Here is a 72,089-nt window from a genome sequence, read left to right on the forward strand (position 1 = left end):
GGGCAGCTTGTTCCAGACACGAGCAGCACCAACGGCGAAGGAGTTTGCAAATGTTTTCGTTTTATGAATGGGCACAGCTAGGATACTAGATAAGTGAGACCTTGTGTTTATAGTAGCACGAAAGGTGTTTAATCTCTGACGCGAGGTACTGGAGTGTTTGTGAAACGAGGCGACAGTGAAGTAAACACAGCGTGTGGTAGTCCCGTAACTTGTCTGGCCGCAACCATCCTAACGGCGTATATAAAGCACTGACGTGGTCATATCGACGAATTTTGCAGATGTAACGAACACATGCATTCATAGTTAACTCAAACAGTTTTGTGTTTCCACTGCTCGTGCTATGCTGAATCCCATCACAATAGTGGAAATTCATTGGAACGAGTGATTGTACCAGTTAGGATTTCACAACCTGTGGAAATACGTTCCAAAAATTTTTGAGGGCATAGAGGTAAAGAGGTAAGTGGAAGTCTTCTGGGACATGGCGACAATATTATCTGCCCTATTTAAATGCCCATCCGAAGTCACACCCAAGTACTTCACTGCCTTGGGATATTGTCTTATTGACAGGGAGGCATTTGATAGCACTTATTAATTTCTGATGGGATGCTAAGATTACTTGCGACTTTTTCGCATTTAGTTTAAGCCCCAGGTTTTTCGCTCATGTTACCACTGAAGACAGATAACCATTCATCTTGGCAATTGCAGTCTTTATATCTTTAGGTCTGCCATTTAGGTAGAGTTGGAGGGCTACGGCACAGAAATGATATTTACAGGAGGACAAAGGCGATAGAACATCATTGACATACAAGGAGAATAAAAGTGATCCTAAGATTGACCCTTGCGGGACTCCCGAGAGAACATGTTTCGAGGACGATTTTTCATACTCGAGACAACACTTTACTGTAAGTTTTTCAGAGAACTTTCAAATCATTTCAGAGCTCTAACCGAGAAATTAAGCTGTCGCATTTTTCGAGGTAGTATGCCAAAGTTGACACTATCAAAAGCTCTAGTAGTGTCAATAATGTGATTTCACTGTTGACCGTGGCATATTTCGGTTCATTTGCTACCTTAACAAGTGCAGTGTTTGTACTATGGTACGCTATGTGATCAAAAGTATCCGGACAAAATGGTTTACAAGTTCGTGGAGCCCTCCATTGCTAAGGCGGGAATGCAATATGGTGTTGGTCCACCCTTAGCCTTGATGATAGTTTCCACTCTTGCATTCATACGTTCTATCAGGTGCTGGAAGGTTTCTTGGGGAATGGCAGCCCATTCTTCACGGATTGCTGTACTAATGAGAGGTATCGCTGTCGGTCGGTGAGGAGACGCACAAAGTCAGTGTTCCAAATGGATCTGAGCACTATGGGACTTGCAGCGTTCCAAAACATTCCAAAGGTGTTCTATAGGATTCAGGTCAGAACTCTGTGCAGGCCAGTCTATTAGAGGAATGTTATTGTCATGCAACCACTCCGCCACAGGCCGTGCATTATGAACACCCGCTCGATCGTGTTGAAAGACACAATCGGCATCCCAACTGTGAGAAGCAAGAAGGTGCTTAAAACATCAATGTAGGCCTGTGCTGCGATAGTGCCACGCAAAACAACAACGGGTGCAAACCCCCTCCATTAAAATCACAACCACACCATAACACCACCGCCTCCGAATTTTACTGGTGGCACTACAGACGGTGGCAGATGACGTTCACCGGGCATTCGCCATACCCACACCTTGCCATCGAATCGCAAAATTGTGTACCGCGATTCGCCACTCCACACAACGTTTTCCACTGTTCAATCGTCCAATGCTTACGCTCGTTACACCAAGCGAGGCGTCGTTTGGCATTAACCGGCGGGATGTTTGGCTTATGAGCAGCCGCTCGACCATGAAATCCAAGTTTTTTTCACCTCCCGTCTAACTGTCATAGTAGTTGCAGTGGATCCTGATGCAGTTTGGAATTCCTGTGTGATGGTCTGGATAGATGTCTGCCTAGTACACATTACGACCCTCTTCAACTATCGGCGGTCTCTGTCAGCCAACAGACGAGGTCGGCCTGTAAGCCTTTATTCTGCACGTGTCCCTTCACGTTTCCACTTCACTATCACATCGTAAACAGTGGTCTTAGGGATGTTCAGGTGTGTGAAAATCTCGTGTATAGACGTATGATACAAGTGATACCCAATCATCTGATTACGTTCGAGGTCCGTGAGTGCGGCGGAGTGCCCCATTCTGCTCTCTCACGATATCTAATGACTACTGAGATCGCTGATGTAGAGTACCTGACAGTAGGTCGCAGCACAATGCACCTAACATGAAAAACGTATGTTTATGGGGATGTTCAAGTGGTTCAAATTGCTCTAAGCACTATGGGACTTAACATCTGAGGTCATCAGTCCCCTAGTCTTAAAACTACGTAAACGTAACTAACCTAAGGACATCACACACATCCATGCCCGAGGCAGGATTCGAACCTGAGACCGTAGCAGCAGCGCGGTTCCGGGCTCAAGTGCCTAGAACCGCTAGGGCACAGCGGCCGGCTATGGAGGTGTCCGGATAGTTTTGATCACATATTGTATTTACGAAAATCAGTCTCATGTTTGTCAAATAATTTCAACCCGCAGAAATGTTCCGTAATCTGGTCGTGAACAATAGATTCCAGGGCTCTGGAAACAGCGGGCAGTATACTGTAATTATTGCTCAGTGATCGCAAGACGATTTCGGGTTCTCGACCTTAGGGATAGGTGAGACTATGCTTCTTTCCATGAAAAGAGATATACCCCCTTCAGAAGAGAAAAGCTAAATCTCTACATCTACATACACAGATACACTATATGGGACATGGAGGAGGGTACCTGCTACCACTACTGGTCATTTCCATCTCTGTGCCAATCGCAAACAAAGCGAGGGAAAAACTACAGTCTATAGACCTCCGTACGAGCCCAAATTTCTCTTACCTTATCTTCGAGGTCCTTAACGTGAAATGTACGTTGGCGGCAGTATAATCCTTCAGCAGGCAGCTTTAAATGCCGGTTCTCTCAATTTTCTCAATAGTGTTCCGCGAAAAGAATATCTTTTTCCCTCGAGAGATTCCCATTTGAGTTCCCGAAGAATCTCCGTAATAGTTGCATGTTGATTAACCTACCGGTAACAATACTAGTAGCCCGCCTCTGAATTACTTTGATGTCTCCCTTTAGTCCGACCTGGTCGTGATCCCAAACATACTATTAGTAATCAAGAATTGTTCACAATAGTGTTTTATACGCGATCCTCACTTTCCTAAAATTCTCCCAATGAACCGAAGTCGATCATTCCCCTTCCCTACTACCGTCATTTGTGCTCGTTCCATTTCATATCGCTTTGCAACGTTACGCCTAGACATTTAATCGACATGACTGTGCCAAGTAGCACGCTACTAATCCTGTATTCCAACATTACTGAATTGTTTTTCTACTCATCTGCATTAACTTAAATTTTTTAACGTTTAGAGCAAGCTGCCACTCACACATGTTACAACTTCTGTCTAAATCATCTTGTATCCCACTGCAGTCACCTTCTCTTACACCACAGCGTCATCAGCAAACAGCTGAAAATGGCCAGTTACCCTGTCCGTCAAATCGTTTATGTATGCAGGGTGAACAACATAAAGATTGCAGCGCATGTGTTGTGGAAATGGAAAGTGCTATTGATGTGCGACTTTCACAGAAAGGATTAGTAGTTAGGGGTTCGTATTATTAGCCAATCAACAGATTGTAATATTACTTAGAAAGTGTATTTTTTGCAAACATGCACTTTTTCCGATGGAACAACCTATTGACATTAACAAACTAAAAGTAGGGTAAATTAAAATGTCAGGCGTGTTTGTTGCAGGATCCTAGTGAGAGTCGTATCTGAGATATCGTTTTTAAAAAGTTCCCACACCGGCACTGGTACAATACTTGTGAAAGTATTAAAGAACAACACAAGTGCGTACACTAGTTATGTAGATTCCAGCCAATAACGAGACAATTGACCATCACAGGTTGTGTTCAAAATGACTACCGGCAGCGGCAATACATGCTTCCTGTCTGGCATGGGACGACTGGTGCACACGTGCTAGCATTTCAACGGAGATGTCAGAGCAGGCCTCAGTAATTCGTCGAAGCTGCGATACTTGTGCGCGTTCAGGGCCCATGAGCTGATGGTTCACTATCCCACACCACACGTTTACATTCCATGAACGATGATGTTCTACCTGACGAAAGCAACGGGGGCTATCATCAGAGAAATACTGCATGATTCGGCGGTTTACCTGGCCACGATTGGTAAATGTGCTTTCTTCACTAAACAAGATACATGATACATCCGGAGTATCTTGCCTTAAGACCCAAGTACAGAAGTGAACACTGTTCTCATAATCGTTTCCATGCAGATCTTGATGGAGAGAGGTGTGATAGGGATAGAACCTTTATTGATGGACAACGTGTAAGACACTTGCCTTACTGGTGTCACTTCCTCGTGCGATTGCACTGGAGCTAACGTACGGATCAACTGGAATACGACCTAGAAGTTTAATTTCTCCCTCTTCTCTCGTCATTCGTTTCTTTCTTCAAGCTGTAACTCGTTGAAGAGGTTCATAAATATTTACCGAGATAGTTGACGTCTACTGGTATATCTTCCCTCATACACCGTACAAGAACGAACTGCATTCTTCCTACACTCTCCGTACACCATGAAGATGTAGGCTTTTTCTGTATTTGTAAATCCCATCGTCCACTCACGGCCTGCTACTTGGACTGCAACGCACTAACTGACTAGCAAGTCGCAACCCAATCAATGAACATACAAGCACACGGTAAACAAACGTAGCAACATCGCACCTAGCAACTACGCAGGTTGAATGGCACACCAAGTGTCGGTGTGGAAACTTTTCAAAGTACGATATCTCGTAAACGACTCGCACTAGAATCCTGAAAACACCACTAGCTTTGTGATTCACCCCACTTTTAGTTTGTTAATGTCAATATTCATTGTTCCATTTAAAAAAAAAGTGTATGTTTGCATAAAAATAAACTTCCTAAGTAATATTACAATCTGCTGATTGGCTAACAACACGAGCTCTTGACTACCAATCCATTTTGTGAAAACCGCACATCACCATAGCTTTCCATTTCCTCAATATCTGCGACGCAAGTTTTAGACCATCTATCCTGTACGCAGAATACGAGCCGCCCTGAGGATACCCTTGTTTCTGATGAACCCTCGCCGTCGAGGACGACGTGCTGGGATCTGTTACTTAAGAAGTATTCCAGCCATTCCCGTGTCTGGAAACCTATTCCGCATGCTCGTGCCTTCGTTAAAATTCTGCAATGGGGCACTGCGTCAAACGCTTTCCGGAAATCTGGTAATATGCTGTCTGCCGGTTTCCCTTCATCCACACTTCGCTGGATATCATACGAGAAAATGGTAAGCTATGCTTCGCACAAGCGATGCTTTCTAAATTCGTTATGATTTGCGGACAAAATCTTTTCCGTCTCAAGGAAATTTGTTATATTCGAACTGAGAATATGTCTGTTAAGACAGGTATTAAGGTATCGGTGACTTTGTTGATCATAGTTATGCTAATGCAATTATCGTTCATTGCTTGAAAAGAGATTCTCATTATTGCTTTTCTTCTTGTGTTTAGTGTTATGCGTTGTAGGTAGAAAGTGTATTGGTTAGTTTTGCAGTTAGGGGTCTCTTGTGGGCGATAGTTTCTTGCCCCATGGGAGTTGACTTGTGAGGACACAACTTCATTCAGTTCGTCGGCCGAGTCCTGAGAAGGTGTTTCAGATCTTGCCAAGCCACGGAGATTCTTCTACAGAGTCGAGGGTGTCGTATTGCTGCATATAAAGGAAAGGGCGTACCTGCTTCTGGCATTACGAACGCATCGTTTTTCCTTATTTCTAGTCCAATCAAATAAGGATTTTGGAGGAAAAAATTAGTAAGACGCTGGATTGTTGCACAGACATTCCTTATACCTTTCTAAACAACATACTAGAAGTCCTCACTGATCGCGCTAGAGCTTCGTCAGCCGTATTGGAAAATAGGGGGGGGGGGGGGGGAATCACATTTCGCGTTTTGTGGTAAACGGTTGCATTTTTGAGCAAAATACTTCACTGCAATATTAATCAACACATAATTATCTACAAAAAAGGTCATATATACTGTTTTCATAGCATTAACCCTTCAGCTTCAAAACGTGTTTGCATTGGTTTCTTTTCCTCCTTTGGAAATGTTTCGTTGCTTATTTCTTCCATGCGAACATTAAAAATTTGTTTTGAATAGTCAATTCTCCGGTCCGTTTCAGTTTACTTTTGGTTGGTGAAATCAGCAGCTGCGTAATGCTCGTAACAATGAAAGTTTGATGTCTCTCGCACTCCTTCATAGCACTTTCTCCAGTATAATCTTTCCTGTAATCAACGTGAAGTTTCAAACCCAGTGAACTACCAAAAGCTTCACATTTCGCGTCACCACGTCTCGCACCGTCTCCTACCAGTGTAGCAAGAGCTTTATCCGAAGCTGTACAAGTGATTCCTTCAGTAATTAATCCATCACCAATCAAATACTTCTCATGACTCTATGTTATAAACATTATTATTTTCGTTTTTCAACCATTTTGCGCAATAAATGATCAATACTGCAGAAACTAAAGAGTTCGTTAACAGCGTCACGATGTCTTGGCTCATCACCTCACTGCATTCAATTCCTACAAAATAGAGTAAAATTAATAGTGCAGCTCTCAATAGAACACCGTATAACAACAACCCTTAAACACATAACTATCGAAAATTTGACAGACAAAAATCATTTTAATTTCTTGTGGGAGACCGTACGAAAAGGTTTCGTAAAAAGATGTTAAATACGAGGACTGAGTAGTCATATAATTAATCCTATGAAAACAGTACCTCGGTCCTTTTTTGCAGATAATTTTGTGTTCTTTAATTTTGTTCTGAAGTATTTTGCTCATAAATGTCACTGTTTCAAATAAAAATAAGAAAACGTGATTTTTTTGCCGCCATTTTTCCAATATGGCGTTTCAGCGGCGTTCGCGGCGCACGAGGCGGAGGGTAAATGTGGAGGCTGGCCGTGTGGCATCGCCCACTCTGCCTGTGAATGGACATGTGCCAGCTCCTTCAGCAAGGTCTGAGCAGGCACACGGGGGTAGGGGTTTATTAGTTATTGGGAGCTCCGACGTTAGGCGGGTGATGGAGCCCCTTAGGGAAATAGCGGAAAGGTCGGGGAAGAAGGCCAGTGTTCACTCTGTCTGCTTGCCGGGGGGTCTCATCCGAGATGTGGAGGAGGCCCTACCGGCGGCGATAGAGAGCACTGGGTGCACCCGACTGCAAATTGTTGCTCATGTCGGCACCAGTGACTCCTGCTTTCTGGGTTCAGAGGTCATCCTCAGTTCGTACAAGTGGCTGGCGGAATTGGTGAAGGCGGAAATCCTCGCTCGCGGGGTGGAATCAGAGCTAACTATTTGTAGTATCGTTCCCAGAACCGATCGCGGTCCTCTGGTTTGGAGCAGAGTGGAAGGCTTAATGCAGAGGCTCAGACGATTCTGCGGAGATCAGGGTGCAAATTTCTCGACCTCCGCTATCGGGTGGAGAAATGTAGAATCCCCCTGAATAGGTCAGGCGTGCACTACACGCCGGAAGCGGCTACAAGGGTAGCGGAGTACGTGTGGAGTGCACATTGGGGTTTTTTAAGTTAGAGAATTCCCTCCCTAGGCCCGACAAGACGCCTCCTGAGACGCGGCAAGGCAGGAGTAGGCAAAATGCAACAGGGAATAACAATATTAATGTGCTAATAGTAAACTGCAGGAGCATCTATAGAAAGGTCCCAGAACTGCTCCCATTAATAAACGGTCACAACGCCCATATAGTACTAGGAAAAGAAAGTTGACTGAAACCAGACGTAAACAGTAATGAAATTCTAAACTCAGATTGGAATGTATACCGCAGAGACAGGCTGGACAGTGAAGGGGGAGCCGTGTTTATAGCGATAAGAAGTGCAATAGTATCGAAGGAAATTGACAGAGATCCGAAATGTGAAATGATTTGGGTGAAGGACACGGTTAAAGCAGGCTCAGACTTGGTAATTGGATGTCTCTATAGGCCCCCTGGCTCAGCACCTGTAGTGGCTGAGCACCTGAAGGATAATTTGGATAATATATCGAGTACATTTCGAGTTATAGTTCTGCGTGGAGATTTTAATTTGCCGGATATAGACTGGGAGATTCAAACGTTCATAACGGGTGGCAGGGACAAAGAATCCAGTGAATTTTTTTAAAAGTGCTTTATCTGAAAACTACTTTAGCAGTTAAACAGAGAACCGACTCGTGGCGATAACATATTAGACCTTCTGGTGACAAACAGACCCGAACTATCTGAAACAGTTAACGCAGAACAGGGAATCAGCGATCATAAAGCGGTTACGGCATCGATGATTTCAGCCGTAAATAGAAATATTAAAAGAGGTAGGAAGATTTTTCTGTTTAGCAAAAGTGGCAAAATGCAGATTACAGAGTACCTGACGGCTCAACACAAAACTTTTGTCTCGAGTACAGATACTGTTGAGGATCAGTGGACAAAGTTAAAAACCATCGTACAATATGCGTTAGATGAGTATGTGCCAAGCAAAATCGTAAGAGATGGAAAAGAGCCACCGTGGTACAACAACCGAGTTAGAAAACTGCTGCGGAAGCAAAGGGAACTTCACAGCAAACATAAACATAGCCAAAGCCTTGCAGACAAACAAAAATTACGCGAAGCGAAATGTAGTGTGAGGAGGGCTATGCGAGAGGCGTTCAATGAATTCGAAAGTAAAGTTCTATGAACTGACTTTCCAGAAAATCGTAAGAAATGTTGATCTTATGCCAAAGCGGTAGGTGGATCAAAACAAAATGTCCAGACACTCTGTGGCCAAAATGGTACTGAAACAGAGGATGACAGACTAACGGCCGAAATACTAAATGTCTTATTCCAAAGCTGTTTCACAGAGGAAGACTGCACTGTAGTTCCTTCTCTAGATTGTCGCACAGATGACAAAATGGTAGATATCGAAATAGACGATAGAGGGATAGAGAAACAATTAAAATCGCTCAAAAGAGGAACGGCCGCTGGACCTGATGGGATACCAGTTCGATTTTACACAGAGTACGTGAAGGAACTTGCCCTTCTTCTTGCAGCGGTGTACCGTAAGTTTCTAGAAGAGCGTAGCGTTCCAAAGGATTGGAAAAGGGCACAGGTCATCCCCGTTTTCAAGAAGGGACGTCGAACAGATGTGCAGAACTATAGACCTATATCTCTAACGTCGATCAGTTGTAGAATTTTGGAACACGTATTATATTCGAGTATAATGACTTTTCTGGAGACTAGGAATCTACTCTGTAGGACTCAGCATGGGTTTCGAAAAAGACGGTCGTGTGAAACTCAGCTCGCGCTATTCGTCCACGAGACTCAGAGGGCCATAGACACGGGTTCACAGGTAGATGCCGTGTTTCTTGACTTCCCCAAGGCGTTCGATACAGTTCCCCACGATCGTTTAATGAACAAAGTAAGAGCATATGGACTATCAGACCAATTGTGTAATTGGATTGAGGAGTTCCTAGGTAACAGAACGCAGCATGTCATTCTCAATGGAGAGAAGTCTTCCGAAGTAAGAGTGATTTCAGGTGTGCCAAAGGGGAGTGTCATAGGGCCGTTGCTATTCACAATATACATAAATGACCTGGTGGATAACATCGGAAGTTCACTGAGGCTTTTTGCAGATGATGCTGTGGTGTATCGAGAGGTTGTAACAATGGAAAATTGTACTGAAATGCAGGAGGATCTGCAGCGAATTGACGTATGGTGCAGGGAATGGCAATTGAATCTCAATGTAGACAAATTTAATGTGCTGTGAATACATAGAAAGATAGATCCCTTATCTTTTAGCTACAAAATAGCAGGTCAGCAACTGGAAGCAGTTAATTCCATAAATTATCTGGGAGTACGCATTAGGAGTGATTTAAAATGGAATGATCATATAAAGTTGATTGTCGGTAAAGCAGATGCCAGACTGCGATTCATGGGAAGAATCCTAAGGAAATGCAATCCGAAAACAAAGGAAGTAGGTTACAGTACACTTCTTCGCCCACTGATTGAATACTGCTCAGCAGTGTGGGATCCGTACCAGATAGGGTTGATAGAAGAGATAGAGAAGATCCAAAGGAGAGCAGCGCGCTTCGTTACCGGATCATTTAGTAATCGCGAAAGCGTTACTGACATGATAAACTCCAGTGGAAGACTCCAGGTGAGACACTCAGTAGTTCGGTACGGGCTTTTGTTAAAGTTTCGAGAACATACCTTCACCGAAGAGTCAAGCAGTATATTACTCCCTCCTACGTATATCTCGCGAAGAGACCATGAGGATAAAATCAGAGAGATTAGAGCCCACACAGAAGCATATCAACAATCCTTCTTTCCACGAACAATACGAGACTGGAATAGAAGGGAGAACCGATAGAGATACTCAAGGTACCCTCCGCCACACGCCGTCAGGCGGCTTGCGGAGTAAGGATGTAGATGTAGATGTAGATATGGCGGACGAAGCTCCGCCTGTTCGATGAGGACTTCCAATATGTTGCTGATAATTGTATAAGCAACGTTTGAAATAGGGGTTTTATGACAAGGATTGTGCGTATAGTGTAATGTTTGTGGTATAGAGCAGTGAGTTTATTAGCCTATACGGTATGTTTTATGTTCCTACAGTTGAAAGCAGACAATAGACAAATGGAAACACAGGAAGGGTGCATACCAGTCAATCAGTTAAGCGTCTTCGGTGGAAGGTTTGTGTGAGTAAAGTGTACACCAACGAAGAGTAGACAAAAAGAGTTACAAATTTTACATATTTCGTGATCGGAGGTTTTCCGTCTTTCTCGGGTATACTGCTGGACCCGATTGTCGGAAGTGGGCGACATTTCGATGGAAAGCCGTTGCTCTAATGTCAGGTGATGCAGATAGATTCATCGGCACAACGTGGGAAGTTACAAATTTTACATATTTCGTGATCGGAGGTTTTCCGTCTTTCTCGGGTATACTGCTGGACCCGATTGTCGGAAGTGGACGACATTTCGATGGAAAGCCGTTGCTCTAATGTCAGGTGATGCAGATAGATTCATCGGCACAACGTGATGATGGCGGAACGGTTGTCCACCGAAATATCGTGGACATTCGACGATCCCGGGAACCATGGGAGCGTCCTACATAATGTTTAAAAGTACTGGGGGGGGGGGGGGGGGGTGGTTATAATTAACTTGCAGCTACTCACGGAGGTCTAACGTGGGCTGTAGTTATCGTATGGCAGTGAAACTGGTAGATATGCTAATCCGTTAACCGATTTATGCTTGAAAAAGATTAGTACCAAGTTGGGCCACTAGGTGCAAATCTGGCGCTGTACAGCGTCTCATCGACGTCTCCAGTCCTCGCACTGAACAAACTGTGTAAGCAGCGGTTAAGAATAAGATCGACATCGTGCCTTTCTCAGTTGTGTGACATTTTCTACCCACGTCCCGTCCGTCATCCATTACGTATGAAACATTTCTATACGTCTTTCTTGCATTCACATTGCAAGGTTTTACACATGGTGACCCAAATTGGAACTTCCCCCCCCCCTCCCCCAAGTGTAAATCGATTCCGCATTAACGCATTCGAATATCTACCAAGTTTCGGTTCCACACGATAATTACAGGCCACGCTGGATACATGTGAGCAGCTGCACTTTAATTATAACCACCCGCTACTGTACTGTGTGCCTCTGTGGAAATAGAAGCCGCGCGGGATTAGCCGAGCGGTCTGCCGGCACGGTAGCTCAGCGTGTTCGGTCAGAGGGTTAGCTAACCTCTGTAAAAAAAAAAAAAAAAAAAAAAAAAAAAAAAAAAAAAAAAAAACCTGAGTGAACGGATCAACGAACAACCTGAACTGGTGCCATGAGACGTCCGCCCCGAATATATACAACGAACAAAATAGAACAAAAATAAGACCAACAAAGAATTTAAAAAAAAGCGGTCTAAGACGCTGCAGTCATGGACTGTGCGGCTGGTACCGGCGGAGGTTCGAGTCCTCCCTCGGGCATGGATGTGTGTTTTTGTCCTTAGGATCATTTAGGTGAAGTAGTGTGTAAGCTTAGGGACTGATGGCCTTAGTAGTTAAGTCTCATAAGATTTCCCACACATTTGAACTTTTTTATTAATAGAAAAACATCGCAATTACTATCCTGTTAACTAGTAGTATGTCTACCTTCTCTTCAGTGGTGTACATAGCACTCGCACCAACCTTTAACTGGAGTCAGTTTACAATGACTGGTGTGTATTTTCATTGTGTTTTCATTTGTTTACTGCAACCCCAGCAGGGAGACGCGTTACGTTATCCCGAGTACTTGCACAAAGAGCTGGTGCAAGGGAGTCAAAGTCAGTTTCGTGTTATGCTTTTAATAATTTCATGTTTACAAGAATAATACTCTGTGATAAGTTTTTGAACATGTGTTGAAGAAAGAAAGTGGATTACCGAATAAAAAATGTAAAATGTTGGTTTAAAAGGCGTACTGCTGATCATCTCTCCGTAACGAAAGAAATTACAAGTAACGCAGCCATGCTGGTCAATGCCCCAACGGTAACTTAGCAACATTTGTTTGATACATTTTTAAAATTTTGCTTCTGGACGAAAAAGTTATTTGGGGTACTGAAGATAAGTCGGACACCCTGTACATAACGTGTTCTAAGAACTGACAGCAAAAATGTATGTTCTTTTGTACAACTTGTTTCAAAGTGAACTGTATATTAAAAAAAACGGCCAGTTTAGTTAGCTAGGTTCAAGACAAATAAATATGCTAAATTACTAAATGCTCTTCAGCGTAGATTTACTAGAACACAAATAAATTGTCTTGCTGATTGGTTACTGCTAAGAGGTCATAGAACTGGTAATACAAATGCGTAACATGTTACGGGGTTTATAGGCGCCCATCCCGAGGGATTTTGCAGCAGCATCCAGCCCTTGGCCAACGCTGCAGCGGCCTTGCAATTGTAGTTGGCCTGGCAGTCGCTAGGGGCGCGGGGCGCGAGGATAGGCAGTTAGGCACCTGTGTACTTCACCTCAGTCTGTCGCCACGCGGGCCGCGGTCGTGTGCGTCTGCGCCTGCTCTCTCTGATACCACGCCTAACTTTTTTTTTTCGCGCTGTTTTTGCCGGAGCGCCTGGAAGTTAGGTGTTTTGTTTTTGAGTACCGCAACTGAAGTCTTCATGATGTCGTTGTTCCCGATTGTATTATCGTCACGGGTAGTTCTGCAGACTGCTATGCTAGTAATGATGAATACTAGATACCTCGAGCCTGAACCGACTGCATTCACCCCCGCTCCTCCACTGTCAAGCACGGAGACCATCCAGGGAGGTAAGAAACTGCTTTTAACCAATATGTTCAGGGGGAAAAAATATTGTGTAGTAGTACAGAAAGGCTTCTGAGTGTGCGTAATCTTTCGTAATCCATATTATCTATCGTAAAACTGTTGAACAATATTCAATGATTAGTGAGAAAAGAGTTTCCGTACTTTGTGATGCATGTAACGCTTGTTTTGAAAGTAGCGCGTCAATGTTGTAGGTGGCGTGAAGGCAGCTCTAAACAAAACAGTACGCAAATTCAAAAACGAATCAAAAACAGTAAGCGTTGTGCTTGCCTGTAAAAATCGGTATCCTCAGAGAAGACAAAACTGCAGTCAACAACATAGACAAATGTCTCGCATGTCGCGTAATTTCATTTCAGTAACATGTAAAAAAAAGTTTACCTTTATTTATAGAGACCGTGGAGGTTTAGAGCCATGTACATGTAATTAATCTCCCGAACGTAGTTTATCCACGTACTTGAGACAGGTACTTACTTCCTGTGCGATATATACCACAATTTAACAAGAATGGAAAAGTAAGACTATTAGGGGAATTTAGTTGTTGCACATTGTGCACGTAAGTTTTACGCTTGTGAACTTGGGGATATAGTAAGGTAGAGCGTGTAACTGGATGTCGACATTAGCCGTGATTAAACCTCGATGAGCTTATTGCTGCTTCGATACTTAACACGTGAAAACGAGCTAAGCGCCGGTAGCTTTTTCGGACGCCGGGCCGCGCTCGCGGCAGCTCGGGCGACGGCAGGTTTCTCGTGACGTCACATCGGACCACGCGGACGTAAGCCAATAGGAAGTGCGGCAGGTTGCGTGGTGTAGCGGTAGCGAGTGGCCTGACCGCGGCTCGTGACGTAGCCGGCGTCGGCGTGGTGTTACACCTCGGGATAAAAGCGGCGCGTCACGCCACCTTACCACTACCGCCAAGTCCTGGCCCTGAATTTTGGCCTCTGCCCTATATATTAAACGGTTACATCACACGGTTGTGTATTGTTGGCTATTTGCGAAGGTAACTGAAGCTGCGCTTTTAAACGTCACTCCGTGGGGTGACTAATTCGGCTGTCACTGTTCATGTCAGTAAAGAGTATGGAACTTACGTGCCTCCGTACTGAGGTTTGACCTGAAGCATTGTTCGTAATTAACTGCGTGACTGAGACTAAGCCTTTTGAAAGGATTTTTCCGTTATTAGTGGGGGTTAAATCTTCTGAAATAGCAATGAGGAAATTCACGAGCTTCCACTTTCACGTAGTAACAGTGGATTGTTTCCTTTAGAGTTTTAGACGGATCAAATGCATTGCCTGAATGTGTTACGTTGTTTGCCATAGCAAAGTTTGCATTAATAATACTGTAAAGTTGCAAGGAGTACGCATATTTGATTTTCCTTAGAGCTGTTGTTTACATTAAACGCAAGAAAGAATATATTTACTTTAGTAACTGTTTTTGAGAGCTAGTACAGTGTTTCTTGCTTGTACCTTCAGATGAATTTTGCATGAATAAAAGCAATGTAGGAGGGTGAATTCTGAACGATGAATTGAACTGTATTGTTGACGTCCTTCGCGTAACTGATTAGAAGGTATTAGTGACAAGACAAAATTTGTCATGCTCTTCATCAGTTGACGAATACTGTAGACAAGTGTCACTGTCAACGCTATTTCCGTAATTTGTCAGTCGTACGCCACGAAATGTATCGCATGACGCTGCGTTTCTTGCTCGGAAGCGGCTATGATAACACTAGTATTAGATAACAGTGCCCATCCTCGGTTGTGACACCCAGGGTGATTTGTTTGTTCCCGCCATCTGTCAGCTGATAGGTTGTTGCAGTTTACTCCACACAAACATGCACTAAACCCAGTTAGACTACATTCGATCGATATCTCACTACTAGGGGGAGAGATCGATAACTGTTCAATGGCATCGAGGGACGCACCTGACGTGGGTGTTAATTAACCCTAGCAATACCAACAGCGGAGAGGGCACTTCATGCCAACTATAGTAAATATCATGTTCTAATCATGTAATTTGTTTCAAAATTTTTAGGAAATATTTTCAATTAATGCCTTTACCACATTTTTAAACGTTTTGCTAATAATTCAAGGAGTAAGTAATCTAGAACATATCAGCAGTGTAGATCACTGAAGCTACTGGCAGCTGGCAGATTAATACAAATGAAATGATCAAGACAGCTAACGGCAGCATAGTATTCATTTTAAGTCATAACCACACTAAAACTGGAAATTTAAATTGGACTAGCGAGGTGTGGTGTTACGTTCATTGGTTTACGTGCTAAACTTTAGCACTCGTTGGATGCTGAATTGTTTTGAAGAACTTAAGTCTATGCTGTAGTGTTTTTGGTTAGTTGCTCAGGTAGTTACGAACACCCGAAACTGCTCAACCCACGTACACGTTTCACTCCTAGCGAGTGCTTGGTGGGGCGATGTTAGGCAATATGGGCGAGATAACGATGTTAAGGCTCAGACAAGCACGAGCTATGGGCTGTCTGTCATATTTGTGAAAACTTACTACACGGGGTAGACAGCGTAAATGTCTCTTCAGTTGACGTCAAGTGGTTACCTCTTTTTAATTACTCCTTAGTTACGAAACTTTCGCGGGAACTAGATATACCGACTGGATATTGTACGGAATTCTACACACACACACACACACACACACACACACAGGACACGGTGGTATTCTTTCCCCAATCCGAGCTTGTACTTTAATGACGTAGTCGTCGACGGGGCGTTAAACGGTAATCTTCCTTCCAGTCCATCTTACTGCCGGTACGTGTTTTAAAATAGTTTTACAACGAAGGGCCGTGGGTGGCACTCGTAAAGAGAAGCTAAGAAACCCGTGCACTACTATTGCGGCTGGCCGAATGAGAAGGCCAGTAACACTAGAATTTTAAAACGGGCGTTTTCTTCGTAAGCGTGAGGATTCGTACTTACTTGAAACTTGCAATTGGATGGCTATTTAACTGTTAGATGAACAAAAGGGGCTGTAGTTGCAGGAAACCAGCGACTGGTACAAATAAGCTCTTTCAAATGCACTGAGGTGCTAAGTTTCTAAAACAGGCAAACGATTGCCAGTTAAAGATTCACAGATTGTCTGGTTTTGTACCGTTAGTCTTTTGATGTCATTTTGCGCTTGATTGTTGGCAAATTTTACCTCCTGAAATTAGATTAACATGTCAATTCTAAGAATACCTGAGGTTTGGTTATTAAAGCAGTTAATTTGCGTTACAGATAATGTCTTCAAATATTTCATTGTGCGATATTTAAAGAGTTAAGTAATTTGGGTCGTAACTAATTGATTGGCTCCCGAAGTAGTTAAGAAATGCTTTCTAACTTGGCATGGGATTCTGATTTTTCTACAGGTGTCTTCTGCAATTCACAGTAAGTTTTTGTGTACGTCGGTGGTACGTTTTGTACCACTAACATCTCCCAGCTTCCTCTCATTTGCGAATGACGCGCAGAAAGTGTCGATAAACCTCTGTATGAGCTTCAATTTGTAATTTTCTCCTCATGGTCATTTCAGCAGATGTGGAAATAATGTTGCATGACTCTTCCTGGAACTACGATCCAATAATTTAAATAGTAAACCCGTAATATAGTTAAGATTGCTGAAATTTAAATAAAAGTAAATTATTAAAGCAGTGATGATTGCTAGGATAAAGTGGTTCCTAGAGATCTTTTCTATATTTTTACGATAGATCATAATTTCAGTGTAGTTGCTGCTCCAGTCCAAAATTTTAATGTGAACACGTGTGCATATAAACCACCTCACCAGATTATTCTTCCCCGTCTAATGTTTGAATTGGAAAAAGTCTTCAGAATTATCACATTAATGAGTGTTACCACTAAAGTAGATAATCCTTTCGGGAATAGGCCTACAGGCGTGTATGAAAGAACAGAGGAGTTGATTCAATCAAAAGAATCTTGAACTCCACCTACAGTTGCCTTTTGCTTTGACAACGCTACGGAAACCAGTTGCAGCATGTGGCTTTAGTATTAAATTCATTTTTTAATCAAGACAGCTCCTACTATTAGCTCACCTCACGGCAGCAGCGGTGTCAACTCGAATGGCTTTGATCGATACCTGTAACTTTCTCGGCACAGCCAATCTAGTCAACCATTCTTAGACGACGAAGTGTTCAGTGCATCTACATATTCGAAAGGATACGCAACACTCGGAGTTATATATCATAAATGTTATATGTAATCGCTCCAAATGCTTAAGACTTCACACGTTCAATGAAGACCATCTTTGCACAGAGTACTGGAAGTTAAGGTTGTTAGCGACTGGAAACAAACGAATATCAGAAGTCGTGCACTGTCTTGATACTTACATCGAAACAGCTACATCCGTCTTGTTAGAATGAACTAGTAAAAATAGATTACGTTGGACTACGCAAACTAAAACAAAACAATTGATTGATAGTTAGCTTTTCTGTTAGTCAATAAAGCTACCTTAGTGCCGGTCGTAACGAGAAGTCGGTCACGTGCCTACTTTCTAGTTCAAAGTAGCGCGCTGTTACCTCGCACTGCAAGCGCGGAAGGTGGTCGCGGAAAGTGACTTGGCGGACATCCGCACCGGCTTTCCGTTAACGTCATTAAATTTGCTAACAGAAAGATAATACTGATGAGACGGGTAATGGAACATGCGCGCAAAAAGTGAACGTGGAGTACATAAATGGTGTACTATTTGCAGCACGGAGGGAGGACACTTTGCTGATTGGAGTAAGATTCATGTGTCTGCCCCAGTGAAGAAAATGCACATCCTAAATATCACATTGATGATATGAATAAATATGCTGAAATTTTTGTCATACGAATAATACAAGAAAATCTTAGAGCTCGAAAATTATTGTAGCACAGAAGTGGACTTCATCGGTAGCTAGCAGAGAAACTGAGATAAATTGGACTGTTCATGTGGACTGCTTTTGAAAGGTGCCGGAATAAGTCATCGTGTGCGAACGGGGCAGCGGTTAAAATAAAAGCATATCTCATAAGGTTACCCTCCATTCAGAGTCTGTTGCACGCAGCGACTGTTACATTGACTTCTAAATAGTTCAGCTGTCAGTCCTCCTTTCGAAATTGTATTGACAGATCTATAATTCAGCTAGAAACTATCCATTCCCAATGCACTATCATTTTTTGATCCATGCATGTTGGTCGGGCTTCATCCACAGTTCATTGAATACTCAGTTGAAATCTATTATTTACAAGGCATATCCCATAGATTTTTGCTATGGCGTGAAGTATCAGAATTAGTGGATAGTGGTTTATTCAGATGAAACATAGATTAATACACAGCACAGTGTGAATATCTTCAGACGCAGTGTGCATGGAGTACTGTAGGATCAGTGCTGGTCATCGTTTATTGTGCTAAGCATGCCATAGTGCACAGAGGTATGGGTGATTGGCCGTGCTCCACTTGCAAGAGTAGGGAGTGTACTCCGTAGCTACCTCCCTTCCGCGTTTCTCGGGCGTAAACAAGCCCGTGCTGCCGGGCTGACCAAGTAAATGGTTTGCTTCTCCTGTTAGCTTACGCCAGACAAAACGACCAGGCAATGGGCATTCTTCAGCGATTTGTCGCACGTGACCAGTTGTTACACAGGGGGACGAGAGCTGAACGCTCAAATATCTGGCGCAATGTAACTGAATAATCAGTGTGCACGAATAAGACTGCGAGGATGCGTGGTGGTTTCACTTTCGCAATCAGTGAACTCCTGACAAGAATAAGCTACAACAAGTATACCAATACCAGACGCAGAATGTTTTGGGCATATTTCGTGGTTATATGGTAGCTTAAATTTGGTCTTGTAGCAATTCTGTTTACGAAATAGACAATAAATACACAAGAGTTAGACAAAAATATGGAAAAACGATAAATGCAGATGGAAGCCAAACCTGCAGGTTGCATTGTTAGACCACGAACGGCACATATGGAATGCCCTCAACAAATTGCAGGAGTCATTCGTGGTCACAACAGTGGTCTGTGTAATTAAGTGCATTCTGTCGCAGCTGTGGGTGCTTCCGTAACAAAGAGCCGAAATGTTTGTGGTTTCAAGAGGCACTGTATAGATTTCTACCACAACCACGGAAAGCAAAAAACCTTATCCACCAAGCTGGAAATTCAATCCGAAAATAAAGGAAGTAGGTTACAGTACGCTTGTTCGCCCACTGCTTGAGTACTGCTCAGCAGTGTGGGGTCCGTACCAGATACGGTTGATAGAAGAGATAGAAGAGATCCAAGGGAGAGCAGCGCGCTTCGTTACAGGATCATTTTGTAATCGCGAAAGCGTTACGAAGATTATAAACTCCAGTAGAAGACTCTGCAGGAGACGCTCAGTAGCTCGGTACGGGCTTTTGTTAAAGTTTCGAGAACATACCTTCACCGAAGAGTCAAGCAATATATTGCTTCCTCCTACGTATATCTCGCGAAGAGACCATGAGGATAAAATCAGAGATTAGAGCCCACACAGAAGCATACCGACAATCCTTCTTTCCACGAACAATACGAGACTGGAATAGAAGGGAGAACCGATAGATACTCAAGGTATGCTCCGCCACACGCCGTCAGGCGGTTTGCGGAGTATGGATGTAAATGTAAATGTAGATGCCGATGCCACCGTGAGGACGAAAGGGTGTAGAGTGATCGTGGCAGGTGGTCACTGAAGAGGATTGACGAAAAATGAGAAGACGACAGCTGCAAAAGTTAACAGCAGAAGTCACAGCAGAACTGAAAGCGCACTCGTGAGCCCTGTCTGCACAAAAACGAGAAGGGAGCTCCATTACCTGGTAATTGCAGGGCGAGATGGAATTCCAAAACCTCATCAGCGATGCAAATACCAGTAATATGAAAAGGTGCCGTCGAAGCTATAAAACCTGGACTGTGAACCAATAGAAAAGTCATTTGGTCATGATCTTGTTTCACACGGTTTCCAACTTGTAGAGTTTGTGCCAATAGTGGAAACATTGCGAGGTTTCTGTGATAATTTGCGCACCCATATCATGGTGTTCCGTGGGTCCCATCGCTGCTCGGCAAAGTCGCATTACAGCCAAGCGTTATGTGGCAATTTTGGTTATGTAGGTGCATCCTATGATACAGTGGTGTTGCTGTGTTCAGACAAGGCCCCTTTTAACAGAGCTCGACTCATAGAAGTCTGGTTTTGTGAAATCGGGCTGTTGTCGCATCTCCCTTGGCAGGTCTCAGTAGTACTTTCTTCATAGTGTACTTCGGAAGGAGGCGTGCATGGTTGCTGTAAATCTCCATAACTGTTACCTGAACTTGTCACTGTTTTGCAGTCGGAATGGTAAGATTCCCTTGAAGATCACACAGGGTCTGTATTTACTCTTTCCAACACGACTGAAGCTGTATGGAATGACAGTCATGGTATTGTTTTTTGGTATTTCCATGTGTCGAACCCCTGTATGTACACTTGGTGTAGAATTCTATTCACGCAGCCAACAATTCAAAACACGCCTGAATGCTCACTTCGACTACAACGAATCTGGGATCGGACGGTTGATAGTAACGCCTCCCGCCGCATATTGTGCCCAGGGGGCGTTGGACTGCACCATCTAGACCTAACTGTAGGCTGGAAATAGGAAACGCTGAAGGTGCGAAATTCCCGATTTTAAGAAAGTGGGAAAAACACTGACAGATTCACATTACAAAATTCATCCGAAGGAATGCAAGTTATTTCAACTCATTTGTAACCTTAGACACAGTTGCAAAATTGTTATAATTTTATAATTAAAAAGTAGGTAAATGAGTTGGTTGGTAAGGTGACATCTTCTTTTCCAAGGAATTATTGAATGTACACAGATCACTTTTTTTCTACAGAGTCAAGAAAGCAATCGTACTGACAACACAGACACAAAGAAATAATTTCCTGTATTTCACTTCAAGAAAATTAACCATGGCTAATAGGTGCTTCTTTTGACATTAAATTTCTCGATCAATGGAAAGGGAAGAATATTTCTTATAATGGGAAGAAAATGCAGTTTTAACCCCCAATATTACGAATTTTGTTGTATTTTATTATGCCGCACAATAGTTAAATTCTAATGATTTCAACTTACATCGTTTTGTGGTTATTTCTCTTTGTTAAACACGGATTTCCTAGAATTCTTAATTCAGTATTCTTCTATAAGTTTGTAATCTTGCGTTTCATTTCCATCATGGAGGAGATTGCTTAACGCCCCTTCGACAACGAGGGCTTTGGAGACGGAGCGCAATCTTGTATTAGGGAAGGACGGGAAAGGAAGTCTGCCGTGCCCTTCGAAGGAAACATCACGGCATTTGCCTGAAGGTATTCAGAGAAATCACGTAAAACCTAAATCAAGAACGGCCGGACGCGGGTTTGAACCGTCGTCCTCCCGAATGCGAGTCCAGTGTGCAAACCACTGCGCCAGCTCTGTTTTCCATTATGCAGCACTGGACATAACTTATTCATGTTGAAAATAACGGAAATTAAGTAAAACTTACTATTGCTTGTTTGTCGTAGGAAAGCGAGTGAGAAGCAGATTATAATATGTTTACCACAGCGACCTACCACACTCGGCACATCCAGCGTTCCTCATGTCGCGAACCAAGTCATTTACACACTGCTATATGTAGTAGAGATATTTTGTACAAGGAGCTTCTTTGGTTCTTCCAATCCATATCAAGGTATTAGCCATCGCACATAAGCGGTTTACAGGGAAGTCCAGTTTTTGCACGTTTGTTTCCCATTTCCAGTCTTATTTTTCCTTGCTAGCCCTAGTGGTGGTCACTGCGTTTTTAGCCATCTCACTTTTACGGATCTCCTCTTCACCCGTCTAAAATGAGTCATGAGCTGTGTTGAAAATGGCACACAACTGCGTAGAATTGACGTCTGCATTCATAGTAATTGCCACAGGGCTGAGCACAAACTCACTGTTTCACGAGCTGAGATTCCCTGTTTCCAGAAGCGCTATGGCTGTGACAGGAGCCAGTCCTCCGCTGTGTCCTTCAGTTTTTGGTTGGAGTTGAAGCGTTCCCTTTGATATGCTTTTTTAGAAAACACAGAAGTGTAAGGGCGATGTGTCTCGACTACAGTGCGGATGCTGAAGCTGCTCCCACTTTAACTTTGGCCCTTACACCTTGTGTGGTCAATGTGACGTGTTAGTGTTACCGTGGAGCATCCTCACTCCCTCTGTGAACAGCCAAGGCCGTGTGCTCTTGCTGGACTTGCACAGGTTACAGTGTCTAACAGTAAATGTAACGTTTTTTTTTCTTTTTCGTCTTTGAGGGGCATCGGCTCTTGGACGTCACCTTGCCTGGTGAGGGCACAAATTCAGATCCTCTAGAGGGAGGTAATGACGCATGTTTCCGCTGCCTAGATGCCTCACCACGTTATCCCAAAGCGGCATATGCAACGTTCAACCGGTATTGTTAAATTCGTACGTTTTCATTGGACCATTCCGTATATTTATTCCGTTGCTGGCTGACCGCTGTATCAGGGTCAGACATGGGGAGTGGTATGTCGCCGCAGATGAGCTCTGCTGGACCTTCGTCTGCTCTGACGCATACACTTCACTGTCACGCAATTATTTCTCCTCTGCAGCACCAATATTAGTTTCAGTGCCCCCGTTTTACCACTCCATACTGTCACCATTAAATTTCCTGGCTGTCATTATCTCCATATAGACCAGCCTGTGAGCTAGGGACTGATGACGTTGTTTGGTCCCTTAACTCACCCAACGTGTGACTTATAGAAAACGTGAAAAATATACCAAGACGACGTGTCAGCATGTTTCGCAGGACTTTAATGTATGCTGAAACTGGCAATTCGAGAATATTACAAAGTAAATTAAATTACGACCTGCATATTTCCGAGATGAATTCGGAGAAGCACCAGCAAGTTGGATGACAAATTCTTTATTGTAATTCAGTCACAGTTGAGCTTTATGAAGCTGGGGACTAGTTTAAAACTACAAATATTTTCAAGCCAGGCCTATTAACGCTGAAAGAACAACGCTTGGTTAGGCGACAATAAACTTTAACATAGTTAAAACATATCGTGTCTTACCTATGTGTGAATTATCGCCTTTTCAAGCAGTATTAGTGCAGTTCGGGTAGGCTTGGCACGAAAATTAACTTGGTAGTTCTAAAATAGTCGCCAGCTTAATAAAATGAAAGTGTGACGGAATTACAATGAAGAATAAATTGACCTTTGAAATAAAAATTGCTTTGAGATTGCTTAATGCTTGGCCTGTGCTGCACATTCCCCTACTACTACTACTACTACTACGGGAGTCGGTAGTACACATACGTGTGTACGCAGTCGACTCCGTGTAGCCGCGAAATGTGCTGGCTCATTCAAAGAGCGCTGCCAAGTCACCAACACAGCTTTCTTTTACTGGCGGACTCCCACGGAATGTGATAAAGCGTAGCCTTCAGCGCTGTGAACAATACGCCGTCCAGAAATAGGTAACATCTACAGCACGAAATCTGAGCTAGTACCATTCTTACCTCTCTCGCACTGTTCGCAATAAGTGAATCACATTGGTCGCTAACCTGGTTAAGAGGGAGAGTTGTGGAGCCCTGGTATCGTCACACATAATTTGAAATTCTAGTTGTAAGGCTAATGAAAAGTTAAATACGGCAAGCTCCGAATTATCGGGGTTAATGCGGATCAGAGACTGCACGGATTCCAGAGAAAACAAAGTTTTTACTTCTCTTCTCACTGAACTTTCCCATTCCAAATTCCTCCTTGGCTTCCTCCATGTCTTGCTCGATGCACAGACTTAACGATATCGGAGATAAGCTACAACTCACCCCCTTGTCAACTACTGGTGCCCTTTCATGGTGCCGTCTGGCTACTGTAAAAGTAGTAACCTTTCACTTCCTGTTTTTTACCCCTGCTATTTTCATGAGAGCAAAAAGTGTGTTCCAGTCAATATTTCAAAAAGATCCTTTAAATCTACAAATGCCGTGAACGTAGTTTGCCTCTTGTCTTCTGAGATAGGGTCAGTATTTTCTCACGTTTTCCTTACACTTATCCGGGACCCAAACTGAGCTTCCCGAGGTAGTGCCTACGAAAGCTTCACGGAGATGCCCAGCCAACTCGGGTGACACTCGCTGCAAGGGATGAGTTCTGCGCCGCGGTATGGTTTACTGTTAATTTCTTGACTGTACGGTCTAAGAGTCCACCAATATATTGCCGCCTCTCTCTCTCTCTCTCTCTCTCTCTCTCTCTCTCTCTCTCTCTCTCTCTCTCTCTCTCTCTCCTGTGTACCTCGTGAAAAGATCATGGACGTGAAACTGCCGGTATTAGAGCTCACACGGAGGGTACTAACAATCTTACTTCACTTCGAACCACTCGCGGAACAGGAAAAGGGATGTGACAAGGGTATCAAGTACCCTCCGCCATATTGTGAGGTGGTTTGCAGAGTATTGATTTAAATGCAGAAACATGGATACTGCAAAAACACACACTGCATTTACCGAACGTGCCACATGTTACATTTGAAAGCCCACTCACTGCGTACAGTTCAGTTGGGTACGTCGAATAAGGGATGATAAAAGGATTCAAACTGGGGTAAAGTAAAATTGTGCCACAACTTGGCTAAAGGACATTATAGTTACTCACCAGAATTCGGCAACATTTTTACAAAATTGCAGATAACACGTTTATTTTGCCCAACTCGCTGTGCATTCACTATAGACAAATCGAACAGTTTTTGTGTTTCGATCACTTTTCTCTTGACTGGTTCTCATTTTCCGGGGAATCAGTACATCGGTGTAATCAAACAAATTGTTCTGCGTATTCCAATAATGAAGGCATTTTAGCGCCTGTTTGCGCCTGATAACGGGGTTCCTCGGTGGAGGATACACTGGACACACTTGGTTCCCTACATGCGCGTCATTTAGCTGCTCATATCCGGTTTCATAGGCATCACTATTTAACCGCTCGCGGATCCGTTAAGTCTCCATCAGAAATTTAAGTAAGAGCTCTTTCTGTGGAGGATGTTCTACTTTTCTTCCACGAGCGTGCTAACCTTATGTTCACACGTTAAGAGTCCATGTATTTACCTGAAAATGAAGTGGGGAATAACGGAAAACACACGGATGCGTCGAAACATTGAACAGTGTTCACCGCGAAACGGAATGCGGTTTGACGACCTTGAGGGCACGTGACGCTATAAGAAACATATGTCGCTGGAGTCTTCAGTCCAAAGAGTGGTCTGACGCAGCTCTCCACGCTAGACTATCCTCTGCAAGCTTCACCTCCAAATAACTACTGCAACCTACATCCATTTGAACCTGCTTAACATATTCACGACGGTCGCAGGTTCGAATCCTGCCTCGGGCATTGATGTGTGTGATGTCCTTAGGTTAGTTAGGTTTAAGTAGTTCTACGTGACTGATGACTTCAGATGTTCAGTCCCATAGTGCTCAGAGCCATTTGAACCATTTACCATATACATCTCTTGGTCACCCTCTACAATATTTACCTCCGACTCTTCCTTCCAGTATCAAACTGATGCCATCTGTATGCTTCAGGATGCCTTTTTGGTCAAGTTGTGGCATAAATTTTCCTAGTTGCATTCCTAACTACGTCCTTCAATCGATGTATCCATCTCATCAGCATGCTTCCGTAGCACCACATATCAAAAGCTTCTATTCCGTCGTTCGAACTGCATGTCATCCACACCTGTACGCACATCACCTTCAGAAACTTTCAAACACTTAAATTTGTATTTCATGCTAACGAGTTCATCTTTCTGAAAATGCTATTCTTGCTATGGCCAGTCTCCATTTTGTATCCTCTGTACTTCGGCCATCATTACTTTGCTGCCCAAATAGACTCATTGTTCGGTAAAATGAAATGACACAATTTCAGAAACTGTACTGGTCTCATGAATATAACTTCAAGTACATAGACTGAAACGGCGAGGGCAAAATTTGTACTGAAGCCCGGAATCTAACCTGGGTCTCCTGCTTAGCAGGCAAGTGCGTTAGCCACTAACCCACCTTGGCACAGCAGTTCACACAACTGCACCGATTACTCTGGCACGCCTCTCTCCTCGATCCAAATCCTCGCCGCCGCCCCAGTCTCCTTTAAATTCCCCCTTACAGGAACAGAATAGCTGACCTTGATCACTTTCCATTCGCCGCTTCAATCTACATCCATAAAATCACTATTTAGTGTCTGACTTCCTGATAAAATTGCCTGATATAACTAGTCTTCATTATATTTTTTGTTTGTGGACATCTTATTTGTAAGAATCTGTTCATTTAAAATTCTCTTCGAAGTCCTTTGCTGAGTGACTTAATTCAGTCGTCTGCAAATGTTACTATTTCGTCTCCTGAACTTTAATTCCTTTCCCAAATTTCTCTTAAGTTTTTTTTTGTACCCTTAGTCCCAACAATAATGAAAAAAATGTAACTTTAAATTTTCTTCGGAAAAGTAACCTTCATTATCGTAGTAAGCAAAGAATAGTAAAAGACTCTGGTATAAAGTCAGTTGATTTAAGCAGTTTCATTTTGGAACCATTAGGATGGTTTTGTCACCAATCATATCATACGATATGTCTGAGAGCAAATTTTCCTAGATACATTCCCACATCTGGAAATTTCCATGAACTCTTCATGCCTTTAAAAAATTAGTGCTGAATAATAAGCAAAAGGGCTTAAAATTCAATAAACTCATATCAAAAGAACATAATGCTTCATTTCGAAATTGCTTATAACAGCAGGGATGTAACTCAATTTTACGTTGCTGTAATTTTATATCTACTTACTTTGACTGTCAGTGATACCCTGAAACTGATCCCTACAATAAAAAAAAAACCCACAGGTCACAATCAAGTAGAACTATCTTCGACGACTGTTGCATTGAACGCTGTGCGTGACTGCTAAAACGCACTACTTTCGTAGAAGTACCTCACTGTACGATTAGGCGTCTCTTCAAACTCAAACGGCATTGGTGATTCCATGCTAAAGGCAACGATACTAAAGTGGTTTCGGGTGGAAACCACTGATACTTCAAAAAACTGCGGAACCCCCTCTCTTAATAGGTTTCCTGTTCATGCCCTTAGACTTGTAATTACAGTGTAGTTCTGTACAAGTTAGCACATAAAGATTCGCTCTCTGTATTTTATCGTTCCTGCGTTCTGAATTCCAGAGTATATTTCCGTCAACATTGTCAGAAGCTTTCCCTAAATCTAAACACACAACATCGTAGGTTGTCCTACGGTAAGTCGTGTTCCTACTTTTCTCTGGAACCGAAACTGCTTTTCCCTGAGGTTGACCTCTACCAGTTTTTTCCATACTTCTGTAAATAAGAATTAGTGCCAGTAGCTCGGAAGTGTGTGTGAGAATTCACACCTGACGGCACCTGTTATATTGTAATGTTTATACTGTGGATACGTTCTACATAAACACCTTCCTTTTCGGCACGAAATTCTCTTTGAGTAAATATCACTGCCTGTTCATGCTTCGCGAAATATGCAAAGCAGTGAAATGTTGGTACCCAAGGAAACAAGCGAGCTGTCAGTTCCCGCTGAGTAAAAGCTCAGAGTGGGAAAAGAGTAGTCGTTTGGGGAGACGTTTTCAGTACGTCGGATACTGTGAAGTTGTGGGCGGAACCCCGACTCGGCAAGATTTTGTGGCCGGAGCCTATCTCGGCTGATACGAGCACGCAGCTGAGAGATAACACAGCTTCCCGGAATCTCGCGGATCGCGGAAGTAACATGGCGTCTAGTCCGTACTTCCTTAATCACCCAAGGCAAATTATCCGATCTCTTCTTCATTAACGCGGTCTGTAATGAGACCGCAGCTTGTTACACGAATAGTTATTAAACATAATCTGTGGCAACGTTTGGGCCTTAGCAGAAAAATCACCAGCACGCAGCTTAACTGGCGTACCAAATGTCCTACATGTACGGGAGTTTTATACGACTTAAATTGTGTTGAACGTGTTTGGTGAACTTGTCGCGTTAATTCTGAACTTTCCGATACATAAACATCTAATTAGCTAAGGAGTAAAAACATCTAGGTAGATGTGAGTGGTATAATGCCCACTTCATATGTTTTGTTCGGACTGTTAGTAGTGCAAGTTTCATTTCTGTGCAGGACGACAATGAAGACGAATACCCTCAGAAAAGACGTTAAATTTAAATTCGTTGTTAAAGCACTTAACTTCCAGACTGAGTATTCGCTCAGCAGCGGTGTGTGCGCTGATATGAAACTTAATGGCAGATTAGAACTGTGTGTTGGACCGAGACTCTAACTCGGGACCTTTGCCTTTCGCGGGTAAGTGCTGTACCATCTGAGCTACCTAAGGAGTGCTAGTTCTGACATTTTGTCTGCTGTGAAACTTGCAAGGTAAGAGACAAGGTACTGGCGGAATTAGTTGTTAGGACTGATTGTAAGTCGGCTTGGGTGGCTAAGATTTGTAGAGCACTTACGAGCGAAAGGCAAAGGCCCCGAGTTCGAGTCTCGGTCCGGAAAAGTTTTAATCCGTCAGGGAGTTCACACTTACCTTTTCAGAACCGCTTTTGTCATTTCCAGTACGCACTTTAAATCCTCTCTACTTCGGACATCCTTGTTTAATTTGCTGTGCAAATAGAACTCAATTTGTCTCGTTTTCGTGTTCGCATTGCTCGATTTAATTAGAATGCGTTCCATAACTCTTGTTCTGTTGCTCATCTTACGTTCCTGTTATTTGAGTATCAGATAAAGTAAATTGCCCGTTGATTGGTGTGACAGTCAGGAAGCGAATTACAACTGCGAATGTAGACGCTAGACGACGGTAAACAGTGATGAAACCGGTCTATTTAAGTGCGTCCTGTGGGACTGGTGTGTATTTTAGAGCTGGACATTGAACTGCAGGAGGTTTGCAATACTTAACCGGTCTCAACAGATCGTTCTAATGGCGCCCTCACTAAATGAAACCTACGAGCTCGCGGCCAGCAATGGAAGGCGTATCATTCAGTTGTCGGCGCTACCCTACCACCTTGCTGAGCTCTTAGTCTTTCAGGCTGTTAAAATGGCTCACTCAGAAGTGCGAAGGAGCAGCAGCGAAGCGAAAGAAAATTTCTTTTGTGCACTCCCATGCTTTGTAATCGGAGCGTGTTATGGCATAGAAGCTGAAGCAGGCCCACCATTGGTTTACTCTGTATTTGTTTCGCAACTGGAATTAGTATTCGTGTCACTTCTGTGATATGAGGTATTATCAGCGTTAACAAAATTCGAATGTTTTAAAGGGAGGTAGGACGTCAAACGGGCCAGCTTGGAGCAGGAGGGGAATTCATGATTCACACTCACAGCAGTGGAAGTTCAAAAACGTAATTTTTTTTACGTAAAATTTTATTATTTTTCACTTACTATTAGCTGCATTTGTTGCTATAGGTACACTTTCTTCATAAGAAAGAGATCCTTCGATGAATTTTGCACAGCATAAAAACCATACTTAGAGGTGTATGAACTCTAAAATTTTACAAATATTAAAATCTGTGGTAAAAATTGATAATTAACTATAAAATTTGAGTTCTTTAAACGTGAAGTTTAAAATGTAACACCTCAATTATTTTTTCATAAACTCTTGAGTTTCATACACCTGTAAGTATGGTTTTTATTCTGTGCAAAATTCATCGAACAATCTCTTATGAAGAAAAGTGTACCTATAGCAACAAATGCAGCCAATATTAAGTGGAAAAAATTATGAAATTTCACACGTAAAGATTTTTGGTTTTGAACTTCTACTGCTATTCATGTGGATCCTTTATCCTTCCAGGTCATGCTGTCAGTTAACATAAATTTATTTGTAGAAGTATGGACAGTGGAAATTAAAATGTCCTGTGGTGCATCTCTTGCTCCAAGTAGGCCCGTTTGACGTCCTACCCTCCCCCTTTCCCCGCCCCTTCCCCTCCACCCCACATTCCTTAAGAGTGCGTAGATGTGCCGTTGTGGAGCTTTGTGGTTTGTTCCGGTGAACGTATTTTCATTCTTTTCGTGAGTTCGCAGTTTTTACGATGGGTGACCTGAAAGAGCGAGTCTGCATAATCCTTGAAACTAAACTTGGTAAAATAGATGCAGGAGCGTACCGAATGAAGCAAGCCTACGGAGACAGCGCTTTCATACAGACTTTACAGGCATCTGTATTTCGATAACTGGCGAATAGACGGGTGACGACGAGCGTTCCGTTCGGCTGTAAACTGGCATTAGACCATAAAAGCTCAGATAGTGATAGCAGATACTTCATAAATGGCAGATCTTAACGGGCCTTCTCAACGTCTCGAGAATAGGCCACGATATACGTGAATGTAATGCCAGAATTGAACGTCTGGAAGACTGCAGTGAAGGTTGTGCCACGACTTAAAGACGATAAGAACCGACTTTGCACGAAACTGTGCAAGGAACTTTAATAACTGATTCAAGATGATTCAAACTTTTCTCAAGTTGTCACTGCTGACGAAAGTTAATTTATGGCTATGATTCTGAAACTAAGCATTAGTCACAGTTCTACAGTCCCTCTAAGTAGAATGAAAAATGTTCAGAGCAACATTCAGTGCTTATCGATTTCTTTGAGGGATTTTTCAGAGTGTTCCACCACGGTATTCTACGATGTTTGAGAGAGGAAACGAATAAGAAAAGCTTTCAGAAGTGGCGCACGAATGATTGGATACTCAAGACAATACACGACTGCATTCACTCGAGATTAAGGCTTTCTTTAATTAAACCCGAGACGACAGTTCAAAAACCACCATAATCACAGTACTTAAGCTCGTCTTTATCAAAATGAAAATAAAGTTTAGGGGGCGAAGATTATATGCATGGGAACAGATGAAAACTGAATAGCAGAGGGTGCTTAACATATTAACAAAGATCTAAGAGATGCATTTCAAAAGTGGCAATTACTCTAGGATCGCTGTATTCACTCGCAAGCAGACTGCTTGGAAGCCGATGGTGCAGAATGAGATCCAGAAAGTAATTTTACTATTTCGGCAGCTTTTGCTACCGCCTCGTAGGAAGTAGTGGCTCGTGCTGAACCATACGGGCTGGCCGAAAAGGTAAGCGTGTCGGAAGTGTTTAGGCCTTATGACAGTAGGCAAAGAAATTTGATAACTGACCTTGAGCTGATGCAGAACCCAATCCATACAGTATGTCGGACTAATTAGATTCCCCGACGTAACGGCGACGTCCTCATTTTCCCTTATTTTTCAGAAGGGTTCTGTTAACACGATGCCATCCGGCGCCACCACAGTGGTGTCGTGTGCATAGTATCGCGCAGTGGCCGGCGACAGCACTTTAGTATCTTCTGCATTCTGGGTGTGTGTTTTTGTAAGTATTTGTGCACTTTCATCATGGCAGACGAAAGAGACGATACTATTATTTACGATGAATGTGCGGACGTCTTGTCTGACGTTCCGGACGGCTTGGCCGATAGGGCAGAAGTCGTTGGATATAAAAAAATGGAAGTGAAGCAGAATCGTTGGAAGAGAGTAAAATACGTCCAAGAATAATTTGGAGAACGCCACGGTTGCCAACTGATTCGGATGAATCAAAAGACAGTGCATAGCGGTCAGACTTTGATTTACCGAGGACCAATAATAAATTTAAAGGATCTCCGGGTCCAAATATATATTAGGAACGATCTATTTGAATGTATTAACAACGAAGCTGCCAAGTAGTACAGTCAAAATTGCATAGAAAGAAACTGAAAAAATGCCAAATTTGTCGACGTTACGGGACGCGGACATAGAAAATGGTTTGGGCTTGCTATCCATACAGGGAGCTGAAAAAAACAAGGATCAATTATTGTTGGTCAACGAAACTGTTAATAGAATCACTGATATTTCGCAAAACGATGTCTCGCAACATTTTTCCGACAATAAACCGGATAATGCCAACCGGATTTTCAAAGTGCAGTTCTTAACTGATTATTTTTCCAAAAAGTGTAAAGAAACTTTTAAGCTAAGTCAAAACATATCAGTTGATCAAAGAATAATATCATGGCGTGGACGGTTAAGTTTTAAAGTTCACAATCCGTCGAAAATTACGAAATATGCCATACTCATTCGGATGCTGCGAGATTAGAGTACGGGATACATTTCCTCATGAGATACATTCCCTGGACAACCTTTAGCAAAAACAGTGATGGAACTATTGACACCTTCTTATGGAAAGTGGCATCTCCTCTACATGGATAATTATTGTAACAGTGTAGAACTTGTAGAGAAGTTACGTGAAAGAAAATTCGACTTTGTGGAGCGATACGGCAAAATAGAGGATTTCCGGAAAAATTAAAGCATGCAAAAGTCACCGTGTTTGAACCTTGTCATAAACGGAAAGGTGACAAGTCGCCGGCGACAAGCCAAGTAATCTGAATTAGCGCTGCCGGCTCCAAGCGAATCAATTTGAGACGTACGGACGGCAAATTTTTAATCGGGGCATTATTACACGCAGAACTTAAGTCATCTCCAACTGCAGATGCAGCCTGACAAACCTATCTGCCTCTGACCTACACACCGGCTCGATTTTTACATTTCATGAAAATGCTTTCAACTTTTTAAGATTTTTTGACAGAGTAAACCGCAATTTGACTATGTATCACTATCTTCTGTACTATCCAAATTTCGGCTTTATGCCATTTGAGTCTATGCTGAAATTTTTTAGAGCGTTATCATATCTGTTAAAGCAGTCCAAAGCAGGTAAAAAGTCTAACACGTGACTTTAATATGCAATTATTACTTCAATAGTTATCTTAATCATGTGCTAGCCTTGATTGCCTATTTTTGTATGCCTTGACAAATGACGCGTTAATGCTCTAAGAACCTTAAGTATTGAACTCGAAAATGGCATAAAAGTCTAAATCTAAATAACACGGAAGACATATACAGTAATAGTCACATGGTGGTTTATTCTTTCAAACAAAAAAGCTGAGGTTAGCTAAGCACCGTCGAAGAATTTCTAAAAGGAAGTGTACACCGACGCATCAGATTTTGCTCCTCTTTCGCACGGTTGTAGCCTGTACTTAGACGTAACATAGTTTTTCTACTGTACCCTTCTCGTGCGTTCTCAAATTCTACACCATCCGTCCAGATGCAGAGTTAACACAGTATGTTAGATCGGGGATCAAGAATTTGCCCATACTGATTGTCTCCGTTTTATTTTATAATCGAACACCACACACTTATGTCGCTACAACTAATCATTAGTCTTCGGAAAGGAATAGTAAAACAACCGCCGCTGCCTCCTCCTGCACTGTGTACTTTAGAGGCGAGGTATAAGGAATCGTAACTCTATTGTCTACCTTGCGACTGTAGAATGCGTATAGTGTTGCAGAACAAAGGAGAAATATCTCGCCCAGATTGACTTACTCGTCCTTCCCTGGTACTGCATCAAATGAGTTCTGGTGTTGCGCATGATTTGTGTAAAAGAGCTTGAACGGCCCTTTCTTAAATATGGTGTGTGTTCTGCTGGCATTATTGAAAATCAAATGTACGTATCAGGAAGGTGACATTCATACGGTGTGCTTCCAGCACAACTGTACTGCGACAACTGCTGGTCATCAAGTGGGCTCTGAGAGCCATGATCAATAGTTTTAGTATTCGTACTTTCATTTGTGAATGAATGAAGCACAAACCACTCGCGTCTTGGATCAAAGTTCATACTGTCTTCTTCAGAAAAATATTATGTCGATAACTATTTGTACCATTGCTGCACAGTCTACGATTAAGTAGTGAATCCACTAGATACTGGTTAGTAGAGCAGACTGAATATCTGTAATTACATATATGGCCTGGCAGCGCTGTAGACCTAATGTGTAAGATCTGATTCATCTACAATGAGTAGACAGATATTCGTACACTCTGCGTAGCTTAAGAGAGCCTTAGATGTCGGCCATCATTTGTAACAAGCCCAGAATTCGTTTATTCAAAATTTCGTGTAATAAACTCAAAGCTATTTAGACAGATAGTTATTGCTACATCTTCTGTTGGTCCGTTCACTCTTTCTAATTTTATTATGGGAGTAGTACACTGTTTCTAACATAAATGACCACATCTTCAGTTCAGCTTTTTGGAGCATTGTCCTTTCCAACAAAATAACCCCCCCCCCCTCCTGCGGGTCTGGGGTAAGAATAGGCCCGAAGTATTCCTGCCTGTCGTAAGAGGCGACTAAAAGGAGTTTAAACCGTTTCGGCCTTCCATGTGATGGTCCCCCATGGGGTTTGACGTCCATTTTTCCAAATTCTACAGAAGTACGAGCCTTTTGGGGAAGGACGTCTTACGTGGTGTATCACTGGTCCTCAGGGCACTAAGACCTTGGCACTCAGCATTGTAACGGCGTTGTAACTGCACCCACTACTCCTCAAATTGGGCCTAAACGCCTGATGGGTTGCACAAGTCACGCCCATACTGCGTCCCCATCTGCACCTACGATCATGATGCCATTTCCATGGCGCCCGAAATCCATCACGGTAGCCAGCCTGTTGTGGGGTCGTCATGTACCCTCTAGGTTGTAGCCCCCTGACAACACAGGGATCGTACTGCTGATACCTGAGCTGCACCCTCCCCACGTCGGCCAAGGAGTAGATTCCCGTCTCCTTGGGGCATCAGTACTCCCCGCAACGGTCATACTGCCAGGTGGCCCCTGCTGAGGCTGGGTGGCGCCTGTGGGGAGAGGCCCTGGTCGGAGTGGGTGATATCGGGGCGGACGTTTCGCAGATGAAATTTCAACATGTATCAGGTCGATTTGCGGCCGAGTCTTCTAAAAAGCAAGGTACTGTCTCTGTTTCTGGTTCTCCTGCCCTTTCCCCTTGGCCACTCCCTGGGAGGAAGGACAGGCCCGCCGGCTTGGGGCGAAGTACTTCCCCCGCTATTTAGTCTGTTCTCGGACCGATGGGGGGACGTTCGCTACCTCCAAGACCATGTTCTTTGTCCAGCACATCTAGGACATCTTCGGGGAAATCGAGGCTCTCAGTAAAATGCGTTCGGGGTCCGTTCTTATAAAGACCACCTCCGCCACACAGTCGGCGGCGCTCCAGGCGTGCGACCGACTAGGAGACATCCCAGTGTCCATTGTCCCGCATCTGGCACGGAATAGGACACAGGGGGTTATTTTTCATCAGGACCTCCTGCTACAATCTGATGAGCTCAGGGCCAACCTGGAGTTCGAGTGGTATGTCCTTTCTGACACCTATTCGAGCGACCATTTCCCCTGTGTTGTTTGTCTCCTGCACCACACCCCATCCCCACGTCCTTAGAGCTGGAATATACCGAAAGCTGACTGGGGACTTTACTCCTCCCTGGCGACCTTTCCGGACCACGATTTTCTCAGTTATGACAGTCAGGTCGAATACCTCCTGGCTGTTATCAATGCTGCCGAACGTTCCATTCCTCGTACTACCTCTTCTTCACGTTGCGTTTCCGTCCCCTGGTGGAATGAAGCTTGCAGAGACGCTATCCGTGCTCGACGACGTGCTTTACGCACCTTTCGCCGCCATCCTACGTTGGCGAATTGTATTGGATACAAACGACTCAGAGTGCAATGCCGTAGAGTCATCAAAGACAGCAAAAAAGCTTGTTGGGCCTCTTTCACCAGCGCCTTTAACAATTTTACTCCCTCTTCTGTCGTCTCGGGTGGCCTGCGCCGGCTGTCGGGCATTAAGGCCCACTCCTCGGTACCTGGCCTGACTTCAGGTAATGAGGTACTTGTTGATCCTGTGGATGTCTCCAACGCCTTCGGCCGCTTTTTCGCGGAGGTTTCAAGCTCCGCCCATTACCACCCTGCCTTCGTTCCCAGGAAAGAGGCAGAAGAGGCTCGGCAACCTTCCTTCCACTCGCTGAATCTGCAAAATTATAATGCCCCCTTTACTATGTGGGAACTCGAACGTGCACTTGCACTGTCCCGGTCCTCTGCTCCGGGGCCAGATGCCATTCACGTTAAGATGCTGACACACCTTTCTCTGGCAAGCAAAAGCTTTTTTCTTCGTACCTACAATCGCGTCATGACCGAAGGTAAAGTCCCTATGCGTTGGCGTGACGCCGTCGTTGTTCCTATACCCAAACCCGGGAAGGATAGACGCCCCATTTCTCTTAAAAGCTGTGTCTGTAAGGTGATGGAGCGCATGGTTAACGCTCGGTTAGTTTGGATTCTTGAATCTCGACGGATACTTACCAATGTTCAATGCAGCTTTCGTCGCCGCCGCTCCGCTGTTGACGACCTTGTGACCTTGTCGACATTCATCATGACCAACTTTTTGCGAAAGCGCCAAACGGTAGCAGTGTTCTTCGGTTTGGAGAAGGCTTATGATACCTGTTGGAGAGGTGGTGTCCTCCGCACTATGCACAGGTGGGGTTTACGCGGTCGCCTGCCCCTTTTTATTGATTCCTTTTTAACTGATCGAAAGTTTAGGGTACGTGTGGGTTCCGTATTGTCCGACGTCTTCCTCCAGGAGAACGGAGTGCCTCAGGGCTCCGTCTTGCGCGTAGCCCTTCTTGCCATAGCGATCAATCCAATTATGGATTCCATTCCATCTAATGTCTCAGGCTCTCTTTTTGTCGATGACTTCGCGATCTACTGCAGTGCCCAGAGAACATGCCTCCTGGAGCGCTGCCTTCAGCGTTGTCTTGACAGCCTGTACTCATGGAGTGTGGCTAATGGCTTCTAGTTCTCTGAAGAGAAGACGGTTTGCATCAACTTTTGGCGACATAAAGCGTTCCTTCCGCCATCCTTACATCTCGGTCCCGTTGTTCTCCCATTCGTGGAAACTGTTTCTAGGGCTCACAATGGACAGGAAACTTTGTTGGTCTCTGCACGTCTCTTGCTTTGCTGCCCGTTGTACACGTTCCCTTAATGTCCTCGGAGTTCTTAGTGGTTTATCTTGGGGAGCGGATCGCACTGTCCTGCTTCGCTTGTATCGGTCCATAGTCCGATCAAAGCTGGATTATGGGAGCCTCGTCTGCTCGGCCATCCCTCTTACGCCGTCTAAACTCCATCCACCATCGGGGATTACGTCTTGCGACCGGGGCACTCTACACTAGTGCCGTAGAGTGCCTTTATGCTGAAGCTGCCGAATTACCATTGACCTACCGGCGCGGCGTACTGCTTTGTCGGTATGCCTCCCGGCTGTTGACAATGCCCGACTACCCCTGTTACCAGCCCTCCTTCGCAGATTCTCTCGACCGTCAGTATGGGTTGTACGTGTCTGCCCTGCTGCCCCCTGGAGTTCGCTTTCGTCGCCTGCTTCGACAATTGGATTTTCCCTTCCTACGACCTTCAGAGAGGGTGAGAGCCCGACACCACCTTGGCTACAGGCTCCGGTTCAGCTTGCTCCCGAAGGAGGGTACTCCGGCTGCAGTGTATTGCTCACGGTTTGTCGAACTTCGTGCGCGACTTTAAAGTCACACCTTTATCTACACTGATGGCTCCAAAACTGACGATGGTGTCGGCTGTGCCTTTGTCGTCCGGGCCGTCACCTTTAAATACCGGCTCCTCGACCAGTGTTCCAGCTTTACGGCCGAGCTTTTTGCTCTCCATCAGGCCGTTCAGTATGCCCGCCGCCACCGCCATTCGTCGTATGTACTCTGCTCTGATTCACTTGGAGCTCCACATCCGGTCCATCCCTTGGTGCAACGGATCCAGCAGTCCCTCCATTCTTTTGCTGATGATGGTTCTCCTGTCAGCTTTTTGTGGGTTCCCGGTCATGTAGGAGTGCCTGGGAATGAGGCTGCTGATGCTGCAGCCAAGGCTGCAGTCCTCCTGCCTCGGCCAGCCTCCCATTGTCCCGTCATCTGACATTAGTGGGGTTGTTTGTAAGAGGCTTGTCATTGTGGTGGGATACTTGGTCATCTCTTAAAGGAAACAAGCTCCGGGCCGTAAAACCGTTCCCAACTGCTTGGACAACCCCCTCCCGACCATCTCGGCGAGAAGAGGTCCTTCTGACCAGGTTGCGGATTGGGCATTGCCGGTTTAGCCACCGCTACCTGCTCTCTGGTGACCGAGCCCCTCAGTGCCCCTGTGGTCATGCATTGACAGTGCGCCATGTTTTATTGTCGTGTGCCCGTTTTAGTAAATCTCGTGTTGTCCTGTCTCTGCCATCTACTTTACAGGATATTTTAGCTGATGACGCTCGAGCAGCTGCTCGTGTTCTTCGTTTTATTACTTTGACTGGCTTGTCCAAAGATACGTAACTCTTTCACTTACTTTATCTGCATCTTTGTAAGAACTTTCTGTTGTCTCCCCCACCCCCCTTGAGTTTTACTAGATTCTATGTGCTCTTACAATTGTGACTGGGCGCTAATGATCTCAGTAGTTGAGCGCCCATAAAACCCCCCCCAAAAAAGAGGCCATACCAACAAGAGAACTTATCTTGGAACAGATAAGTTTGTGACTGCAAATGAAACCTTGGAGGCGGTGTGGTAAGAATGTTGTCTAGAATTCATGAACTAACAAACAGTAATCTTTCTCGCTTGAACTGGGGACACTTCGTCGAAATTCGGCAAAGAAAACACAGCCCCGTATGGCAAACTTAGCAGCAACATATTAATTAAAAAATATATATCAAATGGTGTAACACCACTATATTTCCTCACTGAGCCAAGCGTTATGGGTTCCTGAATGTCGAGGGTCAATAGTTAACAACAAAAGAGATAAATTTGCTTTGCATATGCTTTTGAAATGTTTTTAGTTTCTTACTGTAAGGGTAAAATTTGGTGTGTATTGGAATCTCAATGTAAAAGGCTGTTTAAAATTAGACGAAACATGAACTCGTGCTTTGTTGATAGGCCAATAGCACTTCGGAAGCAATGTCAGTGAAGACGAAAAATGGTGTAAACACTTCAACTTTTTTAATGCGCGCATGACTGTATCGATAAATGCTTAAGATTCCTTTTTACCTCACCACGAGTATCTATCTACATGATTACACTATAATTCACAATTAAGTGCTTGGCAGAGTGTTCATCGAACCACTTCATTTCTCTAGAGTTTCGCTCTCGAGTAGCACGTGTGGAAACTATAACACTTCAGTCTTACCATGCGAGCTTTCATTTGTCATACTTCGTTACGACGGTCAACTCTCTCTCTGCAGTTGGAAGTCCACAAAATATTAAACTTAGGAGTAAGTTGTCGGAAATTTCTTATAAAGAAAGGTCCCGCCGCAACGAAAAAACCTTCGTTTCAGTTATTGCCACGCCAATTGATTACCTCCGTAACTCCTCCTCCTCTTGCTGTAATACGAAACAAACTGCCCTTGTTTAATCTTTTTTCGGTGTCCTCCCGTCAATTCTAAGTGGCCAGGATCCCGTGCTGCTCATAAACACTCCTCAGAGGGCGGACAAGCCTAATGCACGGGTGACTGACTGTTAATGTTCCTCTCGAAGGAAAATAATTCGTTGTAGGAATACAAGTGATCCATGGAGGATTACAAAGAATGACGAGACGCAAACGCAGTGCGGATTGATAACTTGCTAAGACCGCTTTTACTTCTCGTAAGTAACTCCATTCTGCATGGACTTCTTTCGCGAACGGGGGACTATTCATCATGTTGTTTAATCCTCATAGAACGAACGAACGAACCAGTCACTTAAGGGAAGAAGTTGATAGTTAACTTTCACTATCGTTGATTATATCAAAATCCTGTGGCTCGTTCTTCCCTGCCGCTGCTACTTACGTAAGTCAAAGTATTGTCCCTTGAGCCTGTGAGCAGGGCAAGGTTTCCTGTGCGCTAATCGTTGACTGTTTTGTAATATTCGAACACGCTCTGATAGCCTTTGTCATGTTTCCTGCTGATAGAATTGGGCATTCTTCGCTCTGAGACACGTAATTATCTTCGCTTGGTGGCGAGTAGAAAATGGCCTGTCAATGGAAGTCTAGAAGCTTCTGCAGAGTCAGCCGTTAAGTGGGATGGGGACACAGTTGTGTGTCCGTTGGTAGGGAAACACATACAGATACCAAAGCTTCGGCGCGTTCTGGACCCTAATTTGCGTGTAATTAACTCGAGAACTAACTTTTTACACTAATACGTAAAAACCATTATCGGCCCAGAAAAATTAGGCAGAACGTTTAAAGTATTCTATTTTGGGGTACAATTTCACTAGTGATATGAAAGCTCCGCAAGAAGTTAATGGGGGTAATAGAGAAGGAAATTTTCATAATCGTTTTGCAGTGTCTTTACATATAAATTGTACACTTTGTCCAGTTCTTCAGGTCACTCAAGTATGTTTTCAATGTCTGGCATCTGGTCAGTGCATCGCACAAACTGTTACTGAAAAGTAGTAACAAAATTAAAGAGAAGATATGACCTAGTAAAATGTTGATGCCTAGGCATCGTTGTAATTTTTCACGAGACAACACTGTCTGCATCACCTGCCGGCCACGAATTTTCCTTCTTGACTGTTTCAGCTCCATTCCGTGTTAAGACTTCCTCCCCACGTATCTAAAGGGGGTTGTTTATTAAATCAGTTTCACCCCTAGGTAGAGACCGGGCGGAGGGGGTACGGGGTGCATCTGGCCGCAAATCAGCCCCATCTGTTCCGCTGTACATTCACTTTACACTGAGGAGACAAGTAATGGGATACCTCCTGATACTGTCGGACCTCCTTTTGCCTGGCGTAGTACGGCTGACTGCTTCATTCGTGAAGGGGCCTTTAACACTGTGAGAGGGCCCTGTAGTCTTATCGGCCCATTGAGAGGTCAGCAGAAAACTCTGCCTCCTCTGCCGTGACTGGGCTGCGGCTGTTTTGGCGTGGTGGTCCAGCCCGGTGCTCACCCTATGTGTGCTCTCTCTCTCTCTCTCTCTCTCTCTCTCTCTCTCTCTCTCTCTCTCTCTCTCTCTCTTCTTCCCCTTCTGTCTGTTAGATTTGTTCATTTTTAGTGTCTGTGCTTCTTGGCCTGTCAGTTTTGCTAGTCTTTGCCGGGCATTTTGTGAGTGGAGTACCTCTGGTAAGCTGCGAGGGCTGGTAGATGTATCCTGCCTCGTTGCGCTTTGCTTTTGGGGGCTTCCAGCTGTTTTCTAGATGGGGCACCTTTAGTGCTTTTCTTCCTCTTTCTTCTTTTTCTCGCATATCTTGCCTTCATTGACATTTCGTGGAACTTGATTTTTTTTCCTGAGTTTTGCGGGGTGGGCTACCTCTATTCTACAGTCATGTAGACCTGTCTGTTCGAGAAAAAAGGAACTCATGACATAGTAGTTGGGGTCCATCCATCGTGAAGCAACTATGCGCGGCATGGACTCAGAAAGTCGTTGGAAGTTCACTGCAGAAATATTGAGCCATGATGTCTCCACACATTCTCATAATGAGTGTTGCCGGCGCAGGATTTTGTGCACGAAATGAGTTACCTAGTATGTCCCATAAATGTCAGATGCGTGGCCAGATAATTCGCTCGAATTGTCCAGAATGTTCCACAAACCAGTTGTGAGCAGTAGTGGCCCCGTGACATGGCGCATTGTCATCCATAAAAATTCCGTTGTTTGGGAACATGAAATCTAAGAATGGTTGCAGATGGTTTCTAAGTAGCTGAACACAACTACTTCCTGTCAATGATCGGTTCTGTTGGACCAGAGGACCCAATCCATTCCTTGTAAGCACAGCCTACACGATTATGGAGTCACCACCAGCTTGCACAGTGCCTTTTTGATAACCTAAGTCCGTGTCTTCGCGGGGTCTGCGCCATACTCAGACGCTATCATCAGCTCTTAACTGAAATCTGAATTCATCTGACCGGGCCACGGCTTTGCAGTCGTATGGGATCCAACCAATATGGTTGGAGCTATGGGGTATCGTCTCAGTTGTGCGACTGGATTCGTGATTTCCTGTCAGGAAGGTCGCAGTTCGTAGTAATAGACGGCAAATCATCGAGTAAAACTGAAGTGATATCAGGTGTTCCCCAGGGAAGCGTCCTGGGACCTCTACTGTTCCTGATCTATATAAATGACCTGGGTGACAATCTGAGCAGTTCTCTTAGACTGTTCGCAGATGATGCTGTAATTTACCGTCTAGTAAGGTCATCCGAAGACCAGTATCAGCTGCAAAGCGATTTAGAAAAGATTGCTGTGTGGTGTGTCAGGTGGCAGTTGACGCTAAATAACGAAAAGTGTGAAATGATCCACATGAGTTCCAAAAGAAATCCGTTGGAATTCGATTACTCGATAAATAGTACAATTCTCAAGGCTGTCAATTCAACTAAGTACCTGGGTGTTAAAATTACGAACAACTTCAGTTGGAAGGACCACATAGATAATATTGTCGGGAGGGCGAGCCAAAGGTTGCGTTTCATTGGCAGGACACTTAGAAGATGCAACAAGTCCACTAAAGAGACAGCTTACACTACACTACACTCGTTCGTCCTCTGTTAGAATATTGCTGCGTGGTGTGGGATCCTTACCAGGTGGGATTGACGGAGGACATCGAGAGGGTGCAAAGAAGGGCAGCTCGTTTTGTATTATCGCGTTATAGGGGAGAGAGTGTGGCAGATATGATACACGAGTTGGGATGGAAGTCATTACAGCATAGACGTTTTTCGTCGCGGCGAGACCTTTTTACGAAATTTCAGTCACCAACTTTCTCTTCCGAATGCGAAAATATTTTGTTGAGCCCAACCTACATAGGTAGGAATGATCATCAAAATAAAATAAGAGAAATCAGAGCTCGAACAGAAAGGTTTAGGTGTTCGTTTTTCCCGCTCGCTGTTCGGGAGTGGAATAGTAGAGAGATAGTATGATTGTGGTTCGATGAACCCTCTGCCAAGCACTTAAATGTGAATTGCAGAGTAGTCATGTAGATGTAGATGGTCACGAGCTCAGGAGAGAGCTCTGCAGGCGATGTCGTGCTGTTAGCAAAGGCAGTCGCTGCCGTAGCCAATTAACGCAAATTTCGCCGCACTGTCCTAACGGATACGTTCGTCGTAGGTCCCACGTTGATTTCTGTAGTTCCTTCACGGAGTGGTGCTTGTCTGGAAACACTTAAAAACTCTAAGCACACAAAACTGCTCTGTTAAGTGAAGGTCGTCGGCCGCTCCGCTGTCCATGGTGAGAGGTAATGCTGGAAATCTAGTAGATTCGCACACACTTGACACTGCAGATCTCGGAATATTCAATTCCATAACGAATTCCGAAACAGAATGTTCCATGCGGCTAGCTGTAACTACCATTCCGCTTTCAGAGGCTGATAACGCGCGACTGCTGCCATATTCACGTCGGAAACTTGTTCACGTAAGTCACCTGAGTACAAATGACAGCTCTGCTTATGCCCTGCACTGCCCCTTTTGTACCTTGTGTACGCGATACTATCCCCACCTGTATATGCAATATCGATATTTCATGACTTGTGCAACTGCTCCATCGCCATGCATCGTTGTCACTACATCTCTATCCCGCGTCCTACACACCAGTTGGTAGCCGCACGTGCTAACGCGACCACTTCCGGGGCGGGGAGGTACGCCGGCCTCGGATCGAATCATTCTGGCGGATTGACGAAGCGTCGATGTGCAGGCCGGCTTAGAGGTGGTTACTAGGTGGTGAACCACATCCCACACGGTAAACATCTCGTGTTCCGCCTCGAACACGCGCTACGCACAGGTCTTACTCTAGTCAGATTGGGTACACTGCTTCTGTCTTGGGGGTGAATAGACCTGTTTGGTCTCCTTAAACACGTGACCAGAACAGCATTAGCTGGCGGCACTGCTCTTTCAGCGCTTACTTTCTTAACGAGCGAGGTAGCCGCGCGGTCTCGGGCGTCTTGTCATGTCTCGCGCGGCTCCCCCGTCGGAGGTCAGTCCTCCCCCGGGCATGGGTGTGTTTTGTCCTTAGCTTAAGTTAGTTCGTTAGATTAAGTAGTGTCAGCTTGGGAACCGATGACGTCAGCAGTTTGGTCTCCTATCTGACCTCAAATTTCCTTACCGAGCGTCAGGTGACGACGTAGTTAGATCTTCATAACCTCCTTACTGCCGGTGAATTTCGCAGCCGAGTCACTCCCTGAAAAACTAAACTTATAGTGCCCAGGCTGAGTATCGAGTTTTCAATTTTATCCTTCAGAGTGGATTGTGTACTTCCGAAACATTGTTTTGGTCCAGCTGACTGCCTCCTGCCGCACTTTTAGCCCCGGGGTATCTCTGGCTGCTCCCGGACGGACTGCTGGTTTCTCCCCCTCCCCGACGTACCTGCTGGAATCAAAATTAATGCTATGCCTATTCACTGAGTCAGATTTGCCGTAGGCGTCGCTGTATCGTCAGAGCGCAAATTCGATTAGCGAATGGATCTCAGTACCGTAATGAGTTGCATACATCGGTTCTAGTTATGTCTCTTCTGTTTTTAATTACCTGCCATGTGTCGAGTTGGACGGGGTAACAAACAACAAAATGGTGCCATTGAAATACGCTGCACCCCGATGTTTGCACTGAGTGGCAGTTCTCGTGAAGCTTGACAGGAAATTCCGTTCCGCTTTAGTCGCAGCAAAATGCACTGTGCAGGAATGAGTGCTGCATAGCATACGCAGTCTGCGGACGGGGCTCGCCGGCGTTATCTGCGATAGCAGTGCTCTCCAGCGGTACCAGCCGCAAACATCTGTCGCGCCATTCACGCACAATTTGTTTCCGAAATTGGACATCCGTGAACGAAAATCTCGAAAACAGCTGTGGTGATGTAAACGTATCAAATAACTGTTAACATGTTCGAGAAAGGATCGTTTAAAATTTTAAATTCCGTCCCAAACGTCATTAACATATCTCAACTTGTCCGAAGGTTCGTGAGGAGTTAAAATTGTACACTTGACCAGGAATTCAACAGTAAATTCGATTTCAAAAGCAGATTGCTGCCAAACACATTACTGGGTGCTTTGTTAATTTCTGTTATTTCTATCGCGTTTGCCTCAATAAGTCGGAAGTTCATCTTACACGTTTTAAATCTTTACATAATCATACTGAGTTGGCGTAGGCACTGGTAAAGCGTCAGGTGAGGTTTATATTCACATCCATTCCTATGCACTGAATGGTATTGTAGCACTTGTAACCAGAGATTACAACAAATCGTATCAAAACTAACGCGTCTACTACCCCTCTGCCCGCGCATACGGATTTCACTCAGTGCTCTGAACAATTCTGCGTGCTCTCCTCTGAAAAGTTGCTTTCTTTTCTCTTTCTTAGTGAAATTTGTCGCCGAGCTTCTACACGGAAAATGGTTTCTGTGAGATGAAATGTAGAACGTGGTGTGGACAGTCTTGTCAATGCCTTTGTGCCCGGAACAGATGGCCGTCGGGCTATCTTAGTAAATTGGCCGCATCAGCTGTAACCGGTTTGTAAAGTGGCAGAATTGAACTGTCCGACTGACACAGGACGCAAAGCTGCGTGCTCTCAAACTGTTACTGCTGTTAATACGGATGTTGTATTTTTTTTGTCAGTGTGTGTGTGTGTGTGTGTGTGTGTGTGTGTGTGGCGGGAGGAGGGGGGGGGGGGCAGTGTGAAAGCAGTCGCCAAAGCAAAGTGGTATATCACTAGTCAGTGTTTCCACACTGAAACGGTAGTTACGCCGTATGATGCTTCAGTGTAAGATCTGTGAAACGCTGCGGGAAGACAGTAACGTCTTTCCAACGCCAGTTCAGATATCGGTCAAATACACATTAGAGGCTAATTAGTAAATGTGATGACAACGTGTACATAATTTTAGAAGTCGTCTGTTGGTATGTGTGTGCCCTGCAGTGATGACTAGTCGGACGATAATTAACTTTTCATTACAGGCAAGAGTTCCTGAAATTAATTGCTGACGGAAGGAAAAGGGAAGAGTTTCAAACCTATCAGCGACAGCATTAATGAAGGTGAAGGCTAATAAGGCTCCAATTTGCGAGACAGTTGGCATTGAACCCATTCTAATTGAGAGAGTGGAGCTTTTTCGAAACTCTTACGCTTAATAAAGCAAATGGAAGTAGAGGCGAGAAAATCAGAAACCCTACCTGCATATTTTGATGGGCTGTAATTGTCGTGAAACATGTGGCTTGCTTAAGGCATCAATCGATCAATCAATTTGTCAGACTTCACGTGTTTGTCCAATTATTTGAAAAAGTGCTGCTTTCTTTATAGTTTGTCAAACGTAACTTGTTAGAGATGTTGGTAACTTTGATCGACGGCCGATGGCCGATCTGACAGTTAACAGTTTACGCATGCGTTCGTCCCACAATAGCCATTTGCTTGCCAGACTATTAGCTGTAATTTTGGTATGTCAATCGGAGCAGGTTTCGAAGACTGCAAGTTTATATTCTGCATTGCGCTTCGTACAGTGCTTGAGTGCCAAAGTACTTAGACAGATACGTACAGTGTGACAGCTTCTTAAAAAGTTCGGTCAGGTTCGACAAAATTGTTGTACGTCTGCGCGCTCGTTTGACAAACCCGTGGCTGTCAAACTGCCAATTTGCCTTCTCAAGTGCATCGTTGTCTACCGTGTGCTGCCTAGCCTCGTTGCGATGTGGCAGCCTCACCTTATTCTTTAGTTCTTACCGCTGCAACATGAAGTTCGGCTTCAGGGTATCACAATAGTTTAATGAACCTAAGGTAAGAGAGAAAAGAAGCAAAATGGCCATAAATACAAAGTAAAATCAATGAAAAACGTTCCCAACACAATATGGAGAGAGCGGAAGTAACATGGGTAGAACATGAATAAAATTAGAAAGCTGGAAACTGAGAACTTAGTGATGGAAGCAGACCAACCACAGAAAAACATACATATACTGCCACTCGACCGGTTGTTAAGCATGAAAGCGCTGTACGTATTTCGATGTCTGAAAGTAGTGGTTGCACAAGCGAAACTTCACTTGATAAACGCGAGTTGTTTTGAAACTAAAAGGCTGACATGACCAGTCCAGCCCATAGTGCCATGTACGTAGACGAGACAATCTTTTTTCGCTCAAAAAGAACACGACTTTCCAATTTCGTTACCGTAGAGTTAAAGATTTCCTTTGTCGTGGAGTGAACTACAGTAGCAATTCTGGGGAAAGAACGCGGTGTATGACAATTACGACCATAAAATTGAGTCATAAGATTGATTATTGGGATAAAACGTTCACATTTGCTTAAATCCCTGCATATTAACACTTGCAATATACATATGAAAGAAAAAGCTGCTCCTCGTTAAGATCTGTTTCCCTCGGTCTCTTGGGCTTCGGTACTAAAGATCCGTAAACTTTCAAACATAGATTGTAAAAACATGAAGTTTCACAGATATAATCGTGGTGGGTGCTACAGCACGCGCCTCCGTTATTGCAAGGAATTCTTATTCGGTTTTAGCATTTCGAACTTGGGTACTTCACTTGCTAGTTACGAAACTGGTGTTTGCCGGAACATGGGCCATGTACGTTACCGATCAACATCTTGAGCCTTGGCATCGTTTATACCTTGGCGTAATGACTACCAAGCACGGGGAATCATAATCAGGGACGTTAGAAAATATTCTTGACACTTCTATAGAGGCTACAAAATAAAAGTGTAGATTCAGTCGAAGTTATGCGAAAGGCGACATTATAGCGAATCCCTGTTGGTTAAATGTACAAAACCCGAAATGAAGATACCGTTCAAACAGTAATCACCTCCATCGCGTTCCTAGCAGTGATACTGAGAATCCAGGAGAAAAGTGCGCGTAAAGCAGTTGTTTCTCGCTCGCTGCCTTGGTGAATACGTACACACATTAGCGGCTAGGCCCGTCAACAGTAATGATTATTACCCTTAAGAATCTAGAGCCGGACGACAGATAAAAAACGCAATATTTAAACGTGACAGTTAAGGGAAACCTCTGAGGTGAATATTCAAGAAAGTCACACTGGGTCAAGCGGAAATAGGTGACCGTGGTGAGGTTGCTATTTAAACTAGGGATCCGTAAGCCCAGCATAACTGCGAAGGACGGATACACTTCACGTAGTGTGTTCACCAACACTTGACACTCTGCAAACCAGGACCTAAAGACACTGTAGCAATTTTGATGAGTACAACATGACTGGAGAAGTTCAGCTCAGCGAATGTTGTACCAAAATAGTGGATTCATTCGTATGTAGAAAACAGGAACATCAGTCACAGATATGATTGCAAATGGAGTATGAGAATATAAATACTCGTCCTAACAAAAAATGATTCAAATGGCCCTGAGCACTATGGGACTGAACAGCTGAGGTCATCAGTCCCCTAGAACTGAGAACTACTTAAACCTAACTAACCTAAAGACACCACACATCCATGCCCGAGGCAGGATTCGAACCTGCGACCGTAGCAGTCGCGCGGTTCCGGACTGAAGCACTTGGAACGAGCCGGCCATGGTGACAGAACGGTTCTATCATCTGGACATACTTCAGTTAATTAGGCTATACAAGTTAAGTGGCAGAACACTACTGAGTCTTGACCCGTAAAATTCTTAAAATAAGAGCTTGTATTTCACTAAAGACGTCAGTATTGTATGAGTGATTTCCTTGGGCCTAGTCATGGGTTATTAATGAAATCGTTAAGTTCCACATGCCTGTAAACACGATGTAAATTCATACACTTAGACGTTCTCTTTATCATGCACAAGTGCTTGCCCTAAGGACACAACATACCTCGTATATGTAGTTAAACCAGTAATACACCTTACGATCAATTGGTGCCAAACCAAAACGTCCATTGCCTCGGCAGAAACAATACCGGTAGCTCTAGTATTAATGCGTGTGCGCACAATTAAGTTTCCTGGCAAGTGTCATTCTTGCTAACTTTCATCAGAGCGTATTTTTCTTGGAGTTCCGCCATTATTTACTGTAATGATAAATGCCGAGTAATTTCACAGAATGCTTTATTTTCTGAGTTACAAGGATAGAAAAGGGAAATGTGTGTTCGGTTGACATTTAACAGTAGTAACTTATTTTCTTGAACCAGAGCTGCGTTGTTCATAATGAAATAATTTGCGTTACACATTATTTCACTTCCTGGTAATCTAAATCCACGTCTGCATGACTACTTTGCCATTCACCTTAAGCGCCTGGCAGAAGGCTCTTCGAAGCACCTTTAAGTTATTTTTCTACCATTAGATTCTGTAGTAGCGGGTAGGAAAAATGAATACTTAAATATTTCTGTAAGAGATGTGGTGGTGGTGGTGGTGGTGGTGGTGGTGGTCAGGTCGGCGGCAAAATATTTTTCACATTCAGAGGAGAAAGTGGATTGAAATTTCGTGAAAAGCTCTCCTCAAGGAAAAACACCTTGGTCTTAATGAGTGCCACCCCAACTCGCGTATCACATCCGTGACTTCCCCCCCCCCCCCCCCCCCCCGTTTCGCAATACTACGAAATGAGCTGCCCTTCTTAGACGTTCTCCGTCAATACTATCTGGTAAGGATCCCATACGCAACAGCAATACTCTAGCACTTGTGATTTAGATTTTCCTAAATTGGTTCAGGCAAATGCCGGGATGGTCCCTGTGAAAGGGCACGGCCGATTTCCTTCCTTCCCCAATCCGATTGGACCTATGACCTCGCTTTTTCGTCCCCTCCCCCAAGTTAATCAAGCTATCAATTCTGAGGACAAACAAGGGTAATGTAGGCAGTCTCTTTAGTAGACCTGTTGCATCTTCTAAGTGTCATGCTAGTAAGACGTAGTTTTCATTTTTCCTTTCCCCACAACATAAATGCGACAGTCCCAACTTAAGTTGCTCCGAGTGTGATTCTTAGGTATTTAGTCGAATTGACAACCTTCAGATTTGTGTGATTTATCGTGTAATTGAAATTTAACTTGTTTCTTTTTGTACTCACATAGATGACCTCTCACTTTCCTAAAGGAGAGATAATCACTTTTTCAAACCTTCCAGATATCTTGTGTACATAACTTTGCAATTAAGTTCGATCTTCTCATGACTTCACTGGACACTAAATGACAGCGTCACGTGCAAATCTTTTGAGGGGCCTTCTCAGATTGTCGCCTATATCCTTTATATAGATCAGAAACAGCAGAGGGCCAATAACACTTCCTTGGGGAACGCCGGATATCACTTTTCTCGATGATTCTTCGTCGATTACTACCTATTGCAACTGAGTCAAAGCATAGAAGACGGATTTAAATGATAAAAAATTAGGCAAGTTCTAAGCTCATTAGATTAGGTTGATGTACGCGCAGACATGGAAAATTTCTCGTCTGTAGTGTGTTGGTGCTCTGTATCGTGATTATTACCAAATGATTTCGGGACACGGTCAAAGCAGCGTAGCCGACGAATGGTTTGTTTATGTATAGACGCGTTCCTAATCAGGACGTGTCAGATGGAGAGTTATTGGCGAGCGGAGGGGGCCAAACGATTTATCGCGAGATCAAAGTTCGGCGGTGTGGAGACACGTGGAGGGGCGTTTGACGTCAAGGGCTGGAGGCGTGGCCCGGCCCTCTGAAATAAAAGCTGTTGGCGCGGTCGTCTGCCGCATTCCAGTCGCAGCCATGACTCACCCCGCCGTTGTGATGGAGATGGCGCTGGTCGTCTTCAACCTCACGGCGCACAACGCTACCGTGCCGCCCGTGTCGGACGAGGTCGACTTTGACATCGACTCTATCGGTGACATCGAAATAGGACCAAGTAAGTCAGGCATTACCTGTCGCCTGCGTTCAGTTTGTCATACTGACAAATTGACGATCTCCGTCACGCTCCACCGTAGTTCACTGGAAACTGAGCGAGCATACTCCTCATAACTGGTTTTGCAATATATTCGATTTGAAGCGGTATAACGTGCTAAATGCTATCCCACCAGGTAGAAGCTAACTACTCGCAACTTAGGCAGCTGTAGTTTATGGATGGCGGCTGTCGCTGATACAACCTGTAATCGGTTATACAGGATTTTCATCGTCAGTTGAGTCTATTAAAACGGCTCAAAATAGCTCGTTTTTAAAACGATTTTTAGATTTATTTTTACCAGTGATAAATGGTGACATCAGAAAGGTGGAAAAGCTCTAGGACACTACCAAATATCTGCGTGTTTTTTCCCCAAGATAAATAGAATCAATGTCAGAATAACTAAATAAATCTTTGTCCGTTCGCTGTTCGCCGCGTTTCTCGAAAGCAATGAGACGGTGAATACTGCAAAAATCACAAATATTCCCCTGTTGATTTCAGTTTTTGAAACTCTGCTCAAAAATCGTATTGTAATCGAAGATAATGCCATTATTTGGGCATAACGAATAGATAGTGCTCGAGGGTCTAAACTGAGGTTGGAAGACTCTATTTTTGGTGTTTGTTACAAAGGGCTAGAGGTAGATGAAGGTATATTACATACACAGTTGATCAGCTACTTTCCAATTTTATTGTAAGCTATGAATGAATTGTTTTTGGTCTGTTACCTTCATTTCCTTAACTTTTATAATATAGAAAAAGAGCTAGTAATAAGCTTACGCTTAAAATTTCTGGTTTTATTTTTAATTATTTGGTACAAAAACCACTTTCGTATTCAAATATATTTGCTTTGTAACAGGAATTTGAATACAACCAATTTTTTTCAGAAAATTCAATTGAACACTTTTGATTTCAATGCAGTCGAAATTTTTCAAATAAAAATTACTCATTTTAAAAAAGTTCCATTTGAAACCAAAAATTTTACCACTGCTCCTATAGTAAAGTGACAGTTTTCTCTCAAATTACTAGTAAAAAAATTAAAGGCCTATAGTAAAAGACCAAACAAATACCGAAAATACCAGTTATTCAGAACTAAAATACTGGGGTCTGTTGCAACCGGTCGTTTTTCCCATCACTACTGTGGTCATAAGATTCCTCAACTTTCAAACATCGATTATGCGAAACGGCAAAGTCTTAAACATAATGACCTGATAAATGGTAAGACAAACCTCCATATTTTAAAATCAGTTGACTACATATATGGAAAAAATTACTAGGTTCCTTAGCTATATTGGCTAGGTCAGCGGCACTAAAAGTAAATTTTCCTCATCTTCAAGAATTCAGTTTAAACTCTTAAGGTTTCGCCATATCACGAAAGCTACACCATGGCAAGTGGCTCCGTAGTTCTGTAGTCGCCATACGAGACGCGTACCTGTATCACAGTAGGTTTCTTGCATCAGTACGCCTCGTGAGTCTGTGAAACAAAATTTGGTCCAGACTTTCGCGAGATTAGATTTTACTATCACTATATCTACCGTGTAATCCAAACGCGGTAATCTGGAGTAGATGCGTCCTCATTGCTATAATTCCATCTGCATCTTAGTTTCTTGCAGGGAAACATGTTAACGTTAAGTTTTATGGAATAGCATACTGTGGTTCCAGCAGTATTGGCTAGCGACTAGATTGCACTTGTTTCAGACGCTGGTGAACTGTAAATATAAATTTAGACTTCCCGAGCACAGCCTACTCCGCTGATGAAAGGCTCACAGGTTTCCAGTCGGACGGGAATATTGATATAACCGGACCACCTTCCGGCAAGTGTTTCTCTGCCATCTGGCAAAATGACTACATACATCAGACAACGAATGACGCGCGGCGAAACGTTGCGGTGATGATTTTAATGGTGATACTAGTTAAGTGTTTCGTTTCACGTACGAGCAGCTCATGAAAACTATGCAGCTTTGCTATCTAATCTGCCGGATTATGAGAATACAAAGTTTTGTGCTTGAGTTTAGCCCTTTGCCAATTTTAGAAAAACGTTTCGCATTTTTGTGTAAACCAGTAATGTACCACTAAACTGCTAATTGTATGGCTAGTATTTTGTCGTTGCAGTATCATCCAGTTTACTTAGGGTATTTTGTGCCCCTTTTTTCCAGGTGTTTTGTTAAGTCTGTTCTGGCTGCCACACAACTAGGTTCCAGGTTGTGGTAGTTGCATTTAATGCAACAGTTACTACTAGGCCGTAACAAAACATTACACTGTTACCTTGTATTTAAACATAAAGATTGAAAAGTCCAGAACTATGTTAAAGGCATTGAAAGGTGGGAAAAAGTTCATATGACAGTATTCACCCATGCTTAACAGACTGGTATTTAATGTTGTAAATTGCACTCTGCTTAGCAGTCTACATTTGTTAATGTCAGTGCAGTATCTAAATGGTTGATTGTGGTGACTGGAAAAATTATTTTCCAAATACCACATCTAAAACATTTGTACTAGATTGTAATGGAATTGTTGAAACGGAATAAGGTAACCAACCACTCAATGTAAGTCAGAATTTCAAGAAAAGAAATGAAGAACAAGCCAGATCAGAAAAGACAAGGTTTCAGGTTTCCATTCATATTGGAGCAGGTGGTGTGAGAGACTTGTAATTTGACACTTCATGTATTTTGGATTTCTGCAGTTGAGGGAGTTAAATTACAGGCAGTTCCCCAGAATGGTATGTAGTTTGGCTGTGTGTGGGGTTTTAATTAAGAATGTTCCGGACCTTAGAAGTGGTGACATGCAATGCAGGGACAGAATTTTAGACAGTAAGATAAATTCTGAGAAAATAACTCTGAAGGCTTATGGTATGTCATGTTTGTGTTACAGACTCCACACGTTGTTACGGCATATATGGTTGCTTCAGTACAGATAGCCCATGGACATCTGAGACCCGACCAATCAGCTTGCCTCCAGAATCTCCAGAGAAAATAAATCCCTATTTTTGCTTATACACACGAAGGAATCGACATGAGTGCCAAGTAAGAACTTGTCTTACAACAGTATTTGTAAGATACTTCTGTACTTTGTAAAACCTGAATTGTCACTTACTTATGTTTTCATTTGCAGCGTTTGGAGCTAATGAGATGGAATGCTTCCTATTTAAACCCCAGGCAAAATGTAGTGCTTATCAGTCATGGATATTTGGAAAATGGACAGAAACCATGGCTTATGGTAAGCTGAAAAGGTGTTAATGCTAAGATTGTATACAATCTCATAAAATTAATGGTTTTCGTGTATTAATCTGTAACACAAAATGTTTTATTGCAGAATATGACCAGGGCCCTTCTTGACCATTCTGATATGAATGTTATTGTTATTGGATGGGGTGGAGGCTCTAAACCACCATACTCCCAAGCAGTTGCAAACATTAGAGTTGTGGGTGCAATGGCTGGTCATCTTGTTGCACATATGGTGGTAAGTTCAGTTCCCACCCTGCCGGTCCACAGAATAGTATTACAAATAAAAAAAACTAAGACTGTAAGCTTTGTGTTTAAACCTACAACTAAAAATTTGAGCTGGGACTTGAACCTGGATTCTTGATTATTGTAAATCATGTGGAAACTCAGGTGGCAGTGGAAGTTTGAGTCAAGTGTGTAGGCAGACTCAGGTAGTCTGGTGGCTATGGCAGCTGCTCATGAAAAAATTAGGAAATTTGGATTGTTTCCCTTTTTTTCCCAACTGTAACTGTAGGTTTATTAAAATGCAGATAGATTTCATTCTGGCTGAGCCATTCATTTAGTTTGTTCATTTTGTATTAATTTTGTTTGTGCATATGTTAATTACACAATTGTCTTTTTGCAGAATAATGTTGGAGTTGATGTGAAAAAGTGCCATGTCATTGGGCACAGTTTAGGTTCTCATGTAGCGTCATACATTGGACATACTCTACAAACAAAATTTAGAATGAAGCTTGGTCGCATAACAGGTAACAAAAGTTCTTGCTTTTGTTGTAACACAGTATGACATTACCTCTCATAAAGTATATTATCTAGCTAAGCTTTCATATTATCTAGCTAAGCTTTCATATTATTTTAGGACTGGATCCTGCAGAGCCACATTTTACAAAAACTGACCCCATTGTGCGCCTGGACCCATCTGATGCTGATTATGTAGATGTTGTACATACTGATGCAGCACCGTTCATGAGTGGCGGTGAGTGTCTGCAAAATATGAAGATGGTGGCATGTTTGCATTTTTTTCTTCATAATAAAGAAATATAATATTTTGCTTAATGCTTTTAGGCCTTGGACTGAAAGAACCTGTTGGTCACGTGGACTTTTATCCAAATGGAGGCATTCGTCAGCCTGGCTGTACTGATGGAGTCTTTGGGCATATAGGAAGACAGAAAGGAAGTTTGTCCAAAGGTATTGCAGTCAATGTACAGCTAATAAGCAAAAAGAAATGTTCCCTTGCCTCCCTGTAGGAAGAGTTACGTACAGAATTGCATGGAATATAATTGAGTAATGATTTGGTTTTTCAATTTTCAGGTCTGCGCAGTTTTGTCAGCTGCAACCACCTTAGAAGCTATGAATATTATATGGAATCAATAAATACAAAATATCCTTTCATGGCTATAGAATGCAAGTCTTGGGAAGATTTTCTTAATGGTTCTTGCTTTTCATGTGGAAAGCACTATGATATAAAAAATGGTTATAAGAATGGAGAATCATACTGTACAAGATTTGGTTACAATTCACAACCACATATGGTGACAAATTCAAAAAACAGAATTCTACAAAGGAGAAGTGTTAAAACATACCTAATTACAGGGTCTGAAACACCATTCTGTCGTAAGTAACTTTCACTTTCTAAAAATAACAAGAGATTTTTAAAACTTTGATGTATAAGATTCACTAAAGTATTCCTTAACCTACATTGTGAATAATTTCTAGAATGAGATAGCTTTGTCACCTCTTGCTGTCAAAACATTTTATGGCAGTATTACAGCTTAATTTTACAACTATAATCTCTGTATTTGTACATATAGTATTAGTAACAAGTGAAGAAATTTAGAAATGTCTCTGATTCTACATAGTATGTTGCTCAGCTGTGTTTTCTGTGTTATTTTTTGTTTGTGGCAGGAGTGCATTGTCAGATTCTTCTGGACAACACTCACAGTTTTAACATTAATCTTCTGTAAACTCAAATGCTCCTTTCAGTGTATGGAAAGGAAGTTACAGAATCTCTCTAACATTCTTGCATTTTCTAAATAATTCCATGATTAGGTGCTGCTTGTAATACAATCTTTTTGTTTATAGTAACCCTACCTAATAAGGGTCCCACACTGACAAACAGTACTAAAAAATTATTTTAATTAGTTTAATAAGCCATTTCTTTTGTAGGTGAATTGACTTCCTTAGGACAGAATAAGATTCTGCCTGGCATCCATTTTTCTTATGGTTAAAATACTCTTTCTTTTACTTAATTTGGTTTGATAGCAACTTCAATGTTTACTGAAAGCAGTCACAAATAACACACTACTGAAAAAAAAGTGTTAAGATTGTCATGAATGAATGCTTGTGGCAAACTCTTAGCATAGTCTGTGAAAACAAATTGCTCTTGAACTCCAAAACAGTTTACCAGTGGTGGTGAGAACTTCTTTAAATTGTCTACTTGGGCACTACTGCTTAAAGTGGAGTTTGTTTTAACCAACAACATAGTACATTACATGAGTGCATTGAAATGAACTGTGTGCTAAATAGGACATTTTGTTTCAGGTGAACATTTTAGAGTATTAATAAATGTTTCAACTTCACCTGCAAGTGTGAAACATGGGAGTGAAATTGGACACTTCTGGATTGTTCTAAAAAGAGGAGAATCTGTGGAAAGAATCCAGGTGAATACAAGGTATGCACAAGTTGGTGGAATCCACCAGACACACAAGTTAATAACATTTATTCTGCCTTTTAACATATCTGTAGTGATGACAGTAAAATAAATTTCCATAGTGAAATTGCCATTCATTACAACTATGTTGGCCAAAAGATGAAAATAATTCTCTTTTGAAGGGAATACAGGAAAACCATCTTGGAAAAAAGTTTAGACAATAAACAGGGTAAAATACAGTAACTACCTGCAGTGGGATAGGATGTTGATGGGAAATGTAAAGTAGTTTTTTGGGAAAAATGATCCTAACTAGTTGCTCTTTTGAAAGAGCACTGGTAAATCTGAGTAATACCAGATCTTGCACTAGAAGTTCACAGCTTCTGTAGCAGCACTATTTCAGCAGACTGTAGGGCAGTTGAGAGTATAGAATATTACTGATAATGGACTCACAATATCAGGGTATCAATCAGGTGAATTACTGCTAAGTGGTGTGATGTCAAGTATTTGATTCAGTTGAGTTCCATTTGCAACAAATCACAGGTTCTCTTCTCTTAAATCACATGTAGGCAAAATTAATCTGCTATATCCATCTGCTGACACTATCTTCACTCAAGAGAATTTTCAAATAATTATTTGAAATTGTAGTTTTAGTTTCTTAGTAAGTAGTTCTTATGAATACTTAAACATAAGAATCTTAACTCTAAAAAATGGTTTATGTATATGTATTTTTCTTTTTTTCCAATAGGGCTATACTGTTTGAACCAGGTACACAACACAAGTTCATAGTATCAACAAAGTGTTCAGAATCTCTTGAAGGAGTTAGTATTGAATGGGTGTATGAAACATCATTTTTAAACCCCCTTACATGGAGATTTGTCACACCGCCAAGATTATTCTTGCAGTCTGCTGTGGTTGAGAACCTGGAGCGGTCAAGCAGGTTGGTCTAAATGTGAAATATGTATTTGAAAATAAATATTAATGTTACTGTCCAAATTTCAATTTGCATGTTAAAGAAAAAGTTAAAATAGTATGTATATGTACACTGTAGTGAGGTTTTCTGATATTCACTAAATGCATATTGAGAGATTAATGTAACTGCAGATATAATACCTAGACATAACACATTTCCTTTGTCAAAATGAAGAACTAAGGAATTCAGTGGGACATATTAGTAGTGGTTCACAGATGTGGTCATCTGGGCAAAACTTTCGTGGAACTCAGACGTGACAAATTTGCCTTCGTGATGTTACTGTGAAGTGAAAGCTTCAGTAATGTATTAACTCGTACTTCCCTTAGGACAAAGAATTTCATTCCTTTGGACTGCTACACTATACAGCGCATTCTCTTTGGCATTATGCAGGAACAAATACCCACATAGATAGGCTGCAGTTGCCACATGGTGCTCTGGCTCATTGGTGGGGACTGTTGTTCAGTGGAGTAGGTTGCGTATCAGGTTTAACTGAGAATAAACTAGAAAAGTTAGGAGTGGGTTTTGAAAGAAGTCAGAAAGTTGTTGATGTTTAGTGCTTCAGACTGGTGTTGAAAGCATGTGCTGTGAACAAATAATATGTTATGTTCCATTTTGCAATGGTTTTTAAACATAGCTGCATGCAAACCCTTAAAACAAACACGGGTTCTCAAAATTCTGATAATGCAGTGTGTCGGCAAAATTAGAGAGCAGAGTGGTGTACTATTTGGTGCAACTGGAATTCTTGGACTTGTCTTTCTCCACCAAACCATAACTGATAAATTTGTGAACAATGTATGCAATCTATTACAGACAATAAGCAACAAAGACCTAAGATTATTTCATGCAGAACAAAAGAGAAGCAAACCACCAGTGTGAGACATTGTTACTGACTCAAAAGAATACCTCACATTATTATAAATTTTCTGGAGGATATCACTAAGGTGATCCAAATAATTTGGACTTCATTGAAGCCTTGGGGACTGCTTTCACTAATTTATGTGGTACATTTAAAGACATGCTCATGAAATAGTGTTTTAATGTAACATACTCATAAGGGCATTGCATTACATGAAACTGGAAATACATTCGTTCCATCTTCTCAAGTGCCCTGAAAGTGTGAAGTGTGCATGCTGACACAATAAAAGTTAAAACAATGACTCCCATCTGCCTACAGAGTGTGGGAATTTGTTTTTCTGCTGGTGACATGGCATGAGTAAGCAGACGACTAGCAAAAGTAGTCTGCACTGAACTTTGTACAGTCACATTAAATGCTGTCACTGCAGTGCATGACTGAGTAACTAGATCAACCACCAGTGTAAAGAGTGGTGCTTGAAAGTGAAGCAAATGGTATGGCTTGTCAGTGTGAGACTTAAGCCCTGCCAGCCACTTAAGCTTAACACACCACTGCCTGAATTTTGTAAGTCTGGAGGACACAATGTGTAGAGTGAAGGTCCACTGCCATATCTTCAGTGATAGTTACACATTAGATGAGATCTACTGTTAGTTTCCTGACAGGTAAACCCTTCATTTTAGCACACAGTGATATAGTATGAACTTCCACTATGACATGCTGGTCTACTTCGTAGTGTTTTAATGTTACATTAGTTGGTTGCTCATCATTTTAAAGTTACATGCCTGCTAAATATTCTTTGATGTTTGTTGTTATATGTATAGTAGAATGAAAGAATCATTTATTTCAAACAATATTTTTATTATTGTTTCAGGCACACGTTATGTCCACCTTATGGTAGGGCAATATATCCCAAAGAAGTAATGGAAATGAGGAGGAATTTGGACTGTAAACAAGAGTGATTTGTATAAACAATTTAACTAAATTATTACTTGGCAGTTCCTAAAATTCAGTACCAACAGGTACTGGAGATGCTGTCAGTGAATCTGTGATAGTGTGTTGTTACACAAGGACAGTGTGAAACATTGTTCTCTCTCTCTCTCATAATGTACCAAAGAATTGAGTGTGAGTTAATTTTTTGCAAGTGTTAAATATTTGCAAAAGGACTGAAAATAGAATGTTTGATCTGCTTAGCAGGAGTGGGTGTATTTAGCATAGACTAAGTGAAGAAACATCGAGGTGTTCAATTCTAAGTCTCTGCAGTCATCTCTGCTGTTCCTGCCATCATGGAGGTTATACTAACAAACAAGACAACTGTTAGATTAACTCCTGGCACTTAGTGAAAAAGCAAACATTTGACATACAGTATTATTTTTATAGTCATATTTTTAGATGTAATATACTGTTGTTTAAATGTGAGAGCATTTGACATGATTTCACATTTGTTTTTATAGATTTTTATATTAGTAAACAAGTTTTGAAAAATGGAATTGCTGCATTCATTAATTCATTGCTTCCTTCTGTTGACAAAATTCCTGTCCTTAACCAATTGCTCATGTGAATATGGCACTGATGATGGTCTACAGAATCTTTCATAAGAGACTAAGTTAAAAAATATGAATTTTTGTGAAAGACGATAGCAGTTTTAAACAAATGCTGACGATGTTCAGAGAATAATACAAAGAAAGAAATACTGTTAATCAAATTGCTGGACTGGTGACTTGGGTAAAGTTTGATCTTAGTTTCAGTAGTAGCTTTGTCATTGGTAGTATACTCTTAAATGCTTGCATTACAGCCTTGATAATTTTCTTAAATAGCTTTCGTGTAATGCCTTGGTGAAAACACCACACACAAACACCACACACAAACACCACACACAAACACCACACACAAACACCACACACAAACACCACACACAAACACCACACACAAACACCACACACACACACCACACACACACACCACACACAAACACCACACACAAACACCACACACAAACACCACACACACACACCACACACACACACCACACACACACACACACCACACACACACACCACACACACACACCACACACACACACCACACACACACACCACACACACACACCACACACACACACCACACACACACACACCACACACACACACCACACACACACACCACACACACACACCACACACACACACCACACACACACACACACACACACACACACACAATAGACAAGGGTGGAATTTTTTGCATAAGATTAAATTTTAATGCAAAATTACACTTCTGTACATAAGAAGCTGTTCAGGTTCTGTAAGATTTGTAGTTATTAGTAGGATAAACAAATTATTCATCTTTATATCATGAGAGAGCATTACACAATTTTTGTGTTTGTATTCCACACTCAACATTACAGCTTATTCTTCAGTGGTCCAATTTTCATCTAAAATTATACTTTAGCATTCACTTAAAGCTAAATAATAGTGACCTGTGATAAAAAAAGTTTGTGTTACTGCTCTTAATACTGATGCCACCATTGATGCTACCTACTACCACTATGTTGCCTGCCTCCATTATTTCTACTATTTTTATAAATGCTTAACACAAAGCCTCCTTCGTAACTGAGGCACCTCTGTTTTGTATGGTGGTGGTGATGGTGGTGGTGGAAAAAATAAGACGATTGGTGTGACATAAAGAAAAGTTGGTAGACTTGTTCTTTTAAATATGAAAGATGATCTCTCTCCAGATTTTGTTCCAGTCACATAAGAGTGGCACTAGTAGTGTCACTACGAGTGCAAATTGTATTTGTTTTAAATACACACTGTAATGGTTGTGAGCGTCAGTTTCCTTTGAGAATGGGCATAATGAGTTGTCAGTCAAGAATACCTTTAAGGCAACAAAGTAGTATTATCAACACACTGCTGAGTTTGAATGAGGTTGCATAATAGGGCTACAAGGAGCTATGTTCCTTCTGCGAGGCTGCCAAAACGTGTGGCAGGAATGTAGCCACTGTACATCATCGTTGGCATGGATGGTCACAGGAATGTATGGTCAAATCAAGACGGGGCTTCAGATGGCCATGTGGCACTGCCGAGAGGGAAGATCACTGTCTTTGGTGTACGGCTCTGGTGCATCGTATTGCATCTACAGCAGCAATTTGAGGAGCAGTTGGTGCCATAGTGATACAACACAGTTAAAAAATCAGTTACATCCAGAACAGCTCAAAGCCAGATGGCCTTTAGCATGCATTCCACTGACCACAAACAACCGCCATTTGAGACTTCAGTGGTGTCAAGTGTGAGCTCGTAAAGGGCAGGGTGGAAGTGTGGTGCCTTTTCCGAAGAAATCTTGTTCTGCCTCGGTGTGTTGGTTACAAAGAAGCCAATTGAGAGCTCGCAACAAACCTGCTTTGTGCTACACACACTGCAGCACTTGGAGTTATGGGGTGCAATTTCCGTATGACAGCAGCAGCATCCTTAAGATTACCCCACGCACCCTAGCTGCAAATTTGCACATCAGTCTGGTGATTCGAACTGTTGTGCTGCCATTCACAAACAGCATCCCAGGGGGTGTTTTCCAACACGATAATGCTCGCGCCACCCCCCCCCCTCTAATACCCCTCTTACAACCAAAAATTCTTCAATGTCGACATGTTGCCTTGACACACTTCCCACTTCAACAACAGATGTCTCCAATATGTGTGTGTGTGTGTGTGTGTGTGTGTGTGTGTGTGTGTGTGTGTGTGTGTGTGTGTGTGTGTGTGTGTCTCATCATCCACAAACAGCATTAACCCTGCTGCACGTGCGCTTAATATTGTTGTCAGAGGATGCGTGCGGCACTCAGTGCCGCCTACATTTAAACACACAAAAAGCAGGTTTTAAATTTTTTTTGGTGGAATTATTTATTGTTTATAACATTCTTAACAGCACCTTTTAATATAGTCTGTGTATATATATATATATCCAAGGTGCATGGAAAAATTAAAATTGGTTGAGTATCTGACACATTTTTCCAAGATATTTCCTAAGTGCTACTTTAATAACTAATTATAATAAATTATAACCAGATATGATTAGATTGTTTACCATTGTTAAAGCGAGTTTTACAAAAATGTGTAATATGTATAAAAACTTTGTAGTAATAATAAAGAATAAGACAGTCAGTAAATACATATCAAGAGTTGCACACTTTCTTCCTCCGGAGAAGCTCTGCAATCATTACATGTGACAACATTGTCAATGTTGCTTGCAAACGAATCTTTTGCATCTATTGCAAGTGACAGTAGTTTTTTTACTACCACAAAGATGGCACCTCGCACACCACCTTACAGCCTCATCATAATTGGCTTGAATTGATTGATGAGGTGAAAGAAATCCTTGAATATCTCGTGGTAGAGGAGAGCTGAGCCCTTTCTTTCAAATGGCAGTCCGTCAGAGCCAAGGCCAGGTTTGTTGCGTAGGTTCTTCTGAATCTTTTCTATGGATTGTTTGCAAAAAACAAGACCTGGGAATTTATACCAGCAATATCCAGATAACGAAAAAACAATGCCAAGGGCCATCTTCTTGTGGTCCATGGAGTAGAGTAGGATGTACACGTATAATCCACAGTATCGACGCCACCTTTTGTTGCATTGTAGTCAAAATTTATAACAGACTTGCTTGTAGCAGTATCAATTTCAGCAGTTTCATGTATTGACGACAGGAAAAGCACAGCCTTGTTCCTTTTTGTTTGGCACGAAACAAGGCAGAAGTCATCTTGAAATCCGAAAAGACAATTTCTAATTTTTCACGATCTGGCGGGCAAAAATTCCGGAGGGATTTCCTTCTTGTCATTTTTCAATGTTCCAATGAATGTTAGCACGTTTTCTAAAAGGTGCTGGGCTACAGGGCAACTACTGTAGTAGTTGTCTGTAGTTACATTCCTGAGAGTTCCCTTGATTGGCTCAACCAATCTCTTCGCAATATCCAGTGGCTGGTTAAATGCAACATATGGTCCAGGATTCTGTCTGCCACAGTATACTTCAAAATTAAAAGTATAAAATGTCTTGCTATCGCACAATGCGTACAACTTCAATCTATACTTAGCGGGCTTATTAAGCATGTACTGAACAAAACTAAAACATCCACAAAATGAGACAAGCATTTCGCCTATGGTTGTGAACTCTCCTAGACTGTAGTTATTTCTGCAGTTGTTCAGAAATGCTGAGTGGAGATAGCCAATGGCAGCAAGTTTATCAATTGCTAGTCGTTCTTTTCTTGTAGAAGTATCGTAAAGTTTGAGTGACGGAGCAAGGACAGAAAGCGCTTGCAGCTAAATGCTGCCCTTAGACTAACCATTCCTGTACCATTTGATGCCCACAGTTCTAATACATTTGTTCCCTTTTGTACAGCAATGAGAAACAGTGCTCCTAAAAGAGCTGTAATTTCAGAAGCAGTAGTAGTTTTGCAATGTCTAGCCCCTGAGTAATTCAGATGACCTGTTATTTATGTACTTGTTTGTGTTTGCAACGACATAATTATCTCAGGATCAAATAATTTGAGAAAACTTTCATTTTCAGCTTCTCTACCATTGCGTTTTGGGCCAGGTAGGACTTTGATTATATTCTTACATTTTGGTTTCCCTGGTAGTGCTAACAGATTATTTATCGACCAAGTTTCTTGGTCCTTACCAATATAAAAATGGCAGTAATCATGTGGTATTCCTTTCACTTAATTCCCGTCAATGTGTCACTGTTCAGATTCGCTGGAATGATCTGCAGTTTTAATTGTTTCTGCTTCCTCATCACTGTCAGAAATCTGCGTAATCTTCTTTGTCAGATGATTGCAGAAGACGATGCTCAGTTTCTTCTGGCGTTAGTCCTTTCCTTTGTGCGGACCTGGGAGACAATAAAATAATTCTAATACCAAAGCAATGTTAATAACTAAATCATCATTCATCCACAGAGTTGTAAAATAAAGCCTCTAATAATCAAAACATTCGACAGTGGTACAGCTACATGTACTTACATTACCGGATGCGTGCGGTACGTAGTTCCATCTCCGTGCAGTTGTCCACTTCACAGGTAAGTCACAGCTGTTATGGTGGGTATAATGATGGCACAGTAATGCAGTTTGGTGCATGACTAAACAATCGAAGCATATCTAGCACCACTGTTGTGTGCTCGGCACGCTGACGTAATTATTGAACGGAAACCAAATTTGCAGCACTGTATGCCGCCATGCGTCCGCACAGGGTTAAACATCCTTGTACTGACTAAGTGCAACAAGCATGGAACTCCGTGTGCACTGTCTTGTACAGGTGCTGGATGATTGGAGGCTTGTATTCAACATTCTGGCATTTACACCATTTTTTGTGCCGAAATTTCTTGTTTTTCAATGGCCTCTCTCTCTCTCTCTCTCTCTCTCTCTCTCTCTCTCTCTCTCTCTCTCTCTCTCTCACTCACACATTAATCTGTGACCTTATGTTAATAGCTTAAATATGTTACCTAGACAAATGTATCCTCAAAATGTCATTACTCTGTTAATTATTCATTGGTGGTAAGATTTTTTCCCGTCAGTGTACATGCTGTACTAGTTCAGAGGATACGTGATGGAATCTCAATTCTTCCCCTATTTCACTGCAGACTGTGCACAACTTTCTCCTGTCCTCCCTGGTTGAAGGGGACAGTTCCATGGTCTTGCAGCACATTTTGGTATCTCGCACAGGATGACCTACCTTCATCTGACTCCTAGGATTGGCGGGCTAGTACTTCAGCAGCAGGGCGATGGCATTTATTTAAATAAAGTGCCTCCAAAGTCTTCTTGGACACTGTCTCACCAATGTTGTTGAACATCACAAACTGACTAGGGGTGCAGAATCTCATCTGGTGTTTTGTGGAAGATCACCCAGCTCTAGCCACATCTGCATGCAGATGGAATTCCCACAGAATGCTTTCCCCACAAGCACATTTGTTTTGTTTCTTCCTAATTCACTGAAAGGATGTGGCAAATTGATGTGGTCCATCAGAAAGTGGATGAATCCCCTTCAGGGGAGTCAGGGATTGTAATTTAGCAATTGCGTGTTTGGTAATAGTGTGTAGGTCTATTTTCCTAATTGGGCGTCATCCCAGTGTTCCCATCAGAGGATGACCTGGTTGTACTAGATTTTTGATCTGTGGCTGGCACTCCTAGGGAAGCCATTCCCCTTCAACCAATACATAATGGCTTTCTCCTGTACCTGTAGGTCAAGTGGATATTTCTAAAATGTTAACTCCACAATTACAATGCAAAAATGCACCTGACAATGTGAAGAGTAATACTCATCTTACTGTTCATTGCTTGAACTGTTAGCTGTAGCAGTGTGAGGTCCCATAAACATGTAGAGCAGCAGTTTAAATTGTACCATGAGATTATAATACTATTGGTAGTTACAGTTTATAACTGCTTCTGGCCAAGCTTTTCCTTTTATTCTCCATTACTTTTATGCCTCTTACCTTCTTTGAAATCGAGTATCTCGTTCAGAAAGCTGCAAAAATTTCTGGCTGCAGTTTTCCTTTTTATGGCCAGTATCAAATTACATTAGCATGTCTAACAAATGGCCTTCTGACAAAATGTAGGTAATTTTTTGGGGTACTACTGATAACTTCTCTATGCACCTATTGAATTGTTAAGACTTGTTTAAAGTTTTTTCTCAAACTATCCTTCACAAAAATCACTTAACATATGCCACCAGATCTAGGCCTAATTTCCATACAGTTTTCTGAAGAGTGAATTCAGCATAAAGTCCCAGTACACACGACTGATGGATCCTTGTGGGCAGCCTTTAATTTTGTGATCTGTGTAGAACTGGAGTTATGAATCTTGGTCCTCTGTCCTGACAAGTCTTAAAAAAGGCACTAATATAGAGCTGCAGCACAGTTGCACTCCCTCAGGTTGTCAGAGTGCTGGTCAAAAACAGTTGTTAAATGTTGTAGTGATGTATGAGGGCTATTCAGAAAGTAAGTTCCGATTGACTGTGAAATGGAAACTACAGTGAAAAGCCAATGAAATTTTGCACAGCTGTGTTGAGTAGTATGTCTAGTATGCCCACAGATTGCAGCATGTCACTCATTTGTTCTGAGCATACAGCAAGCATGTAAAGTTGCCTTGAAAGTAGTGTCACCAGCCAATTGTGAGGGCATGGTGAGAGGTTTCACATAATGCCGTGCAGCCGACACAATGGAACTGCCATGTACTTCATTCTTCTTGACAGTTCTCGGCCACACTCTGCAGGGTCGATGCACTGGGTGGGAAGTGTTTGATCACCCACAACACAGCCCGTAATTGGCTTGTCCTGAGTTTCATCCCTGATCGCATGAACTGATGGCTGTGAAGACAACATGGTGGCACAAATGAGCTGTAAAATATTCCTCCTTCTGACTTCACAATGCATTGGCTGTGCTACTTATTCCTCCACCCTTGAGGTAAGTGGCCAAGTTTAATTAGCTAACATCTGAATTCCCCAATGTCAATTAAAATTAAGCACATCTTAAACCATTATTCTCACTATAAGAATTTTTGTTTGTTACTGAACAAAAAACTACGCTCTCTAGATGTTCTTAACATTAGTAGAAGTTTTCAAATTCAGCTGTTAGTTGCTAGATGTATATTTTAATAAAATATGGCTGAGGAGCACAAGCCACATGAGTAATTGATTTGGGCCACCTTGGGCCTACAGTTCCATGACAGCTGCTTTATACAGGGTGTTTCAAAAATGACCGGTATATTTGAAACGGCAATACAAACTAAACGAGCAGCGATAGAAATACACCGTTTGTTGCAATATGCTTGGGACAACAGTACATTTTCAGGCAGACAAACTTTCGAAATTACAGTAGTTACAATTGTCAACAACAGATGGCCCTGCGCTCTGGGAAACTCTATAGTACGATATTTTCCACATATCCACCATGCGTAGCAATAATATGGCGTAGTCTCTGAATGAAATTATCTGAAACCTTTGACAACGTGTCTGGCGGAATGGCTTCACATGCAGACGAGATGTACTGCTTCAGCTGTTCAATTGTTTCTGGATTCTGGCGGTGCACCTGGTCTTTCAAGTGTCCCCACCAAAAGGAGTCGCAGAGGTTCATGTGTGGCGAATAGGGAGGCCAATCCACGCCGCCTCCTGTATGTTTCGGATAGCCCAAAGCAATCACACGATCATCGAAATATTCATTCAGGAAATTAAAGACGTCGGCCGTGCGATGTGGCCGGGCACCGTCTTGCATAAACCACGAGGTGTTCACAGTGTCGTCTAAGGCAGTTTGTACCGCCACAAATTCACGAAAAATGTCCAGATAGCATGATGCAGTAATCGTTTCAGATCTGAAAAATGGGCCAATGATTCCTTTGGAAGAAATGGCGGCCCAGACCAGTACTTTTTGAAGATGCAGGGACGATGGGACTGCAACATGGATCTTTTCGGTTCCCCATATGCGCCAGTTCTGTTTATTGACGAAGCTGTCCAGGTAAAAATAAGCTTCGTCAGTAAACCAAATGCTGCCCACATGCATATCGCTGTCATCAATCCTGTGCACTATATCGTTAGCAAATGTCTCTCGTGCAGCAATGGTAGCGGCGCTGAGGGGTTGTCACGTTTGAATTTTGTATGGATAGAGGTGTAAACTCTGGCGCATGAGATGATACGTGGACGTTGGCGTCATTTGGACCGCAGGTGCAACACGGCGAACGGAATCCTGAGGCCGCTGTTGGATCACCTGCTGCACTAGCTGCGCGTTGCCCTCTGTGGTTGCCATACGCGGTCGCCCTACCTTTCCAGCACGTTCATCCGTCACGTTCCCAGTCCTTTGAAATTTTTCAAACAGATCCTTCATTGTATCGCTTTACGGTCCTTTGGTTACATTAAACCTCCGTTGAAAACTTCGTCTTGTTGCAACAACACTGTGTTCTAGGTGGTGGAATTCCAACACCAGAAAAATCCTCTGTTCTAAGGAATAAACCATGTTGTCCACAGCACACTTGCACGTTGTGAATAGCACGCGCTTACAGCAGAAAGACGACATACAGAATGGCGAACCCACAGACTGCATTGTCTTCTATATCTTTCACATCAATTGCAGCGCCATCTGTTGTCGGAAATTGTAACTACTGTAATTTCGAAAGTTTGGCCGCCTGAAAATGTACTGTTGTACCAAGCATATTGCAACAAACGGTGTATTTCTATCGCTGCTCGTTTAGTTTGTATTGCCGTTTCAAATATACCGGTCATTTTTGAAAAACCCTGTATACTTTCCTTTACTAAATCCAAATGGATGGCTGATTCTATACAGCAGTCTGTTGTTGCAGTGTACTAATTAATTTTCCAGCATTACTTTTCTAAAGCCTGTAGCAGATAGATTGGACAGCAGGACTTGTAAACTGGAGAAACTTTGCCCTCATAAAAAAAAAAAAAAAAAAAAAAAATCAAATCAAATCAAATCAACTTACCTTTGGCTATATAGGTCATGTTCTGCCTTGTAGGAAACATGCATGTGTCAGCTGGCTGGAGTGTTGACTGACCAGCAGATATAGCCAGTGGAACCTCTGCAGGAATACCATCTAGACTTGCTCTAACAGTCCATGGGTGTACTGCCAGTCCATAGTGGCCAATGGGCACAATATTTCAGTGATCATACATTTCACCATCATCAGGTGCAGTGATGAAATGAGCTCCTGATGGCAGGTGGCCGTCTTAAATCACCTTCCCCTGCAAGGCGTTCTCTCTGTGGTCCACGGCCGTGCGTCAGCGGTTGCTGGCGTCGGTGTCTGTGGTGGTGTTGGTGTAATTGCCTCATCTGCCCTGATCGCCTGTTTGTTTTCTTTGTTGAGTGTCTTTTTGATTAACCTCAATGCTGGTTCCCATGCCTTGCTCAGGTTATAGCTGCAATTTCGGTTGACGAGTCCATCCTCGGTCGATTTTAGATAGCCTCTCTAACGACGCTGTTGCAGTATTTAGATGTCTGTGCCAAGACCCAGGTATGTTGGTAGTCCATTTCACGATTTTCACACAAACAGTGCTCTATTGTTGGGTACCTAAGTAGAATGTGCCTCTGATGTTCTTGGCAATGATCTTCAATGGTGCGCACTGTCTGTCCAATATAAGTCGTCCCACACTGACACAGAATCTGGTATATGCCAGCCTTCCACAAACAGAGCTCATCTTTGACACATGCCAATAATGCTCGTGTTTTATTGGGTGGGCAAAAGACAGTTCCTACTCGGTGTTTCTTCAATATCTGTCCTATTTTCCCCGATAGTGCACCAGTATACAGTGTATAGTCAATGGCTCTCTCTTCCCCCGTGACTTCTTCCATCTCCACATGCTGTACTGTAGAGGCGGGGTGGAGAGCGTGTCTGATCCACCATTCCGAGTACCCATTTTTCCCAAATAGTTTTGAGGTGTTCCAGCTCATGGGGCAGACTCTCTGCATCAGAGATGGTGCGCGCCCTGTGCACCAGTGTTTTTAGCAGCCCATTCCTCTGCGAAGGGTTGTGACGGCTATCGGCATACAAATACAGGTCGGTGTGCAATTCCTTCCTGTGTATCCAGTGGCTCAGGATGCCGTCCACTCTTCTTCAGACCACGATGTCCAGGAATGGTAATATTCCTTCCGCTTCAGTCTCCGTAGTGAATTTGATGTTTGGATGTATGGAGTTCAGGTGTGTAAGGAAGTCTAGGAGCTTGTCCCTTCCATGGGGCCAGATCAAGAACATGTCAGCCACATAATGGAGAAAACAAGTAGGTTTCCATTTGGATGATGCCAGAGCTTCCTCCTCGAAGTACTTCATATAGAAATTCATGACCACAGGTGAGAGTAGACACCCCATTGTGACTGCTTCTGTTTATTCATAGTATTCCGTATTAAAGAGAAAATACGTGGAGGTCAGAATGTGCCTGAAAAGGTTGGTCATCTTCTCATCAGATTTCTGTTCAATAAGCTCAACAGATTCTGGAAGAGGCTCCGTGATGAATAATACAACAATGTCAAAACTCACCAGGATACCTGAGTCATTCAGCTTGGAGTTGCCAAGGAGTTTTATGAAATCCACAGAATTACGAACATGATGAGGGCATTTACCCATGTAAGGGCTTAGTAATTCTGCCAGGTATTGGGCCAGCAAATATGTAGGTGCCCTAATGTCGCTGACTTGCTGACAATTGGGTGTAACAGCACCCCTTCTTTATGGACTTTTGGGAGTCAATAAAGTCTTGGCAGTACAGGTCCTTGAGGTGTCAACTACACCATCTAAACCTGGTCATTTGTTTTCAGAGTAAATATGTCTCCTTGGACGCCACCTCTGCAAAATGACAGTACAACCACTTATGTATGTTTCCCTACTTTTGGTACTGAGTTCTATATATTCGTCTGTCCTTCAGTATCATTTGATGTGTCCAAAACAATAGCTGCTTGTTGCACATTTTCATACTGTCAGTCTCTCCCATTAATGTTAACCATCTAGTTGTGAATCTTACTCACTTGCAGACAGTTTTGTATGGCATACTCAAAGTATGAAGAGCCGTAAATTGCAAAAAGTAAGAATGGATAGCTGGAAGCAAACTTAATTGGAACTGCTACATTGGGTTACTCTATCATCCCATCTTTCTTCCACAGTGCAGCTTTTATCATAAAAGATAGTTCAGAGTAAAGAGTGCTAAGCTGTGGTCACTGGAAGCTTCTCTATACTGCCAGACTACTGGTGATTTCAGCTGCACAGTCATTTATTATACTGATGCCTGTCTGTTATGGCTGGATTTCCACCTTTATTGACAAAATTCATGATAAGATCCATTAAGACTTCCTGCAGTAATACCGTCATTAAATCCTGGAACATATTGTCACAGCGAGGAACTTTTCCATGCCTATTGCATAAATTAGTGGTATGTGACCAAATTGACTACCATCTGTAAATTTATGTAAACACTAATCTATGGCATGGTTAAACTGAAAGTAGATTACTACAGCTATGTGTGTTGTTTAAAAGTTCAACATAGGTATTCTGTTTACTACAAGATTGTAAAATTTTTACAGTAGAGATATTTATATGGAAGATAAATCATTGGATTATGACCATTTGTGATAAGTAGACCAGTTTGTGTCATTCTAGGCCTCTTCATAGCTTTCATGTAAAACTGGTAGACACATCCTCAGCTACTCAGCGGTTTTTAAAACTGAGCATGATGCTTTTGCTTACCATACTACAGATGAAAACTTCTCACTCAAGAGTCTTTAGGAAAACAACAAAATGCTTGAGAATCTTGTAAAGCCTCGTGAAATGTTTACCGAAGCTTCTTCCTTGACTGACTATGCCTTTTAACATACTGTTAGATGCAGTTCAAATGCTATCAGATTAAGGCATGTATTAAATTGTCATGGGTGTCATTGTC

The 72,089-nt window shown here is 42.7% G+C and overlaps 1 protein-coding gene across 2 annotated transcripts; it reads left to right on the forward strand.

Moving 5' to 3' along the window:
* The first annotated feature begins 13,010 nt into the window (after window positions 1-13,010).
* Window positions 13,011-60,184, forward strand: LOC126297421 (pancreatic triacylglycerol lipase-like). Of its 2 annotated transcripts, none has more exons than XM_049988221.1 (11): window positions 13,011-13,439; window positions 53,875-54,026; window positions 54,115-54,219; window positions 54,316-54,462; window positions 54,850-54,973; window positions 55,084-55,200; window positions 55,290-55,412; window positions 55,536-55,838; window positions 56,766-56,895; window positions 57,620-57,811; window positions 59,569-60,184. In XM_049988221.1, the coding sequence occupies exons 1-11, from the start codon at window positions 13,292-13,294 to the stop codon at window positions 59,654-59,656; spliced, it is 1,629 nt and encodes a 542-aa protein (XP_049844178.1). In that variant the 5' UTR covers window positions 13,011-13,291; the 3' UTR covers window positions 59,657-60,184. The 2 variants fall into 2 exon arrangements, with proteins under 2 accessions (XP_049844178.1, XP_049844179.1); XM_049988222.1 differs by lacking the exon at window positions 13,011-13,439 and adding an exon at window positions 50,797-50,973.
* The last annotated feature ends 11,905 nt before the right edge of the window (window positions 60,185-72,089 follow it).

This window comes from Schistocerca gregaria, chromosome X, assembly GCF_023897955.1.
Source record: "Schistocerca gregaria isolate iqSchGreg1 chromosome X, iqSchGreg1.2, whole genome shotgun sequence".
NCBI classification, from domain to species: Eukaryota; Metazoa; Arthropoda; class Insecta; order Orthoptera; family Acrididae; genus Schistocerca; species Schistocerca gregaria.

Coding starts and splice junctions, on each gene's coding strand:
- LOC126297421 (XM_049988221.1), top strand. CDS start 13,292: ATGATGTCGTTGTTCCCGATTGTATTATCGTCACGGGTAGTTCTGCAG. Junction 54,027..54,114: donor GGAATCGACATGAGTGCCAA/GTAAGAACTTGT, acceptor TTTCATTTGCAG/CGTTTGGAGCTAATGAGATG. Junction 57,812..59,568: donor AACCTGGAGCGGTCAAGCAG/GTTGGTCTAAAT, acceptor TTATTGTTTCAG/GCACACGTTATGTCCACCTT.